This window comes from Pempheris klunzingeri, chromosome 23, assembly GCF_042242105.1.
Source record: "Pempheris klunzingeri isolate RE-2024b chromosome 23, fPemKlu1.hap1, whole genome shotgun sequence".
NCBI classification, from domain to species: Eukaryota; Metazoa; Chordata; class Actinopteri; order Acropomatiformes; family Pempheridae; genus Pempheris; species Pempheris klunzingeri.
In genome coordinates, this window is record NC_092034.1 from 3,759,144 (window position 1) to 3,812,826 (window position 53,683).

At 42.2% G+C, this 53,683-nt stretch overlaps 4 protein-coding genes across 6 annotated transcripts in view; 1 reads left to right on the plus strand and 3 right to left on the minus strand.

Annotated features, from left to right (window-relative positions):
- hdac8 (histone deacetylase 8) overlaps positions 1-12,447 on the minus strand; it is a 26,674-nt gene extending 14,227 nt beyond the window's left edge. The window contains exons 1-9 of the mRNA XM_070854455.1: positions 12,331-12,447; positions 12,142-12,194; positions 11,337-11,467; positions 10,027-10,168; positions 9,729-9,841; positions 9,466-9,543; positions 9,271-9,379; positions 8,574-8,746; positions 7,707-7,801 (exon numbers count right to left, since the gene is read on the minus strand). Of these exons, the coding sequence (XP_070710556.1) occupies positions 7,707-7,801; positions 8,574-8,746; positions 9,271-9,379; positions 9,466-9,543; positions 9,729-9,841; positions 10,027-10,168; positions 11,337-11,467; positions 12,142-12,194; positions 12,331-12,444 (1,008 nt within the window). The 5' untranslated portion in view covers positions 12,445-12,447. The remainder of the gene's footprint in view (positions 1-7,706; positions 7,802-8,573; positions 8,747-9,270; positions 9,380-9,465; positions 9,544-9,728; positions 9,842-10,026; positions 10,169-11,336; positions 11,468-12,141; positions 12,195-12,330) is intronic.
- Positions 12,448-14,551: 2,104 nt separating this feature from the next.
- On the plus strand, positions 14,552-34,615 carry phka1a (phosphorylase kinase, alpha 1a (muscle)). 3 transcript variants are annotated; one of them, XM_070854405.1, is made up of 35 exons: positions 14,552-14,764; positions 17,196-17,354; positions 17,575-17,622; positions 18,618-18,786; positions 19,389-19,471; positions 19,593-19,673; positions 20,674-20,772; positions 20,883-21,029; positions 21,726-21,779; positions 22,269-22,391; positions 22,507-22,602; positions 22,850-22,957; positions 23,316-23,394; positions 23,789-23,923; positions 24,435-24,544; positions 24,858-25,002; positions 25,126-25,204; positions 25,448-25,611; positions 26,768-26,929; positions 27,056-27,150; positions 27,295-27,440; positions 27,548-27,701; positions 27,928-28,086; positions 28,161-28,290; positions 28,415-28,516; positions 28,605-28,720; positions 29,266-29,301; positions 29,861-29,896; positions 30,065-30,100; positions 30,573-30,602; positions 31,416-31,460; positions 31,681-31,842; positions 32,242-32,295; positions 32,676-32,876; positions 32,964-34,615. In XM_070854405.1, exons 1-35 carry the CDS (start codon positions 14,687-14,689, stop codon positions 33,135-33,137), a joined length of 3,795 nt encoding a protein of 1,264 aa, XP_070710506.1. In that variant the 5' UTR covers positions 14,552-14,686; the 3' UTR covers positions 33,138-34,615. The 3 variants fall into 3 exon arrangements, with proteins under 3 accessions (XP_070710506.1, XP_070710507.1, XP_070710508.1); XM_070854406.1 differs by lacking the exons at positions 29,266-29,301; positions 29,861-29,896; positions 30,065-30,100; positions 30,573-30,602; XM_070854407.1 differs by lacking the exons at positions 29,266-29,301; positions 29,861-29,896; positions 30,065-30,100; positions 30,573-30,602; positions 31,416-31,460.
- A 5,763-nt stretch (positions 34,616-40,378) lies between these two features.
- On the minus strand, positions 40,379-41,930 carry leap2 (liver-expressed antimicrobial peptide 2). Its single transcript, XM_070854850.1, has 3 exons — positions 41,742-41,930; positions 41,164-41,333; positions 40,379-40,433 (listed from the first exon to the last, which is right to left on the minus strand). Exons 1-3 carry the CDS (start codon positions 41,802-41,804, stop codon positions 40,379-40,381), a joined length of 288 nt encoding a protein of 95 aa, XP_070710951.1. The 5' UTR covers positions 41,805-41,930.
- A 9,210-nt stretch (positions 41,931-51,140) lies between these two features.
- Positions 51,141-52,923, minus strand: bmp15 (bone morphogenetic protein 15). The gene is made up of 2 exons (XM_070854890.1): positions 52,520-52,923; positions 51,141-52,150 (listed from the first exon to the last, which is right to left on the minus strand). The coding sequence occupies exons 1-2, from the start codon at positions 52,872-52,874 to the stop codon at positions 51,141-51,143; spliced, it is 1,365 nt and encodes a 454-aa protein (XP_070710991.1). The 5' UTR covers positions 52,875-52,923.
- Positions 52,924-53,683: the final 760 nt, after the last annotated feature.

Below are 53,683 nucleotides of genomic sequence, written 5' to 3' on the forward strand. Positions count from 1 at the left end.
TGATTTTGGGCGAGAGGCGGGGTACACTGCACCTGGACCGGTCGCCATCCAATCACAGGGCCGACACATGAGGCAGACACGCTCAAAATCCCACCTATGGGCAATTTAGAGTCATCAATTAACCTGCATGTCTGTGGGCTGTGGGAGGAAGCTGGAGAACCCACAAGAAAGAGAGAGAGAGAGAGAACATGCAAAGTCTGCAAAGCTTCAAACCAATTTGGTTCAAGCAGATTCAAACCTGGGACCTTCTTGCTGTGAGGCGACACTGTACGACACCTGTACTACTGTCTTCATATTAGACCTCCAGCTGCTTAATCTGTATGTAATATCTAACTAATCACTTATACTTACACCAGCACTGCTTACTGTAATAACTACTGCATATGTAGATATTTTAGCGTATTTATTTCTGCTGCTGTCTGTTCCTTTTATTACTGATATAAAAAACATATGTATGTACATTACTCTGAACTTCACTGCTTTATGCTCTTCTGGTTAGATGCTAAACTGCGTTTCGTTGTCTCATTACTTGCACTGTATGCAATGATAATTAAGTTTAATCTAATCTCCTCTAATTTCATATAATCTAATGTATTCTACTCTGTCAGGATTTGAAAAGCATGTTTTTACCAAATTACCAGTTGTTGAAAATTAGGAAATACCTCATTTGCATTGTCCTAAAACATGCAAACACGCATTACATCTGAGAACATATAGTAAAACATATTTTATGCACAACTATGATCGCAACAGCTGGGAAAGTAAATAAGGTTTTTATGTGCGGTAATATGGTTTCACTGACTCTAATTGCTGAGCTCAGTTATGACTGTTAATAAAAAAAAAGTAGAAAATAATTTAAGAAGCATGAAAGGAATTGAATTGGGAAAACTCCAAAGCATTATAAGTACAAGGCCATTGGGATTATAAAAACTTCTTGCCTAATAAGGAAATAAAAATGGAGATAACAAAGTGAGTGATGATCCTATCTTGGAGGATCGAGCCTGTCCATGAACTTGAAACACAAACAGGCATTAAAACGACAACCGCAACACAGGCACGACTCACTGAAGGAAACAAGACAGGAAACCAACTCTTTCAGCTACGTCCCAACATTCGACAACCACCCTGCCGCGATTCAGTCAAATAATCTACAGGAGCAAGGAATCTGATTAGCAAAGATCAATAAGAGATTAATGGAAGAGTAAGAGAATAATTCATTAATCAGCTTCTTCACAGCACATTTTTCTGTGTCATTTTTTAAAGAGTCAAACTCCCCTTGGGTTTAACACACATCACACACACGCACACACTCCACTCCGGCGACGTTTCCGGTGATTGAGCCCGTGGCTCTGGGAGCCGACACATCCCTGACGGCAGCGATGGGCAGGACAGGAAGTGGCTGCAGACAGGAAAAGAGGAAGTAGGAAGCAAAGAGGCGGGACGCTTCCCCGCTGCCAATCTGGGACCAGAGACGTCCTCCCTTCCTGTGTGGCTCTGAGACAGACACACAGTTGTATTTACTTCTGTTGCTCTCACTAGACACGAGGGGGATTTGAGTCCGTCTTCTCTTATTTGACCATCGTGGGGTCACGGGCGCAAAAGGCTCTGCAGTTGGTGCTTTGTGGATGGACGGACACTCTTGTATATAACCTAAAGTTCACCCAGAAACATGTTCTCTGCTTCCTTGTGTGAGACAATGACACTTATCTTCAGATAAGCATGTTTTAGATCTACTGCTGTTCACTATTAAAGGGATAGTTCGGATTTGCAGGCAGGAGTCCTGGTACGGACACTACGCAATGTCCTGCTGTGGAGGGGGGCAGCAGAAAAATGGATTTTAGCCACTTTAAAAAAAGGTCCCCCTAAGTAAAATATACATACAAAGAATATTTCACCACTTTACATTGCTGACAGACAGCCCTTTTCATCAGGGGGCTGAATCTGTTGTATCTCTCGATGCTCTCCTCAAAGCCTCCAGAGTCCATTGAGAAAAACAGTATTTTACCGTGCAGAACACGGGAGTTGCTGAATTGCCGCTGCCTCAGTCAACAAACTGACAACTTAATTAGAATCCAAACTACACATTTAAAACACTGAAGTCACACAATAATAATACAAACAAACTAACCAATCGAGGCAGTGGTGGTCCAGCAACTCCCGTGGTCTGCGAAGTAAAATCACTGTTTTTGTCAATGGAGTCTGGCAGCTCGAGAAAGAGAGAACAGCTTCAGTTCAGGGCTGTCTGATGGTAATGTAAAGCAGTGAGAATACTGCATATCGATCTTCTGCTGCCCCCGTCCATAGCAGTATATTACTCAGTGCCTGTCTGCTTCTCTGAGGGCTTGTTGACCGCAGTCTACTGTAAACTAATAGACTAACCATGAATAAGCACCTCAAACAATCCCTCTTCAAAAAATTCAACCTTTAAAGTAGCCAATCTAAGAAATGAAGCCTTTTGGGCTGTTGATAAAAGTGTTAGGGGCTGCTGTTAACCACTAACATTATCAAATCTGAATCCAGAGTGCAATCAACTATCAGATTTATTATCTATTTATTTAAATTCAGCTTTTAACTATTTATACAAAGAGCTGTAAAATTGACAGTCAAAAGGTAAAAATGTAGACAATGGGCTACCTGCACACTACTATTTACTTGTATAAAAAACATATATGTATATATTTGGAACCAGACCAGAGCCACAACCCTACTCTGGAGTCTACAATTAAGCAAATCCAGGTGCCTGTTTCCATTTGAGAATATTTTTAGCATATACAGCCTGTGCTTCGTGGGCATGCAGCGGAGACAGGAAAGAGAAAAGCGACAGAACGAGGGGAAGATACTGTATGTGACAGAGGAAATGAGCTGGATTCACATCAGCAACACTGGGAGTACATGGTATGTGTGCTGGCCCGCTGAGGCAGCAGGGCGACCGCAGGAAGTTTAGATCTGCGGTTTGTTTTTTATCGGAGCAGCGCGGCTGGGAGGAACTCCGCTGCTGGGAAATGACCGAAAACAGAATTAGAGAAGAGGAGGTTCTCGGGGTGGTGCGGGTTGAGTAATTGAAGACAGTCGGCTGGACAGCTCTGATTGTTTACCAAACACTGACCGTCCCACCGGAGCTGCTAGAGCGGCAAACAATTAGAAAGAGCACCTTCGATTAAGATTTTATGGTGTTACATGTTGAAAGGACGACTGATCCAAAAGCAAGCAACGAATTTGGGCCATAAATATCAGAATGGCAGAGAGGGTGTGACTCTAATCTTTCATTTAAATAATAATCACACACCTCCAGTGGTCTCGGCTTGCTGCACATTCATACACCAGGAGCCTGCGACGCCACTGCTGGTATCAAATATCATTTTTTGGACATATTTATCATCAAATCACCATCTTTTGTAGATTTATTTTAAGCGGCTACACGGAACGTTCATTTTGTGTTGATGGAAGTGTTTCCTGAAATGACTGCCACAGAAACCACAAAAAAAAAAAAAGAAAAACATCACTGCCCACGGTATCTCCCCACCAGGCGGTGTTACGGCCCGGCGGCAAGCATTTAGAATTAGAAAACAGGAGGAGCCAATACAGCCAATCTTCTCACTGATGGTCTTGTTTGCTTTTGTAGGTCATATAGCGGCGTCAGTATTAAACTGCACCTGTTTCATTAGCAGTTAAAAGTCCTCATAGTAGGTTTAATATGTGGAAGGAGACCTTTTGCTGTAAATACATGATGCAGAAATGGGCCAGCTGAGTGATTGAAGGCTGCTGCAACACTAGCAGTCTGTGTGAAAGCTCTGTGTACCAAAGGTTAACCACAGCCATGGGGACATACAGTTAAAATCAGTGTGCCGCTTTCAAACACACCAGATTAGTGAGGAAAAGTTGAATAATGCCACCACACGGGTCAGCAGGAGAAATATTAATAGAGGAATATTCCAAATAAACTTTCCAACATATAATAATGTAGCTGTCACAGCAGGATACCCTTCTCTCTTTCCCACAACACCACCTTTAGGACAATAAATAGGAAAAATCCAACTTTCCAAGACTCAAAAAACAAAACAAAACAAAGTATGATGGACTTTTTCTTCAAAAAAAACAAAGTGGGTTATAAAGACAATGCCCGCGTCTGTCCAGTCACACAGACAAACCGCCCTTTGACCTCCGTGGCTATTCTTATCAGCCCGATGTTGTTGCCCTCTGATTCACACACAGATTGGCTCTGCTGCTATCACACAATGGGGGGGTCAATCAGGATCAGCTAACAGCTAACGGACAATACAAGTCAACGGGGAGGGTTAATGACTTTCGATCTGGCAGCTTGATCCCTGCTTCACACTACAAAAGGCACTTTTACTTGTGTTTTTATAAGATATTGCAGTGTAGTGAGTATGATGGACGTGGGGCCATTGTGTGGGTTATCTGCAGTGTAATATTTTGTCTGGTAATCAGTGGATATTACAGCACTATTGTTGATGTGACTGGTCAGCGCTGACTGATGTTTGTGTTTTTTAGACTACTATTTTTAATCATTCAGCCCATGGTCTGTACATGCCCATAGCGGAGTCACCCTCGTGGGTACGGAGAGATTGTAAACACTCATAAGTACACACTAAATATTTGGAAACACAATCAAACCAGTACAAATTTGTTTGGATTGATTTCAGTGGGATTTGAGCAGACAAAACAAACTAAAAACAGTTTGAAGTGGCTGTTTTTGGATGTTGGAAGCATCATTTATTATTTCAGAATTGAGAGAGATTGTCAGTTAAGGTCACATTTGAAGTGAAGAGAGATAAGAATTTATTTTACTTCTACTGGAGTCGAGTTCATAAATGAAAACACTTCCCATTTGAGTAACAGCTGTTTCCTCCACACTGAAGGCAATTTATCATACAATGAAACCAAAAATGTTATAAAACAGGCCAGTGCATTATCTGACCGTAATGAATGTGTGCATTCATGTGGTTTTGTCTACAGTAGAGCAGAAGACACACACACACACACACCCCAAACACACACACACACACACACAAACACACAGGAAAGGGTACAAAGGTAGTTTTTGTTCCCTGTCGCTGGAACTTTGCAGCTTTGCTTGGTCATCATGGATAAATGCCCCTCTTATCGAGCACAACGGGCACAGACAGAGCCACGAACACACACACACACACACACACACACACACACACAGAAAACACACAAATGTATAACACAAGGACTTCAGTAGAAAATTACCTTCAAAATAAATCTATATTACCTACTTAATTGAAAAAAGAAGCGAAACTAATAAGCACTTCAGTGTTCAGGTTAGAAAATAATACGTTTTTCTTACATTTTTGATTATATATGTGTGTGTGTGTGTGTGTGTGTGTGTGTGTGTGTGTGTGTGTGTGTGTGTGTCCTCTCGTCTTCATCATCTGTAGCAGCTGCCCGCTCTGATAGTTGCTTTGTTTTCAGTGAGTGCTTCTTAATGAGGTCAAAGGCTATTTAGGGCCACTGGACGCCGACGAGGAGAGACAAGAGGTACCTTTATCACGGTCAGAACACACACATATACACACACACACACACTCGGGCACTCACAGCTATTCATTACATTTGACCAAGACAAGGTCCAAAAATCAGTCGCTGGAGAAAGAGAGCCTTTGTGTGAGTGTGAGTATAGGCGAGGGAAAGACAGATGGGTCTACTGATTTCTATTTGGAGAGAGGATGGGTCTATTTGATTTACCAGTTAGCATAATGAGAAAAACTGGTCACATGTCATTTCTTTCACAAACAGAAATTACTGGGATGTTTTCCTTCGGTGCTTATGTAAACCCAAGAACAGTTCGGACTCACACCTCCGCGGGTACGTTTGATTACATCCACTTTATGACCTACTTAGGACAAACGACCAGAACAAGCTCCACTTAAAGAGTCCATATGGTCGGCAGAGAGAAGGTTTTGAGGTCTACGTGTTGCGCTGGATGATCCTGCTAACGGTGGCCGCCGGGGAGCATTTTTTTACGCAAGAGAAAATAAATGAATTTGTCTGATTTATTTGTTGTGTCACGACAGCCATTTTGTGGTTCAGTTTTCTGGTTTACAGTCAACATCAAAACGTTGGAACGACCAGACTACACTGAATACATGCTTCAGTAATTTAAAACACTGACAATGAATCCAGATCTGCTTGACTGTGTGTATATTCACTTAGTCTGGTAAATCATTCAAATGCATGTAAAAGGGACAAATTAGTGATACAGATAAATGTCTAAAATGTTCATCTTTATCTTGGACTTAGTGTCTACGTTCATACTCCTCATACCGAAGTACTTAAACTTATATGGTGATAATGTGAGATCTTTGAACATTTAAACATTTTAAGTGTTTGTAAAACTAAAACTGCAGGATTTTGCAGTGGTTAAACACAAGTTAACCATAAAAACATTATTTTATTTAATGAAGAGACATTGGTAGCTTTTTCCAGAGCTTTTGAGCATTTCTCACAACCTTCTTCAGCCAAGGAACCTTGCTCAGGCATCAAGTGAAGACACCGATATGCTGAATATCCATACTCTAAAAAAGGCCATGAGATTTGGTGGAAAGACGTGGAAAAAGCAAGTTTGGAATATTTTCTCACAGGTGTGTTTTCCCCATGAACATGGGGATGAATCACCAAGCTAAAGTGAAAAACGTATATCCCACCTGTAGCACTTGGACTGATATAACCAAGATGTGAACCAAACTACACCCAGATCATAAAAGGTTTCAGATCTGGTCTGATAGTTGGAGGCTGAATCCAGCCAACTATTCCTAAAGGGAACTTGGCCTGGATTCTTCTCTCTGTCCTTTAATAAAACTGTTCCTCAGTGTCACAGTCATCACTGATGTGTTGTTGTGCCACAACGTGGATTTTGCAACACGGGCACCACCGCGATAAATCAGTAATTCTAGAAAATAAGGCATTTAATCTATGTCAACAAGTCTGCATATGCTAAAATGGCAGCCTCCTGTCAGTTTACATCCATGTCTGTCCAGGCCGAAGATCAGTGTCGCCAAATCAGTACCAACTAAATGTGAAATATGGTCACAATCTCCCCTTCTGTTCATGATTAACGTATGAATTCTTGAGTTTATGGCCAAAAAACATGGTTTCCGAGTGGACGTTTGTGCCAAATCTGAAGAAATTCCCTCAAGGTGTTCCCAAGATATCGCATTAACGAGAGCGGGATGGACGGACAACCCAGAGACAAAAACAAAAAGAATACATGATATAATATTGTCCGTTAAAAGAGGATTCATTTTAGGTCATATCGCCCACCCCCTGCTCCCGTAAGGTACATAGAAATCCACCTTAACGCCAAATAAGATGGAGGGCGAGGAGCCGGTGTTAGATGAGGCAGACTGAGAGGAATTGTCAACACTAGTACCCTTCTCCCTCACATACACAGTCTGAGTCACCTGAAGACAAACCCCTTTATTGAGAAGCAGGCAGCCATCTTTGATTAGATGGAGTGACTCAGCAGACAGTGAACACAAGGGGGTGTGTTTGTGTTTTCGTGTGTGTGTGTGTGTGTGTGTGCGCTGGCCGGTGATTCTGTGTGACAGTACAATGAATGAGGCCGTTTGTGTTCATGTGGGAATATGTGAATGTGTGTGACTGTGGCTATGAGAGAGAGAGTGTGTGTGTGTGTGTGTGTGTGTGTGTGTGTGCTGTCATACCTCGTGGTCGGGTATCTCAGAGGAAAGAGTCTTTCCCAGCACTGCTGCGGTCAGGTAGGTCCAACAACGAGCCGTGTTAGCCAGGTTATAGCCACCTGGTGAGAAAGAGGGTGACACAGAGAGGAATAAAAAGGAAACCTAAGAAAGGTCGGTCATGTTGTGGTCACATGCTAAATCTAAACCTGCAAAAGTTCATCTGACAAAAGTTGTGGAGTAATTTTATTTCAATGAATCAAATCAACATAAAGGCGTGAACTGAATACCACCTGAAATAAGAGGAGAGAAAAAGAAGTGCTTCCAGATTCAGCCGGCTCAGCGTGGATGTATTCAAAAGCTCTGACTAACCACAACAAAGTGGAAACTAACTACCAACTTTCTCTCTCTCACTCACACACACACACACACACACACACACACACACAATAGAAAGAGTGATGGATGGAGAGGATGAGTTAGAGTAAAATCAAGAGAATGACAAGAACCGAGAAGGAGAGGAGGATATGACTGAGAGAAAGTATGTAGGACAGAGAGGGAGGGAGAGAAAGGAAGAGAGGTGAGATTGTAGTTGAGTAAAATGGCTTCATTGTGTCGTATAAGTAGTAGCTATCATCTGGCCGAGGCCTGAGGGGTCTGGAACAGAGCGTACGTGTGTTTATGTGTGTGTGTGTGGGTAATTGTGCACAAGTTAGTGAAACACTGGTACATTATTTACATGTCATAAGGAGTAGTTTAATAGGCTAAGTTCACAGGGTGCATGGATACTAAGTGCACCTATTAAATAATATGCAGAAACACAGCAACATGCGCATTTCTATCAGAAAAAAACTAAACACAGCATCAGGCAGAATAATATAACATACAGCGTACCTCCGCCCAGCAACAGTGTAGGTAGCTGCCACGCCGAGACATACTGCAGGCACTTGCCCACCCCGACGGGGGTCATGTTAAAGGAGCACATGGGGTCGCCCGCCATCGTGTCGGCACCCAGCTGCATTACCAACGCCTCCGGGTTGAACTGTGCGCGCACTTCCTGCATCACACTGAGAAACGAGACAGATGTGAACATTGTTACCCACTGATGATGCAGGCCGGGCCAATCGGGGGCCAGGAGGTTTTAATTCAAAGCATAACAATAATAATGATAATAATAATAATAATAATAATAATAATAATAGCACTCAAGTAGTGACTTGAGTGTTTTGTTTTTTAGGACGTTATATTATATTATATTTCAAACACGAGGGTCTTAACACATTTTACTTTTGGGAGCAACAGGTTTTAATTTTTGGAGTCTAGGAGAAAATCCTTCAACTGGAAAATCCCAAGTTGACGTTCTCATGCTGGAAGGAATCCCCTGCTGAAGCGTCCTTCATGAAATGCTGAAAGTGCTCTGTGGATGACCCTGACCTCTGACCTCTGGGTGGGATGCAGTCAGAAGGAGGAAGGGAAAATAGACTCCTCGGGGATCCTTGAGGAAAACATGCCTGAAAAGCTGCACAGAGCTGCACAGGGAGATACTTAACTCAATGCTTGTGTGTGTGTGTGTGTGTGTGTGTGTTTATACCTTGTAAAAATATTGTAGTATCTGTCGTCCTTGATGCCGTCCTCCAGCGGGACGTTCACGGCGTACCAACGGCCTTTACCCAGCCCCGTGTCACACAGGTCCCCCGTACCTGAATACGCACACACTTATCTTACAATGTCTCATGATGTAGCCGATCGCATTAAAATATACTGTAGAGCTAATTCAAGGATCGACCTGGGAAGAATCCAGGAGAGAACTTGTGCAAAGAGACAGTCATGACTTTGGATGTGAAGCTGAAGGCGTCCTCCACACCTGCAGAGAGAGGAGGAGGGAACTAGAGTGAATCAACAAGGAAAAATGTGCATGTTTTCAGAAAGTTAGACTTCCTGAACTGTATTTCAGCCTGATAACAAACGGAATATTGGAGCTAAACCTTGTCAGTGAGCCAAACATCCCTCTGAAGACAATATAACTGAGTTTATTGTTTGTTTGTGTACCGTCTCCATGATGCAGGTCAACGTCCACGTAGAGGACTCTCTCGTACTTCTCCCTCAGTCTGAGGATTCCCAGCACAGCATCGTTCACGTAACAGAAACCTGAGGCCTCGTCCCTGGGAGGCAGAGAGAAGGGGGAAATAAAACGCTAAGTTCTGCCTGGAGCGCCCGCATCAGGCCCGACAGGGGAACCGATGTTAAAAAATCATTATCACACAGAACTTGACAGATATTCCTGTATTAGTGAGGAGCTGCACACAGCGTCAGTGGAGTACTCTTCTGTCTGAACAGGTGGACTTACTTTTTGGCATGGTGCCACCCCCCTGCCCAGTTGATGGCCACGTCACATTTTTGGTCCAGGAGACACTGGGCTGCGGTCAGCGTGGCGCCCCCTACTGCTGCCGCATAGTCAAATATCCCCTCCACCACTGGACAGTCATAGCCTGGAGGCAGAGAAACACACAGAGAGAAAAAAAAAACATAACAAAAGGTCAGAAATAATGACTAAAGCCCATTTTGGCTCACCAGTGCCCACAATGCAATGCATGGTGACGCGAAACAGCAATGAAAAAACATACAATAGAGAAATATGGTGTGCTCAGAGGGCACAGGCAGCAGTTTGTGAGGCTGATTGATGCTCTCATGATGGGCTGTGAATGGCTAATTAATAATAACCAAGAAGCATAGAGAGAGAAGATAGGGAGGAAGACAGAGATGATGGAGGTGGGTGGACGTGACTGATGGAAAACAACAGTGTGGCGTTAAATAAATTGAAGAGATGACGGAGAGAGAAAACTGTCTTAATTCAGGAAAAGGTGGAGCTGTTTGCTTTTGTAACAAGACGGAAGGATGAACCTGGAAGAGGTGTGCAGCACACAAAAGGAGGAAGTGACAGAGGGACGATTTGAGGAGCTGAAGAGGAGCAAAGGTGGGTGAGGGATGGAGACAGACGGGTAAAGGAAATGAAAACAAGGAGAGTGAACTTGAGGATGAAGTCTAAAGTTAGAAATGTGAACCTCAGAGAAGGATGGACTTAAAGCTGAGTCGTCCAAGAGCAACAAACCATGTTGGGCTGTTTCTGACAGCGTCCCACCCAGTTAAAGTTCAGCTGGGATGGGGGGGTCAACCCTGGGCTGAAATATTAGAATATATGGATTCCTATTTCAACCAAAGTCCACAAACAATGTAAAAAGAACAGCAAAGTTAAATAACATTTAACTAGACTGGATGGTTTTAGAGACTTAAGCTCTCTGCGCCCTCTGCTGTCCACAAACAAACACTGCAGTCCTCCACCCTACTTCCCACCTCCATCGCTCCAGTTTCCATATTAAGTGATAGCAAAGACCGGCTAGACAAAAAGCTGGTTGTTAAATCTGTATGTAGTGAATGAGGACCACTTTCTTTAGACAATAACTGAGCATCACTCAGATTGTTTAGTTTTTGCCTGCACAAGCTGTAGTTGAAAATTCTCTCCTGTAACAGAAAAATGTCAAAAAATTTCCTACTATAGGACGTGATAGGTTTTCAGTGGACACTCTACGGGATACATGCAGATGGGTAGAACAGAGAACATTATTTTGGCCAGTAAGATGTGTTCTTGGCTCGTCTCACCCAGGCCGTAGTCGACGGACTGGGGGTCATCGTTGTCTCCATCCTGGCTGATCTTGTGGAGATGCTCCAGGTAAGAGTCCGTGTGGAACTTGGCCATTTCCTCTATGGTGGCCAGCTGAGGTTTCACTGTGCTGGAGGGAAAGGAAACAACAGCAGTGCTTAATGCTACGTGCCGTTTACATAGTGGTGTTTAATATAAGCAGTTTCAGGACAACTCGTGCTGCTCACAGATTAATTCACCGACTGAGCTGTTAAATAAAACGCTGTATGTGAAGAAAACCACAGTAAAAAGCACACGACTAGAGATGATTTGCTATGACCTGATGATTTCTGGGGGAAACCAAGGGATGATAATGCTAACTGCACAAAACCTGCCATGCTTATATGAAACATATAAAGCTCAGTGTCTATTTGATTAAAGCAAAAACTTTCATGTAAACATTTATTACAATGAAATATAAAATGGTATCTAATCAAGGGGGGAAACATCATCTGGGGGGAAAAGGGCACTATGCTGGAGATGAGAAGCGTAATAATCTAGTTTAAAGCAATTTTAAGAAAAATCACTAGAAATAAAACACTCACTGTAAGTTTAAAGTTAAAAGCAGGCAGCTACACACCATCAGAGTACAGGTATCTGCTCATAACATCAATAATTAGAGTAAAAAAACATTTTAACTCTAAAATGAACATCACCGTGCAGCAGGGGGACAGCACACTGCTTCCCTACAGTGTGTGGAGCCATTCAGCTCCAATAAAGTGTGTTTTAGTCTCATTGTTGGTTAGAAAACTAACATCAGCTCACCTCATGTGGTCAAGGAGCCCATAGGCTTCTATCAGTGAGTGGACCATACTGGCCTGGAAATAAAAAAAACAGTAGAAAACACGAGATGAGCCTACAGAGTGCACAGTGATAACAACAAAGCAGAGCTAGTAGTAGTAATAGATGGTGACTAGCTAGCTTTAACAAGCCTCCTCATTCATTCCTACTCACCCGGTTTGGCACTTTGGATAAAGTGTCGCAGGTCTCGATGTAGTCCGGGCTGTAGACATACGCCACCCTCCGTTTACTGCTGCTGTCATCGTCACTGTCTGCTCTGCAACTCATTGAGGGCGGATAAAATATAAATAACGTGAAGCTAAAAACAAATTCACAGAGAAAAGAGGCGAGCAGCGTCTTGTTCTCAAGTCTGGTGTCACACCGTCAACATTCCCCCGGGGAAAGTCGGTTCACCGCTGCTCTCCACCGCTCGGTTAGAGGGACTGAAATACTGATAAAATGTTAAAATACATATATATTCTTTAAAACGATTTTATCTCCCTGAAACACTGGCGTTGTGATAATTTCGACGACAAAAGAGCTGCTTCTTAACGGCAACGAACACCGAACACAACTTTCCTGCAAAGCGGACGTTTATTGAAGTGGAACGTAAAGGGAGCGAGAAGCATTCTGGGATTTCTTGTAGTCTTTTGAAACGTTTCAAAAGACGTTCAGCCAAGGTTTTAGATGATTTAGGAACCAACTTTCCAAACTGATACATTTCCAGTCAGCCGAATTTGTAATATAAACTTTTTCTTTAAATCTGGTTATTTTTGTGCGTGATTTCTATCGATTATCACCATCTTTTCACCCCATTTCCACAAAATTGCCCCAAAACTGAATGCAGTTCGGAATAATAAAAAAAAACTTTAGAAATACTGAGAATGAAAGTACAGCTCTTGAGGAAAATTAGCAAAAGGAAACTGATTAATGGTAAGAGAGTGTGCTCTACTCGGGACAGCCATTAATGAATAAAAACCTAAAAGGCTTTTCGCCAGAGGGCACCAAAAACAGCTGAGTTGTACCAACCACAACTCATTCACAGAGACAAAATACCAACAATAAAATGCCACTAATTCAGGAAACCATATCCAATGTTAAATCATGAAACACCGGACAACACACTGATAACATAATTAACATGGTTTAATTGTTGTTGCACAGGTGTTTTCTAACTCAGTTTGCTTCCTGGTGGATTTTGACACCACGCCTACACGTAAAGTCTGAAGTTTTCAAGCCTTAAACCTTTTATTTAGATATCTGTTAAAAATATACACTGTAGTCTCATTACTCACATCATAAACTAGTAAACTCTCCACTGCTTTTCCACATTGTGCAAACTCCTTATAGTGGGTTGCACGGGTGTCAAGTTATTTACAGGGAAGGTGAGCACTTCCGGTTAAAGAAATCACAATAAAACATTCCTCATCCCATTTGAGCACTCTGATGCCTGACACTACACTAAAATTGGATAAATGCAAGCCTCCTAAAGTATTATTATTTATTATTTGAACGTCTCTGTAGGGGGAGATGAGCCCACTGCATTTTGGTTTATGAAACATTTTTAAACTAATTGGTTTGAGTAAAAAAAAAAAAAGCAAAGCACATATAACTGATATTTAACTGCATAAGATAATACACAATGACAGCTTAACTTTACACCGCGCACCATGACCATGTACCAAAATAGTGTTTTTAGAGGTTCAACCTTCATCACCTCTCATATGATGATATCTGTGAAAGCTGAATCTGGCATAAATCATTTCTTCCCTTTTTGAAATTCACAATAATTTCTCTCTGGAGGAATAAAGTACTATCCGATCTACATATGTGCAAGCTAATATGCTGGCACACACATTTCCTGTGTACAGATGATGTTAAAACTGTCCCAGTTAGAGGCTCCCACTTTATACAGCACACTTATGCTGCAGTTATAGAAAAGCAAGAATGAAAAGGCTTCAGGTGGACGAGTGTAAGTCACATGCTGTATTAAGTTTAATTCATTTTGTTTGTTTAATTAAATTTAATCTTAGGTTCATCTGAGGACTAACTGATTTTTAAAAAATCATTATGGCGTTTACTGAGGCCACACAGTGATCAGTTGTTTATCAGTTTTATTATTATTATTATTATTATTATTATTATCATCATCATCATCATCATCATCATCATCAATAATAATAATAATAATAATAATAATAATAATAATAATAACAATAATAATAACAATAATAATAATAATAAACTTTAGGTCGTTCCTGAGACGCCTTTATTTTGAAGGCAACGTGTCCGGGCTTCCGGTGTTGTTTGTGCTTCCGGTCATTAGCTTACCGCAGCTTCAGGTTACAACACTTGACTTTTCTTGGTCGCTGCCGCCGTGAAGCTGCTGTAAAGACGGCCAGGCAGCAGCTGACTCCCCTCTCCTGCTCTCTGGACCTCCGAGAAGCGCCGAAGAAAATGACTTTACTGTCGAGGAATTAGCGAGTTTGTGTGTCGTTGAACCGTCGGAGCGAACCGCTGAGCTGTCACCATGAGAAGCCGCAGCAACTCGGGCGTCAAACTGGACAACTATGCCCGGATGGTGCACCAGACGATCCTGAGACACCAAGTAAGCGCCTCAATGTGGCTTCCACACCCACAAAGTGAACTTCAGAGTCAAACAAAGGTGGTAAAGTGTGGCTGCATCACACCTGCAGGCAGGTCACCCAGATGTTTGGCCACTTAAAGGCACCAACTCTGCTTCTATCACTCACAATACACACTTTACACACACATTACTGAGAGTGTGTGTTCATAATGAAGCTTTGCAGTGATGTTTGCACTCACACCCTCAATAACACTCATAATATGGTCTAAAGTTGCTTGTTTTGATTGACAGATCTCATATTTTCTGTTTCATGCAGCCAGAACAGCCTCCACTCTTATAGTGAAAACTTGACACCAGATTTATGACCCTGGCTGCAAAAGTGAGGTCCAGCAGTGATTTGGGGCAGTAAGGCTCAGGTAGAGGATCTCCAGACTTAAAAAAACATATTTCTTTACATACCTGGCTTTGAGCAGGAGGGTGCTGTCATGTTTTAAGGACCCATATTATGCAAAATGAACTTTTTAAGGTCTTTTCAGTACTAAGATGTGCCTACAGAGCGCTAAAGTAAAAGAAAAAAACCATCCTGCTCCATCTTCGGGTAAATTTAGCTCCCTTTATGATGTCATGAAGGGATCTGTTGATCATATGACCTCCTTGATCCCTTCGGCAGGCCGACTGTCGCCCTTGTTTTTTCCTCACTGATGCCAGCTGTCTTTTATTTAACATTAAATAATGAACTTGAAAAAGAGCAGAATATTGGACTTTTAAATAGGAGACTGATGTGTGTTAATCTAATGATAATTAGATTCTAATGCATTAATGTTGCTGCAGGTAAAGATTCATGTTAATGACTTTATAAACTGGGTGACTTTCCCCCAGGGGATCAATAAAGTCTTATGTTAAGCTTTAATAATACATGATCACTTGTTCATGTGTTAATAATCCGATTCAGCAAAGTGACACGTGTTTAAAGTTCACGTAGAGGAGTAAGAAGTGCATCACTTGCATCTGAAGTGTTGAATAAAGTAGCAGAAAATGGAGATAATCCTGTAAAGTATCTCATTAAAGTTCCTCTCCACCATTACGTGCAGTACATAACCTCATCCTGAACCTAATCCAAACATAACTTTGACACTAACGTTAAAACCAAGTCTAAATCTTTAAGCAACCCTTCGCAAAAGAGAGATGTGATGAGAAGAGTCTTTACTGACTCGTCCATATTGGAAAAACATGAATACATGTATTAAGACGCAAGCGATAAAACATCATGTCAACAATATTCTGTGAAGCAAAAAGCAAGAACAGGAAGCTGGAGATAACTGATGGATGTAAAAATAGTTAAATATAAATACTTATCGATGATATAATGAAACAAATGCATGTTTTCCTCAGTGTTATCAATTAGCACTAATGGATAAAACCTGATGAATAAAACACACAAACTCCATCCAGAAAGAAAGACACAGAGGAGGAGGAGGAAGAGGAAGAGGAAGAGGAGGAAGAGGAGTTATCTGGCCTCTTTGTCTGTGGTTCAGTAGAAACTAGATTCAGCTTCGAATGGAGTTTAGTTGGTGGATAATCTCAGCGTGAAGTCACCTTTGAATCTGTCCCAAATGGCTGACAGCCAGCCTGCAGTTGTATACAGCTCAGTGCTCAGATGGATCACTGCACTAATGGCTGGGACAGTGAGAGGCCAGGCTCTGAGAGCAGGGGGTTGTGGGTAATGCGGTTGATTAAGAGTGTTGAACGTATCGACAGTCGGTCCATCCGTCTGCTCCTGCTGGTTTGGCACTTTGTGGTAATAAATAAAGGGTCATTTCAGCAGTGCAAATAACAGTGAAATAACTCGACACTCGAGTTCTACACACATTTTTCATGCCTGACTGGCTTCTGGGTGAGTTGCACAAATACACCACTTTGTGTGACATTTCTCACCATTAGTGGTGAAACTTGATGTTGAAACATGTGACTGTCATGGTGCCTCGGTTTGCTTTAGTACAAATGACAATTTACGGCTAAAACACCAGGAAACGTGGTTATTTAGTGTCTCTAACATTGTTGGATTAATAAAGTTTATCTTATCTTCTTTAAGGATTGTTTGCAGAGGTGGGACAATCCTCTTTACAATAAGGGGCTTATGGGAAAGGTAGTTTTGGGATATGTTGTACTTTTGATCTTACGTACAGTCCAGCTCACAGAAAAATTGCATTTTTTGGTTTTTGAAAGGAGCAAATGGGTCTAAATAGATTTCTTAGACATGTTTCATGTCGCAGCACAACCAGACATTTTATTTTCTGCTAAAAAATTTGATAAATAAACTTTACTTTGAGCTGCACCAAGTGAGCATGCACCATCTGAAGCAGCTTACCTGCACATTACACCGTCCTACGTGCCTCTTTAGTTTGTGTTAACCACTGACCTCTCACCTTTGACCTCTCCGTGTGTCTGACAGGATCCAGTAACGGGTCTCCTGCCAGGCAGCACAGATCAGCTGCACTCGTGGGTCCGAGACAATGTTTACAGCGTCCTGTCTGTGTGGGCCCTCAGCCTGGCCTACAGGAAGAACGCCGACAGGGACGAGGACAAGGCCAAGGCCTACGAGCTGGAGCAGGTAGCTGTGTCAGCAGAAGAATTTATGTTTCTAACCCCTTAAATGCCACATTGCTTCATTTCTCAGAAACTGCTCAGCTGAGTTTAATTCTTAAGCCCACGTCCTGGTGCAGAGTGTGCAGCTCCTCCATCTGGGCCTCACGTTTCTCTGCCTCTACCCCAGCAGCAATGTGTTGAACACGTTGATATTTAACCATCTCTCCCTCTTTCTCTCTCTCCAGAGTGTGGTGAAGCTAATGAGAGGCATTCTTCAGTGCATAATGAGGCAGGTATGTTGTCTCCAAGTATTTTTTTAGATTCCTCTTTCTGCTTTTGTCTGTCAGGGTGCCGACGGGAGGCAGTGTCCCATCTATAGCAGTAAATAAAGTAGATGTTGACGCCCCGTTTGGCCACTAAAACATGTCAAAAATGCTAAAACGTTGCCAAAAAGTGGGATATGCTAATGTATTTATTTTGAAAATGTAGCTTAGTACACCCTTCAAAATAAAACGCACCACCTTTACCCTGACCCACGGTCAAAAACCCTGGACCTCACACCTGGATCAATTAGTCTAGAATGTATCCATACTAGAGGCACTTATTTGGCTCATGTAGTCATTACATTGGCACGGCACAACATCAACATTGATGTGGAGTCGTGTTTGTTGCCCCCTGATGACTGTAAGTCCAACAGTGTCTCCCTTTAAGATCTTGGCTCTTTTGGCTCCTGAGGGAAATATCTGGCTGTTGAGCTGCTAAATGCTCGGCGGTGTTCACCAGCTAATCTGCCCATGGTTTGGTGCTGGGCACCAGTATACTGGGCGCTTCCAGTATACCGGCTGAAAGCAGCAGCTGATAACGGCCGTGAAATTGAACCAAAACAGCGGATTCTTTGCTCATGAAATCAAAACAATGAGCAAAAAGACGCTAAAATGCTCTGCAGGACAGAGGGAACTGCTGAGTCAGATCATAATTACTGTATCAGTACAAGCAACCTCTTTCATATCACTTTTGTCTTTTAATCCCACATGAAAGTATTTTGAATAAGCAAAAGCGCTGGCTGAAGTACTGACCCTGTTACAGTACAGCACATTATAGACAAGTAATCATAGAATTCATGATTATAGAAAATTAAATGAACAAACTGTCCTGAAAAATAAAGGTTCTTCAGGTCGATGCAGAAAATATCTACCTCTACTCTTCATCCTTTGTTTTGTGACTGATTTATTAATTACATCTTGGCCTTAATTTGACAAATGTGCCGTCGTTGCTCCCCTCCGTCCAGCTGGATAAGGTGGAGAAGTTTAAATACAGCAGAAGCACCTCAGACTCGCTCCACGCCAAGTACGACACCAGGACCTGCGCTCCCGTCGTTGGAGACGACCAGTGGGGTCACCTGCAGGTGGACGCCACCTCGCTCTTCCTGCTCTTCCTCGCTCAGATGACTGCATCCGGTAAGCAAACAAAGAGCCTTTTGATTCATGTTAAATCTTTGCAATATGAGGAAGATTCTAAAAGTTCAGTGTGGCAAAAGCAGCTCATCCTGAGTAAATGTCCGGGGTTTTAAGCCGTTTATAGATTTAAATTTTTTGTGTGATGCCCGTTTGGTTGCTTTACTTTAAAGTAATGTGAACTGATTTTACATTCAGCTACATAAAAATATGTTTCAGCGCGTGTCAAAGGTCCTTTTTAACTCCTCAAGATGAAGCAGCAGATTGTTCTGCTCCTCTAAAACAGAGCATGCAGTCAGAGGCTGAAGTGCAACAGCTGCTGCAGCCACGTCTGCTCTGGGAAATATGACATGTTTTTGTAGTAGGACCCCCAAATACAAGTATGAACTTCAATATGAGCAGAATACAGGACCTTTGAAAGCATCATCACACGTGAACACCAGACTGAACTAGATCATATCGCATGGAAACAGTTAACCTGAAGTCTTCGATTGGAATGAAAAAGGATGTGCTTGTAAAAAGCACAGACAAATGCTTCTATGCCTGCGTTAGCCTTTATTAATGGTCCATTCCTGTATGTGTGTGTGTGTGTGTGTGTGCACCAGGTCTCCATATCGTCTACACCCAAGACGAAGTGGACGTGGTTCAGAATCTCATGTTCTACATAGAGACAGCTTACAAAGTGGCTGTAAGTGTTAGTTCATCATCAGCGCCCACCAAACACGTGAAATGTTAAGCTTAAAGTGTTTTTTTCCTTTATTTTTCTGGAGAGTATTCCTTCATTAACACTGTCCTTTTCTTCCTCACAGGATTATGGGATGTGGGAACGAGGAGACAAAACCAACCAGGGCATCACTGAGATTAACGCCAGCTCGATAGGCATGGCCAAGGTTAATACAAACACACACACACACACACACACAGAAACATTCAGCAAATGCACATATAAGACATTTCAGAACAGCAGCTTCCTGTTTACTAGAGTGAGAGGAGAACAGGGGGAAGCAGGTAGATGGGGGAGAAAACAGCCTGAGCGCTGAGTGAGAGCAGAGCTTCACCACCACAGAGACACAACAGGTGCTCCAGTAAAAATCTCTGGCACGGGGGAAGGTGTCTAGTCACTGCGACGGCCTTTACGCTGACCTTTAGACGACCAGGACTCTCCAAACTAACTCGGGATCAGATGGAACGACTTTGTTTTGGTGCTGAAAACTGCACGCGGCAGCAGCAGCACTTCCTGACGTCAGTATAGAAAGATTTCAGCTGGAACATTTGATCTGACCGCAGCAGTATATTAAAGGGTCACAGCCTTGTTTTTAGCTAAAAGGGAACATGTTTCTCGTGTTTTGGGATATTTAAAAGAGTTTTAGCACATGAAAAAGTCTCGTCTCATCCTGTATGATGCTTCATTTGAAAGAAAACATGGAAATAATCCCTTCAGAACGTCGTAGTTATTCAGGTTTCACACGGCGACGTGCTCCCTCTCTCTGTGCCTGATCCAGTGCCGTCCTTGGCCGGAGCTGCACGGGAGGTATCAGGTTCTCGGTGGTCTTCCGAGAATGTTTTCTCACTCAGAAATAACACAGTGCCCAGTACACACTTACACACACTTACACACACATACACAGTTTAATTTAAGACTTTGGAAACAGGCACCACTACAGGACGTTCCCTGCTCCATTAATTACATTAATGTGTTTATAAAACCCCAAGAGCATGGATTGTTAATAAGGTGCACTTTAATGTACTGTACCTCAGTACTTCTGCTCTGTGTACAGTATACTAGATATTGTGTTGTAATCTACAGTAAGTGTACTGTGTGTAAACTTCCTCTTAGTACACCACCATACTGCTGTCTTGTTTTTAACGAGGGTCACGTGTGTCCTCCAGGCAGCTCTGGAGGCTTTGGATGAACTCAACCTGTTTGGAGCTAAAGGGGGACCTGGATCTGTGGTCCACGCCTTGGCTGATGACATACAGCACTGCCAGGTACACACACAGACTCAAATACAAGTATATATATAAACTTATTTTAATGTTTAAAAGCAGTCTCCGCATCCTGTGATCCTGATTCATCCCCCACTTTGCCCCCTCGTCAGTCCATCCTGACGTCGATGTTACCCAGAGCGTCCATCTCTAAAGAAGTGGACGCCGGAGTCCTGGCCATCATCTCGTACCCTGCCTTCGCTGTTGAGGACATAAGCATAGTCAACATGACCAAGGAGGAGATCATCTCTAAGCTGCAGGTGCAGAGACACACGGGGAAATGGGGAAAAGATGTACTTCACTGTCAGTATTAGAAAAGAGATCAGCTTTACATATGCAAAAGCTCACAGAGGTCGATGTGTGTCGATACTTTTTCACGAGGGAAGAACTCTGTGCGTAAAAATGAGGACAAATGCAAAACATAAAGATGGTATTAATCAATATTTAGCTTTATTGAATACTGGATTCTGATTCTAAGGTCTGTTATTTGTGTATAACAGCCTGTTGTCATGGTTTACAGTCTGCCACTATGGATGCAGTACAGATTACAGAATCAGTGAAGTCATTTTTAAACAAACAGAATTGTTTTTAAATCAATGTTTTATGCGAAATCATTTATTTCTTCAGTACAAAGCCGTGTAATAAGGTGATTCAGGAGCCCTCCGCGTCCTGCGTCACCCTGTCAGGGTTCATTTTGCAGTAATGACCAGCTCGCTGTGCATAACTCCTTACATAATAAACAGACGGGGGGGTAATTAGTGCACTAATAGTGAGGGAGAGTGTTTTTAGTTCATAACGAGAGGATGTCTGCTTGAAGTCTGGATGACCAAAATGTCACTTGTTTTATTGACTGAATTATCGTACACACATCGTACCTGATGGATCAGTGAAGTAGCCACACTGTTTGAATGTGTAAGTTAAAATTGTCCTCGCTGACTCCCTCTCTGTCTGTTCAGGGTCGATACGGCTGCTGCAGGTTCCTCCGAGATGGACACAAAACGCCTAAAGAGGTAAATGATGTGTAAAGGTGGATGCTGCCTCTGTTAGGTCACTGATGTTTAGGTTCCTTGAGGACGTACAAAGCCGCAAAGTTATGTCTTCACCCTGTATGGAGTCTTGACTGTTTGTGGGCTGTTAAAGGTTTAAACTCACTCCCTCTTTCAGCCCTTTTCCTCCTTTTTTCTTTTTGACATCAGCAGCTTTCACTGGCCTCTGTCCAGCTCTGAGCTCATGTAAATTACTACCTGAGCTGCAGGGTGGTCCAGTGAGGTGGATCAGCTTTCAAATGAAGAATCCGCAAGAGTCTAAACTCTTGAAGCCTCATGGCACTGAATCCTTATCAGTGTCGGATATGTCGATAACATCTCACATTCTCATAGAGAAGATGAGAGGCATTGAATAAAACATCACATCCATATTATTATATTCTGCCCTCACACATATTGGTGCTCTTCCTCTTTCTAATTCCGTCTCTGTCTCCTCCTCTTCTGTTTCTGCAGGATCCAAACCGTCTGTATTACGAGTCTGCAGAACTGAAGCTGTTTGAAAACATCGAGTGCGAGTGGCCGCTGTTCTGGACCTACCTCATACTGGACGGCATTTTTATCAACAGCCCTGAACAGGTCATTTACTCTCACATTTCTGTTTCCGAGCATCATTATTTCACAGCGTGTGTGCACACCTTTGATCCGCTGCGGATGTTTAAGAGGCCAAAGTTCTCTCTGTTAACTCGTCCAGGTGCAAGAATACCAAGAGGCTCTGGAGGGCATCCTGATCAAACAGAAAGACGGCATGCGGCTGGTGCCAGAGCTCTACAGTGTCCCCCCTGATAAGGTATTAATGCCTCGGACGGAAGTTGTAGAAATCCTTGACAGCACTGCAAATCTTTCTGAGGTGTTTTGTATCGTCAAGAAGGAAATTAGTCAGTTTTAACTTTATAATTTCTCTGTTTTCATCCTGTCTGGATGCGTAAATTATCATTTCCACGTGTTTCGGAGGAGTTTTAGTTTCTCTGCTGTGACTTGTATAACATTTTTACACTTCAACACTGTTTTATTCTGTCGTTTGTGTGTAAAAACAGGTGGAGGAGGAGTATGTGAACCCTCACTCTGTGGAGAGGATCCCTATGGGTAAATGTCCTCTCAAGTGGGGACAGTCTCTGTACATCCTCGGAAACCTTTTGGCTGAGGTGAGCCGACATGACACCAGCTAACTCTAAATAATCCTCCAGAGTATCACTGACAGAGATCATTTTCCAGAAAAAGAGTGGAGTTAATACCAGGTGATTGACTCTAAAGGAGAAATTGAATTTGAAAAGTGGGGAAGAAAGTGAGTCATCCACGAGTAGTGTTTTGTTAACTATATCAGTTTGTTAGTTGTTTCTTTCAATTCCTCTTCTTTTTAATCTTTCTAGTTATTTTGCACCTTTTTGAGTGCTTTCTGCTGTACTTGCTGTGTGTGCTTGCAGATCTCACTTTCTTATCCAACAAACCAAATTCAAAAGCCGATCTCTTCTCCGACTTTTCAAGCTGTGTCTCATTTCTAAGGGATTTCTGGCCCCCGGAGAGATCGACCCCCTTAACCGACGTTTCTCCACCATTCCCAAGCCAGACGTGGTCGTACAGGGTGAGTTCACTGGGGACATTTGATGAGTTTGTTCAGTCCCAGATTAGAGCTGCAGCAGTTTACTATTAGTTGTCAGCTATTAAATGGATCCCTGATTATTTTGATAATCAATTTGAATAATTTTTAAGAATAATTCTCTGATTCCAGCTTCTTAGATGTGAACATTTACTGCTTTATGACAGTAAGATGAATGTCTTTGTATTGTGGACAACACAGGACGTCTTATAGACCAAACAACTAATCAATTAATCCAGAAAATCATCACCATCCAAAATAGAAACAGGTTATAATTGTCAGGTTTGTTCTGGATAAACTCCTTGTGAAATGTGTCTTTTGTGGCATTTGTTCCTGTTTTTTTTTTATGCCTGTTCAAACCCTCTCCGTCCTGTTGTAGTGTCAATTCTGGCAGAGACGGAGGAGATTAAAGGGCTGCTGATGAAGAGCGGCATCGACGTGGAGACGGTCGCTGACATCCATCCCATCCATGTGCAGCCCTCCAGAGTCCTTAGCCACATCTACGCCAGACTCGGTACAACCTCAGAGGACATTTTCATTTTCAAGACTTCTATTTTCTTATGACGGAGATCTTATGAAGACGGAACAACAACACGCATCTGTTTATTCTACATCGTGCTCCTGCAGCCTTCACATTAATCTGACACGTGTTGCTTTGTTATGTAAAAGTGACTGAGACACCTTTCAGTCATGAGGCCGATGCTGCTGCTTGCTTTACATGCTGGTGACTAAAGGTCTTGTGCCATTTTGGGGTAACGCTGCTTGGCCCAGCAGCTGTTGGAGCTAAATTTAGAACAGCACCTCCTGCTGAATGATGTTAGATGTGCTTATTTCACGGCAATGCTGGGGAATGTATTTCAGAAAACACAAGATCTGAGTCACATGAAAGAGCAAAAACTCTAATTTAGACATTTTAAGATGAGACTTGCAGAGTTTAAAAGGTTTAACACACAGTTCTCAAGTTCTTACCTCTTACCTCTTACCTCTTACCCTTTTCCCTTTTTTCCTGCCTTCTCCTGCTGCAGGTCGTAACCCAAGGCTGGGTCTGACGGGACGACCCAACAGGAGAATAGGAGTGCTGGGAACCTCCAAATTCTACATAATCAGAAACACCATGTTCTCATTCACGCCTCAGGTTAATAAGAAAAGGAAGCAGTAAATATCATTCTGTCATAGTTCAGAAGCACTGTAAGAATCACAGCTGCCACTGCTGCTGTTACAATCACAACAGTAACATTAAAATGTTAGAAGGTTTTATAATGAATGAAAACCAGACAGAGAGTTGAATGGGCTATATGTGTTTTTAATTTCAACATGAGAGTTAATTGTAGTTTACAGTTTGTGTTTACCAACTTTAAAATGTTGAAAATGACCAAATGCTCCTATATTCTACTATTCACCCCCTAAAAAATGTTCCCATCATCCTCTGTTTCATTAAAACCCTCCAGTTCATCGACCACCAGCAGTTCTACTTGGCGTTGGACAACAAGATGATCGTGGAGATGCTGAGGACAGAGATCGCCTACCTCGCATCACGGTGGAGGATGACGGGACGACCCACCGTCACGTTTCCCATTTCACAGAGCATGTTGAGTGAGTATAAACACACACACACACACACACACACACACACTGTGTGTCTAGAAGTTATCTAAACACACCATGCAGTCCGTTTGCTTTATTGAGGATGTATCTTTGTGTGTGTGTGTTTTTCAGCTGAAGACCACACAAACCTGGACCCTGCGGTCTTGGCCACACTGAAGAAGCTACAGGATGGATATTATGGAGGAGCAAGGTGAGTTTTCCAAGGATACTGAGGTGCCACGTACAGCCTGACACCTCAGTATACAGTATATGTGCACACTAAATATGCACGGGCGATCTTTAGGGTTGTTATAGATGAAATGTTTGTTAGTTTTGATGATTTTATTGTTAAATCTAAGACTTTGGCTTTGTTGTCAAGCAAAAATAAACATAAAAACACCAGTGGTCACACTCATTTTCTCCTCCTCCTCCTCCTCCTCCTCCTCCTTCCCAGGATCCAGACGGGAAAGCTGTCGGAGTTCTTGACCACTTCCTGTTTCGCTCACCTGAGCTTCCTGGACGGTAAGGGTTCTGGCAGCATGAGCCGCCACGACGAAGCATATGCTGATGATGAGGGTGACAGCGATGGATACGTGCATGAGTTACATAATGACGATGGTAAGAAAAACACGTATGGAAAGGAGTGGCGACCATAATTAACCATAAGACACGTCTAATGTCTAATATTATTAATAATAATAAAAAATCTATAATTTCTTTTATAACCTTTGAATCATCTCATTTGAAACTAAGTAACCTGTTGCCGACTCTCATTAATGACCACTTCCTGCTCTTTCCTGCTGTCACGTCATCACTGATCTTTCCCTCGTCCCGTCCTCTCTAAACTGACCTGTTACTCTACTGGTTGGTAAATATTAGAAGCTGCTTTGCTTGTACCGCGTTTAAAGCAGCCGATGATTTTAAATTTAGAGTTTGTGATGTTTTGTACTGAAACTGAATTGGACACCAATAAAAAACATTCGCAGTTCTGCACGTTTTAACCAGTTTTGTCGCTTGCATTCAGTGCACGTGCAGCTCAGTTTAATTTACATGCAAGCGTTTTGACTGTGAATGATGAAGCATGTGTTATCAGTTTAAAGGGGCAGTTCACCGTAAATCTCTGGGTATGCCTAGCCATGCAGATATTGATGGTTTTACACTGGTGGTTTTACTTCTGGTGCCTGAAACAGCAACACGTACTGTACTGTTGACCGTAATCCATCTCTTCCGTGTAGATATCTATGGCTAGATACCACTATATGTGCATGAATAAATATGCTTTTGGGGGATTTGCGTGAACAAACCTTTTAAAAACTTTCTGTTGAAACATGTTGTAAAATAACATTTTAAATTACTTTTTATTTATAAAGACGTTTAAAATCTTTAGATTGTTTAGATGGTTTAGTTTAAATACTAGGGTCCTCTGACCATTTAGAGATCTGTATGTAAAGATGAGTTGAATCTGTTGATATATAAACATATAATATTCAAAATCTAATTTTCAAACAGCAAAATAAATATTAAATGAAGACAAAAATCTGAGAAAACCGGACTAGATAGAGATAAATTCAACAATATTTCATCCTATAATGTTGAAATAACAGTTGAAAAATAAAAAATGTTGTAATATATTGGTATTTTAAACCATCTTTTCTGCTGTTAATGTTCTCCCTTTATCTCCATCCCTCTGCGTCTGTTTCTTTCTATCCTACTTTTCTGACTTTCCCTCATTCCCTTCTTTTCCACTCTCCGTCTCTGCCTCCGTCCTCTCCAGAGGCCGACGACCTCGCCCAGTACCTGGACCACCTCTTGGCTCACGCCACCCCCAAGAAGCCCAAACTGCAGGTGGGAGGTCTGGGGAGGTTCAAGGCCGTGGCCACCAAAACCAAGGAGATGGTGTCTCTGATGAACAAGGCTCAGGACCTCAACGTACACAGTGAGCGGATCCAGCATTTGTAATCTCGATGAAATGAGACATCCTGAGCACCAAAACCTTGATGTGGAGAATCTTAAGTACCTTCTGAAGACTTCTCTTTGTTTTTCTGCCCTTTTTTTTGTCCAGATGTCAACATGTACCTTCCAAATAAGCTGTTTCGCTCTCCGCAGCCTTCCCTCAACCTGAACCTCACAGATTCGGCTGCACCGCAAGAAGCTCAGGTGTGTTTTCACATAGTTCAAGTTTCTTTTTCTTTTTTCTTTAGTCTCTGCCGCTGTTCTTCGTTCATCCACAGCCTGCACACCACCCTTTTTCCCCTCCAGTTCATCCAGCTTCTGCTTTAACTTTCCGCCTGTGTCCTCCAGGCTCCAGAGGTGTCGGTCACAGCAGAGAGCGGTATCCCCAAAGACGCCAGTGGAAATGTCGACTACAACGCTTTGGTCCAGCTGCTAAAAGACACCCAGAGTCTCCAGGACCAGGCTGATATCCTCTACATCCTCTTCAAAGACAAGTGAGGGACGCAGTGTTATAGATCTGTATTGTGATTGTTCACAAAAAGTTAAAAAGCGTCTTTTTACTTTTCTCTCTCTCTCTCTCTGTGTTTGTTCTTCCTCACAGGGGCATGGACTGGGACACTCGCCTGCACGGTAAAGGCTCCACGGTGAGGTCTCTGCTGACGGACCTTTATGAGAAGGCAGGTGAGCTCAAACACTGGAGCCTCATCAGGATGATCTCTGGCATGCTGAGGAAGAAGGTGGAGGAGCTCGACTCGGTATGACACACACACACACAGTTATCATGCACTGAATGGGTTTTCCGTCTCCCAAGGAGATCATATTTTCTTTCATATATAAAATGACTCACCAAAACCATCCCCGCTCTCCCTTTTCTCCCTTTCTGCACCTTATATTTCCAAACAAACCTGCATTAGCCCCATAATTTCGTCCTTATCTCACATTTTGCAGCAGTTTTTCTGATTGGTTGGGATCTGTTCGTAGGCCTGCTCTGATTTGCTGGCGCACCAGAAGCACCTGACAGTGGGTCTGCCCCCTGAGCCGAGGGAGAAAACCATCACCGCTCCCATCCCTCCGGACGAGCTGGCTGCCCTCATCGACAAGGCCAGCGACAACAACATCAGCGTGGCCATACTCACTCAGGTGAGCCGCGCCCTCCACTGTCATCCAGGAATAAGTCCTCCAGTCCTCCGCTTTAACTTCTCTGCCTCCTCCAGGAGATCATGGTGTACCTGGCCATGAGCATCAGGACTCAGCCCAGCCTGTTCACTGAGATGTTCAGGCTCCGTATTGGTCTCATCATCCAGGTCATGGCCACCGAACTCGCCCAGTCGCTCAACTGCTCAGGTAAATCAGGAAAGAGATGAAGAGGATGAACTGATGTCTCAGTGACATTGATTTTCATAGTTTAGTCTGTAAAATGTCTCACAGAGATGTTTTCAAATGTTGTTTTGTCTCTGTGTGTGTGTAGGAGAGGAGGCCACAGAGAGTCTGATGAGTCTCAGTCCATCAGAACTGAAGAACCTCCTGCATCACATCCTCAGTGGGAAAGAGTTCGGAGTGCAGCGCAGCGGTCGGTCCACTCATCACATTCTGCTCTGACGCCTGTTTTTCTTCTGCTGCCCCCGAGTTTGTCATCAAGTTCGGTTTTACCTCCACAGTCAGAGAGCTGGACGCCGGCGTCAGTCCTGCCATCTCCATCCATCACCTGGGCAACGTGGGCGCCACCAAGAGCGAGAGAGCCGGCATCAGCAAACTGAAGAGCGACATGAAGATGGTAGGACCCTGCGGCTGTGGGATTAAAACACACTTCTCCCTCCCCACAGGTGGCATGAAAAATAACATGGTAGAGACCATTTCAGTAAAGTGGGGCTTCTGAAAAAAAGAGATACTTGATTGGTACTAATTAATTCTCCAGTGTGTCATTCAGTTTTCTGTTGGTATCGAACTGATAACGATGGAGAAGATGATGGAGAAGAGGATGTTATGTTGAAAATATTGTGCTTTTTGTGCAGCTGGAACACAGGTTGTCTTTGACGGAGCCGAGTAAGGTGATGATGATGAGGATGTTGAATCAGAGCAGGTGGTGATTCTCTGAGCTAATTGTGGAGAAATGAAAGGCCGAGCTGCATTGGAGGAGAATTGAGGAAATAATTAAGAAACACTGACGCTGAATTATTGATAAATTGCGCATATTGAGGTTGGCAAATGTAGATTTTTGCTCCTAATCAATAGCGGGAAATTAATTGTTGAGGTTTTAAATAAATCAGCAGAGCGGCTTGTTGTCTGTGATTTATTTATAACTCAGTTTCTGTGTTGCAGGCGGAGCACAGGTTGTCCTTGACTGATCCATTTAAGGTGATGATCACAGGAAGGAATATTAACTGTCGCAGTATTTCATCTGCTTCTTCTTTCTCTTTTCACTGTGAATACATCAGTTATTGATAAGTGATAAGGTGTTAATCCACCTTCCATGTAAACGTCACCAGCTTTTCCAAACTGTCCGAATTTCTGCCAGCTACAAAACAAATGTGCTCCAGAGCTTTCAGCTGCGTCACACTGCCTTCATCATCAGATGGAGTCTGCCCAGTCGTCACAGTATCATTTCCTGTCGTACAGCAGACAAAACAAGCTCAAGCCAAAGCTCACTTACTCGCTTTTTCCGCCGCTTTCAGCTTGAGTTGAGCTTGTTTGGTCTCCTTCTAAACCTTTAAGCCAACATGGACGTGAAGAGTAACGGCAGGTTTGAACTTTTACCACTCCTTAACACACGAGCAAACTCCACCTGCTGATAAACTCTGATTTGAATGAGTAAGGGGACCTTGAGTCCAGGTTGTTCTGTTGTTGAATCCAAAAATGAAACGTCAAACTCAAACTTCATAACGCTGCTTGTGTTTGTGTTTCTTTTCTGATTCAGGAACCCAGGTTGTCTTTGACAGACCCAGTTGCGGAGGTGATGATGATGATGATGTTATGGGGAGTTAATTCACCTGACTGTGGAGATGAAGAACATTATTAACGTGTCATTGGCTTTTGCTGTGGAGAAGGAATATGACTCTGCAACCAAATAGTCCAGTTTAGTGTTTGAACAGTGCAATTCATTGTGTTTCCTCTGTTGCAGATGGACCGCAGGGTGTCTTTGGCTGACTCAGTTAAGGTGATGATGATGAGGATGATGATGATACATGAATGAGAATGAGTAAGAAGCGAGGGAGGATTAGATGCTGAGATTTAGATTGCGGTAAATCAGCAGCTGGTGAATCAAAAGTTGACGTCACGCCAAGTAATTGAATTGTGATTTAAGTTTTAATCTTATTCTGATGCAGAAAGATCACAAGTTGTCTGACAGAGTGATGATGATGATGATGATGATGATGAAGACGCTGTTAGCGATGGTGTCAGTGATCAGACTTTTTTTAGCTAACCGAGAAGGTTTTGACTCGTTGAGTTTGATATGATCCCTGAAATAACGGATGCAGAGCTGTTTACTATGCAGTGATGTCCACAAGTGTTCGCAGGCCTTTAAATTAATGGACGATAATGTCACGTATGTAGAAAAACAGACGTACTGCTCTTTGAGTTTAAACAGGTCTGTAATGCAGAGTGGATTGTTTGTGTTTTCATTTCAGCTCGACCAATCACTGACCTCCCCTCGCAAGGTGACAACAACAACGACGACGACGTCTAAACGTGTTTTTTCTGGGTGTTAATTCTTCTGAAATAATTAACAAGAACATCAACTAAAAGTTATGGAGCAGATCACATGAGCGATTAACTCTCTGCTACCTCATGGCTGCTGGTTTTCAGTCTGCAGGGCTGCAACTTTAATTTCTGCAGTTCATTTTTTATTATCAGCAGAACTGCAACTAATTGTTGCTTCTCCTTATTTGCCGGTTATTTTCTCGATTCTCGAAAATGCTCTTTTTTTAAGATCCAATTTATTTTTATTTATGTAAAAAGTTGCCAATTAATTTTCTGTTGCCTGATTCAGTTAAAGACAAATTATTTGTTTTTAGTTAAACATTTCCGATGGAATTAAATTGTATTTGAATGTATGTTCCAACGTTTATTTCCTGGAGGTAAAATAAGGTAACGCTGCTATTTTTAAGAATAAGTAGGCGATCTACTGGAATCCACAAATCCAGAAGTTACTGCTTATACCAGTGATTTTGAAGCCAGAATATGTAAAAATAGGACCAGATTTAAAGATAGTGGAGTTTTCCTTTACGCTCTCTGTTAAATTGCTGTTACCTGATGATGAAGTTTGGTTTATATTTCACTTGTGTGTGTGTGCTGAGGCTTTTGAGACATCTTGTGCCAAATGTGCTGCTTCTTGCTTTTGACCCATCATCTGTTCTTCTCTAACCTCTTTTCTATCAGTTTCCATCCTGACTGTTTGGATCCATCCGTCTATCACCTGCCTGGTTTTGTGTTTTTCATTTTGTGCATCTTTTTTTTTTTCTTTCTCTCAGGGCATGCGATCTCAGTCTCTGGACTTAGAAAACTTTGAATCTGGGGTAAAGATTTGTCTATTAATCAGAAATTGAAATTGTTGAGTTGCCAGTTTTATACACACTTAATCCAATGCAGATCAATACCAGCCAATAACCTCCTGATTGAGTCTCCTGGTCAGATTTCTTGTCTGCTTAATGACTCCAGAGAGGAACAGGCCACTGTTTCCTGCTGAACAAACAGAGCTGTAACTTTTTCTTTTTCCCCGTCGTTCCGGTTTTCCAGAGGTACCGGCTGCCGTCCATAGAATCTCTGGACCTTCCGGAGAGCCTTCCCGTTGCCAAGGATACCAGGCACGGCCAATGGCTGCGCAGGAGGCGTCTGGACGGAGCGCTGAACCGAGTCCCTGTCGGCTTCTACCAGAAAGTCTGGAAGATCCTGCAGAAGGTCAGTTTACTGCACAGCCCGGCTGCGAGTATCCTGGTTTTGAGTCCGAATACGGCATTTATATGGAAAAAATCTGGTTATTTATATTCCTGTTTACTTTAACAGGATAATAACGGGATGGTAACGTGCATGTAAACACACTGTAATGTAAAGACACAGACTGATTTTAGTTTTTATCATTACAGATAAAGAAACTGCTTTTTCACTAAGATTTTAAAACTCTTCATTCGTTCTAGTTTTGCCGAGCATGTACAAAAGTCTGGGAAATCAATAATAAAAGTGACAGAACGTGGATTTTATGTGCACACATGTAACTGTGTACAAAAACAAGCGTTAAGCTGAATGACTGTTTTAAAATAACGCTCATTTTGTGACCAAACACAATATTTTTTCTTTTAGTGTCATGGTTTGTCCATAGAAGGGTTTGTCCTCCCGTCTTCAACGACCAGAGAGGTAAGAGATCCACTTAAGATCCATCTTCTTTCCCCTTACCAGTCAGGTTTTTGTTAATCTCACACTCTGGATTTAGGGTTCAGGAGCATTTTATCAAATCTTAATCTCTGTTAAATCCTTTATCGGATCTACTTTATATTTAAAAACTATAAGATTCAAAGACCTCAGATGAAGATTTGTCATTTAGATCCATTTAACAGATTCTTGTCAGCCAATCAGATGTTCTTATTTCAGCCATGGTAATGTAATATGAATAAAAACCTTAGATAATGAATGTTTCCTGTGATAAATGACACCTGTTCACTGAAATCTGTTGAGACATACAAGCAGAAACTAAAATCTGCCAAATGAAAGATGTGACCCTCCTATCGCACCGGCAGATGACACCGGGAGAGATCAAATTCTCCGTCCACGTGGAGACGGTCCTGAACCGCGTCCCTCAGCCTGAGTACCGACAGCTGCTGGTGGAGGCCATCCTGGTGCTCACCATGCTGGCCGACGTGGAGATCCCGAGCATCGGCTCCATCATCCACGTGGAGAAGATCGTCCACCTCGCCAACGACATGTTTCACAAGGATCAGGTGAGCTGGAAACACAGAAAGACACAAATCTGGTTTTAATACCTTTGTGATTAAGTAAGGCAGGATCTCCTCCTCCTCCTCCTCCAGAGGGACCTGGGGGCAGAGGAGCACATCCTGGACAGGGACCCGTCCACAGGAGTGTGCCGGCTGCTGTACGACAGCGCCCCCAGCGGCCGCTTTGGGAGCATGACCTACCTCACCAAGGCCGTGGCGGCGTACGTGCAGGACTTCCTGCCCAGCGGGTCGTGTGCGGTGCAGTGAGAGGACGAGCCGTGACGCCAGAGCAGGGGTGAAACCACTCATTAGAAAATAAGAACAGGTCCACATTCACGTTAAAATCACATTAAAAAGACAAACAAATGAGCAGCACATGAACTGGATCTGCTGAATATTGTGCAGAGGTGAGATGTTACAGTCTCACCTCTGCTCTTAAGCCTCTTTATGCTTTTGACAGACATGAATCTTTATAATCAGGTCACACATGTACTTGAATTTAACTCCCTAAAACTGAGGCGTGACTTAAACATGAGTAGATGGCACGTTTGCTGAGGACTATTTTCTCTTGCGTTAGTACACATTTGGTGCTGTAGTGAGTATTTTACCGCAGCAGGACGGAGCGAATAATAAAGGAACCAGTGCATCAGTGTGGCTCTTTGGCACAGAGGAAGAAAATAGAGATCCTTTAAAGTGACTAAGATTATTTTCTGTCCTCTGCTGATCTAATGTAAGAACATGGGAAAAACATTGAATGTATTCGTTTGTATTAATCGGTGGAAACAGATGTGATTCGACGCTCATACTCATAAAATAAGTTTCTTTACAGTTAATTTAGCAGCCAGATTTAAGCACACAGCTTGTTCTTATCTTCAATCTTATCATTAATGTAACGTCAGAGGCTGAAAAACAAACCTGACTGCAGCATCAAGTTTAAATCAAGTCTAATTTATTCCCACTAAAACTCACTTTACCTCCAATCCTACACGCTGTATGATGTATAAAATAATGACAGATATTACAGATCTATTTATTTTACAGTTCTTAAATGGTAATTAAAGCTGAAACACGTCTTTCTTGAATGCCTTAGCATTGCTGCACTTGAGTGAAACTACCGGGAGTCCTGTTTGGTTTTGAACTATGCAAAAATAGATTGTGTAGTAATTAAAACCGCCTTATTTTTTAACACAGAGAGAGATTTTATTGTGTTGGTTTTATTGGATTAATTATAGTTTTTTTCAGCATGCAGTATACAGAGTTCTTTTTGAATGCAGTGGTTTCTAAGTCAGTTTATTATCTGCGATTCACATTTCTGTCCTCCAAGAAGGGAAACACCTTAATTTACTGCCGTCGGTCGCTAAACTGTAATTTAGTTTGAGTAATTTTAGCATAATTGCAGTAGAACTTAAAGCCATTCTGTTGTTTTACACGTTTATGGACACATTTCGCTGCACAAAGGTTTTAAGGATTCAGTGTCTTGTGAACATTGTGAGAAAATTCCAGGATGTTACATTATGGACTAAAGGGAAAGTAATTCAGTAACAAACTTTAGACGCCTCTTGGTTAATTCTACAATTATCTGACTGATCTTCTGTGATATTTGAAGATGTGAGCGCCACACTCCATGTGAACTACGAACAATCACGGCCGAATGAGAGTGAGTCACTTATAAGCGTTAATATTAAAGACTGAAACCAGCTGATGGATGTTTTTGAAATGAATTCTCTAATAAATCTGAGAAAGTACGCTGCTTCTGCGTGTTTGTTATCCAACGCAAAGTCGCTTTACAACATCTGATGTAGATTTTGGATCCTATCTGGGGTCTATTCAGAACTTCCTTAAGGTCCACTTACTGTCTTTCTCCGGAGCTTTCCACCATATTCCTAACTCAGTGGACTCTTTTGTTACACCACTTTTTCCAAGGTCCAAAGTTTTATGCTCACTTATTGGATGTTAAAATATAATAGTTTGCTCATTGGATTTAAATTAAACAAAAAACTTTGCATATTTTTTTTTTTTAACCTCTAAAGTGTCAAAACCCTCTTATTGAAACTGCAGTTTTAATAATTGAAGAAATCTTCATTTTGCTAAAGGGTTAAGTGATCCAGCAGGGGGCGCTACATGCGTACAGACTAACTGGTGTCATTACATCCTCACAGCTCCAGGTCGCACATTCTCTGCTGTCTGAAGAGTTTATACAACAATATGATGGATGCAGGGATTTTAGTGACACTTTCTGACCGTTGTTGGGGAGAATATTATGTATTTAACAAAAAAAAAACACTGTGTTGCCAAATTTTGGAGCTGTTATTTGGGCAAAACGGCACCTTTCTGTGATATCTAATGTAAAATCTATTAGAATTAATTTGCAGGTCGTCCAGGTATTTAATTTGCAGCTGCTCTTGAGTTCAGTTTCATCTATTCTTAGTCCACTGCTGCCGTCCTCCACCTCAGCGTGAAGCTACAAGGCTTTGGTGGTTGAGTGACCCCCCCCCCCCCCCCCCAAAAGGTTTTTTACCTGCAGACAGTGGGGGGGTGACAGGAAAGTGAGGGACAACATGAATCCATCAATCTTTAGTCATATAGTGCCAATTCATAACAAATTCTGCTTTCCACTAAAGAGCAGGTCAAAACCAAACTCTTTAAACACTTCTTATCTTAAACAGACAAAAGAACATCATATTAAGGCTTCATAAAATTGTGAAAAGACTGGGACCATGACTATAAGAGGAGCAGCTGGACGCTGTGCCTATGTTCTAACCAGATATGGCATCTTGGATAATTTATATTGGTTCTCTGGAGAAAACTGTCAGATTGAAACATAGTCTGACTGTGAACCTCATGTCCTTTTCACCTCGAGTCCACAAACCAAAGTTGAAAACAGAGAAGGAACGGCTCAGGGCAGCCAGAGCTGAATATTAAGGCTCCGTAGTTCCCTTTTACAGACATCTTCCCCTTTTAAACTATACATATTAGATAATGTCTGAATATCGGCAGAGGGGTGAGAGAAGGTAGATTACATGATCTGTCACACAAGATAAATTAGAGGAAAAAACTTTTGCAGAAATCCTTTGCAGAATTTTGCAGAAATAATACTGAGGAAAGGTTTGTTTTATTATTTATCATGTTTAATCTATACTGTCTGTCTTATGCTCGTCTACCTTTAATACCCTGTTTGAACTAATAACTGATCTCCAGCGATGTGGTCGCTTATCTGCCAGTTTTCTGAACTGGCTGCAGCTGCTCATCTGCCCTACATGAGACTGTAGTGCTGTAACCATGAGTGTTTGTGGCGCTACAGCGCGACCTTGTGTATTCTAAATATCTGAGTGCAAACTTTGTTCTTTGAAACGTCTTTCTGCAGCACCAGAGCTGACGTGGGAACTCCGTCAATCTCTGATGTATTTTTCCCCTGTTGACTCTTCTTCACATCCTCATTTCATTCATCTGTCACCGAGGAGATTCACCTGTGAAAGCTCCACCACAACTATTACTGTGTCTAATAGATTAATGACAAAGTCAGCGGATTAATTCATTCAATAGCTGTTGGGCTCAAATTGCAAGATATACATTTAGTTTGTTGTGAAACAATGAAGCAGGATGTAGTTTTCTTCAAGCACATGGAAAATCAATGTAAGAATACCGGTTAAAAAAAAAAAAGTGAGCGTACATAATCCAGTATATCATGATAAACTTTGAAACGTGGTGTTTAGAGTTCAAAGTTTACTGATGTTTAACAGAGACAAAAATACCTGACCTGGGTTATATTCATCTGAGAAGGCAAACAGACGTGAATAAACACAGACGCACACACACACACACACACACACACACACACACACACACACACACTGTGTGGGCCGGATCATATCGACCTCTGACACTGAATATTATTTACACACAAAGTCTCACCATCAAACCGCCCTACAGTTGTGCTGCTGTGTTGAATTCATCATTCTGGTCACATAAAGTTAAACTAAAACTATAAAGACGCCAGTTGTTTGGATCAGAAAATGATTTAAATGTAAAGCACATGATCCAGTTTGCAGCAGTCAGCAGAACAGAAACGCTCATAAATCTACCAGTGACACAGAGACACACACGTGCTGTGCAGCTTTTATTTCTTTATCTGTCCAGCTGTCGTTATTAACATGTGATGCTTCATGATAATTAGAGTAAGTTTTGAGTTGAGTTTTAAGTATTGAGCTTTTTAAGATTCTGGATCTGCTCCTTGATTCCCAGAAGCAGCTTTAAAAAGGTGACAAATACGATTACATTTCAGGCAAACTGTGATCAAACAAACAGCCTACACGCCTGTTTGGTTCTGGGTACCAAACATCATCATCCAAAGCCCAACACACACTTTCACACACAGCCAAATGTATGAGAAACACAGTGTGAGTGCCAGATGACTCCTGCCCTGACAACTCAGGAGCGGGAACAGTAAACACATTTTTACTAAAGCACTGATGTGACACAAGGCGATATTGCGTTGCCTGAACTGGAGGCTGTAATTATTCAAATCTAGCCCCGTGCACATGTCTGGGTTTTGTATTTTATATGGCCAAAAGTATGTGGCACACTGTGAGGGCCTTCTGGAAAGTCCAACACTGATGTCAGGTGATAACTTCTGGCTTCTGATCTCTCTCTCTCTCTCTCTCTGAGTTCAGGGCTTTTATAAAGCTTGAAGAAAACATTTTTTTATCAAATTCCCTCGGCCTACAATGTCTTTGCATGAAATCTCCGGCGTAGTTAAAGTTAGTGACAGACTGTGGCTACGGTGGTGTGTCCAAGTGTCCAATATGGATGTGACGTCTGGGAACACGGGCCTGGACCTTTAACACAACACAGCTGGAAGCATGATGTGCTTTAGTACTGAGATTTCACTTCATTAAAACTAAGGGAATTAGACAAAAAAACAAAAAAAAATGTTCTCTATGTTTCCAGATACTTTTGGCCATTTAGCTACAAATGGACATTTGTGTTCACTGTTTCTGTTCCACTGACACGTGCACAGATACACACATGTATCTTCATGTATCTGCACACACACACACACACACACACACACACACACACACACACACATGCAGACAGACACTTCTGATGACTCTGCACATTTTTTTCACGCTTCTCGCACCCACATGATTTCCAGCCCTCTCTCTCTCTCTGTTCCACTCACACACTTGGCTCGTCGTCTCTGTCGTTGTGAAAGTCTGAACATCTGAATGCCGACAGCTGTTTGACTTTTGAACGCTGACAGGACATTCGGTTGGCTCATGAGTCGGAGCGTCGTCCAGATTCTGCAGCAGATGGATCAGTGCTGGTGTTCAGTCAAAACGTCATCAACACGAGATCCTGCTGCTTTTGTTTTTATGAGCCTTTGAGCTAAATCTTCTCATTTAACTCCTCTAAATCTCATATCGGTGCAGAAAGGGTTTCTTCCTGAGCTTTCAGCTACATCACCTGTCTTCATCACATCAAGAATGACCCTCTGCTAATTTCGCTCACACTTAACTACAAGCCAGTGGAGATGTAACTATCTGAATTATTCAGCTTTAACAGAACTTAGTCCCAAATAAAAGAACTATTTCAGCTTGTTTGCTTCCAGCTGCTTAAAAAATGGATCTATAGAATATATTTGTATTTATAGAATATATTTGTGACCTATTTAAAGGTTTATGGACACAGTAGGAGCCAGTGGGCTGAGAGCCAGAGAGCCAGTAAAGCAGTAAGAAAGTATTAATGCTGTTGGTTTTGGGTGTTTTCACAAGATTTGTTGACAAAAAAAGAAAAATATAGAGCAGCAGCAGCCTTCTCCTACATTTCTCCTACAAATTATTCTGCTAAACAAATTTAAAAATGACTCACAGAGGCAACAATGTCTTTTTTTTTTTTCTCCAATGCTTTTATTCCACTTCTACCTGGACGTGGTACAGTACAAACGGTAGACGGTACACAGTACAAAGATAATTTGGGTTTAAAAGTGCAATCCTACTCCAACATTTCTCAAACATGCTGAGCGTACAAAAAAATCAGCAACCGCCTGCTCTGTGCTTGACGTAAACTATGCAGGCAAGTCGAAGCGAAATCTGCGATGAATTTGAGATGGATGTGCAAAAAAAAAGAAGAAAAAAAACAAGTGTGCAGCTGGTAGTTATGAATCTGTCCAACCAGCAAAGATATTTGTCAAATTAGGTTACATGTTTAAGTAGTTATAGAAAAGTTCCTGCCTGTGAAGCTGAAAAGAATCCAGACAGGGTTATTAATAAAAAGAAACACAAAATATCATAAACAAATCTATCTTCTAAAAATGCCAAATAAAATGATAAATGGGTTCTTTTTTCTGACAAAGGAGGAAATAAATAAAATATCACTGCGTTCCACCAAATCAGTGTGCATGTATTATTATGAGTTATGTTCTTTTAATAATTCTAACTAACTAACTAACTAACGCTGGACATCTTAACAAGAAGCTCCTCCTGCTTTAATACTCGCTTTAAAAAGAACAGAGCTGAAATAAAAAACAGGAAGATGTTAAATGTTGAGGGCGCTCGAGCGTTGCATCAGTACTTTGTAACCTCTGCTCCTTCACTTTGCTTCGTCTTATCTTTTCTCCTCCCTTTTGTTGATCTTCTCTTGTGCCCCTTTTTTCTACTTTGCTTTATGCATCTTTGTCCTCCACTGTGATCCTGCCAAGTCAGGCAGCTAATCTTGCAGTTTAAATTAAGTTTAAGGGGGAAAAGGCTTTTCCAAGGCTTGAAAAGCTGATTTCTAAGGCTGATTAATACGGATGACTCAACAATGACTGAAATCTGTGGAAGTCCAAGCACACTGTGTGCAGCACATTCCCAAATAATACACCAGATAAAGAGTCTCATTGCTAAACAAACATTTGTCATCCTGTAATGAAATCAGCAGCTTGTGTTCTGGTTCACTAGCTTCGCTTCGACGTCTGACATCAGGCTCGACTTCAATCATTTGTGAAGTGGCCGAGCTTCTCAGGTTTCATTTGGAGCTGGGAGGTGGAAGGTTTTGGTCCATAGCAGTGTATATGTTTGTAGTTTTTCACGTACTCATTGTAAGTCACACATCACGTCATGGAAAACATCAAGTATAAAAGGCTAAATCACTCCCTTCTTATAGTTTTGCACTTTACCCCATTGTCTCAGCCCACTTCCTATTGCTCTAATTTAAATTCTTATTATTTCCACTTTGAATAAATCAAGTGGAGCAGTGACCCCCCCCCCCAACCCCTTTAATGTGCCTTTTTTTTGGATAAAACTATGCTGTGTAAATTCATATAAACATTTAGATATTATCAGCAACATATTAGCACATAAAAGTAGAAAAACTTTTTTTTTTGGAAAAGCCTGGATACGTGAATATCCCCAGTAATGAGAACCTGTCGTCAGGTTTCTCCTGTAAACACGCTGCCTGTGTCCTGGGACGCCTACTAGTTCACTAGTAGTTCACTACTAGTTCACTAGTAGTTCACTAGTAGTTCACTAGTAGTTCACCGTCTCTGCGGTGGCTCGGTGGCTGGTGGAGCAGTGTCCCGCCCTGAGGAGAGGAAAACACACCAGTTCATCACTGAGGCTCAGTTTATCTCCAAGAGAGTAGAAGATTGTTACAGTCTTTAATTTCCCAGAAAAAAACAGCATGGTTTGGTATGAATAATACAAGACAATAAAATATGAACTTTTCTGGAAACTAAAGTAAAAAATAAGATAAGAGAGACTTTGTTCATCCCGCTGTTGTTACAGCAGCAGAGGAGACAGAAATAAAGTGTCAGTAAGAGAAGTAGTGGCAAAACAAACGATAGAACAAAATCTAGAAATAAAAGCAAATATAAAAAGGACTAAACCAACTGTCTAAAATAACTTTCTCGCAACTATATTCCCTATAAGTGGTGCAAAAATACTGTTAAATTATTGTAGGATTATTAGGAAATCAGGGAAAATAAAGTGTTACAGAAGAGTTTAGTTGTGCGTCATACATCATAATACCTCCTAACTTCCTCACATGCCTTGTTTTTGTATGTAAAACTGAATGGTGGTACATTTTTAGTGTAAATAATCTGCAGCTGAAGAGACATCAGTGCATGTTGGGCTACACTCACAAAAATCAGCATCAGAATTTATTGGATTAAAATGATCATAATTGTATTGAAAGGAAAGGACACAGATGGTTCTGTAACTAAATTAGCTGTTTTTTACGTTAAATTCAACTTTTCACACCCAGAATTTGACCTTAACTTTTCTCTTTTTGTACTTTTTCCTTCTCCAGTTACCTGCAGAGGCCTGTGGAGCATTCGTAGTTGTTCTGGCAGTAAGCTCCGAACGGTTTACTGTTCATGATCCTCCACAGCGGGGTCATCCGAGCTATCCTCCTCAGTGTGGGGACCCCGCTGGAACTGGCAGAGCTGGACCGGACGGGTGGGACCAGCGGACCTGCATGCGCCTGGTGCACACAGACAGGTAAAGGCAGTCAGGAAAATCAGGAATACGACGATAGATACAATATAAAACAGTGTACTGAGTAACTTAAGTCAACGTTGAGTTAGTTTATCACCTAGAAAATGAACCTTGAGTCAAGATTATTATGTCAAACTACTGCTGCCAAGGTCAAGGATGAATCTGTACACTCCAATATGTCTTAAACATGAAATATGACAAACACCTCCCACTTTTTTCACATTTTCTCACTTGTGTTGAGGCTTTAAAGCATCTCGTCACCTCTTCCACTTTAATCTGGATCAATCTCATCAATGTCTTTACAGCGTAAAGCGCGTGTTTCTAATATTCCAGAAAAAGACTTCCAACATAAGTCCATCCCTTAATGTAACACTGGACACATTTATCCACTCACCTGCTGAGCCAGCAGTAGCAGCACCACGCACAGGGTGACTGTGAGGAAGCCTTTCTTCTGCATCTTGAGTAAACGTGATCTCCACCAGCGAGGTTTCCTGATCTGGGACACTTTGTGGATGACTCAACCAGCCGGAGTGGGGTTCAGTCAGGTTTTCATTAGTCACAGGGTTGCTGGAGGTGCTCTTCAACTCAGACTGACTCAGCGAGCTCAGCCGTGGCACCGGCTCTCCTTTATATACACACAGGCCATGATCCCAGGGGAGAGGAAGCAAGAGGGAGGGAGGGAGAGTCACAGTCCACACTGTGTGCCGTCCACCCCTTTCTTTATCTTTCACTTCTGGCCCAAAAGACAGTAAGTCTTTGCAGAAAACCGGCCATTTTCCCAAATTAGGCCAAAGCAGCACACTCGGTTTTTGTGCTCTTTCTCTCTCTCGTACACTTTCTTCTTCTTCCTCTTCTTCTTCTTCTTCTATACGTATACTTGTGTCTTTAGCAAGTCGGCTCCTTTAAGTGAACAATCGAGGAGCCGATTCCTTTTTATCTTTTATCTTTTTTACAAATTAATACAAGACAAGATGATCCCACTTTTGTGATGCTATTAAGACCGAAGCACAGTGAGACTTTTCTATCCTTCCATGTGCACTCAGATACAAACATTCAGATGTCTGCCCTACTACGTGAGCTTTAAATGAACACCATTAGAATAAATAAACGCCATTTTCCCACGTTCTTCTAAAATCTGTTTCCCACAATGCCTGACATAAGCTCCTGCATGATGCACTCCTGCAGGACGTGTGTTCAAATGAGCTATTTAGCCAAGAGACATTGTGTTATTGTGCCTCCCTTCCCTCTCCGATGACTTCCAGTTTTTTTTTTTACTCTCTACATCTGTTGTTCGTTCGTTTCTGCGGGGGGGGGCACACGGACGGCATGATTCTCTTTATACATTCACATTTATACTTTATACATATATAAAGTTTACAGTGTTTGGGGTCAGTCAGCCTGCTGAGGGTCCGCAGGAGGTCACATGATCAACAGATCCCCTTATGACATCATAACGGGAGCAAAATCCAAATGGGGCGTTTTCACACACATTGACTGAAAGATGGAGCCGGAGAAAAAGTCTTTTCTCATCGTGGGTCTCTAGGCACACCAGGGACACAACTCTCTGTTGAAAAGACATTAAAAAGGGCATGTTGGGTAAAATGGGACATTTAAGAGCACACGTACTAATCGTGGGTCAAATCATTGCTACATTTCTATAAAGGCCAGAAGTGGTAGTGAATAAAGGGCAGTTTGAGAGCCAACACAGCCGGCTTTTATTTCTGAGCAGAGGCTCACTGAAAAAGAGCCCATCAGTAACATTCGTATATTTTATGAGCAGGTAACGTGAGCAAAGGTGGACCAGAGGCCACACACGTGATCGTAACATAAAGGTATGAGACACAGCTGGGTGAAAGGCTTTAAAGTGGCAAAGAGGTCACCGAATATATGTGTGTGTGTGTGTGTGTGTGTATGTGTGTGTGTGTGTGTGTGTGTCAGTGCCACAGCGTGTGTGTGAATGAACTTGCAGCAAGATAAGGATTAATCAGTTTGCAGAGTCTGTGTGCTGCAGCATGTCTTTGGCTACCTGACGCAGCCCTCCAGTCCCACTTATACAATGTACAGGGAGCTGAGGGTGGCAGCACATGTGGTTTACATAAGCAGAGACACAGCACCCAGCACGTGACTTACACTGTGTGTGTGTGTGTGTGTGTGTGTGTGTGTGTGTGTGTGCTCCATATATTTAAATATCACACTGTAGAAATTCCTGAAGACAAGATGGGAAAAGGGGAAATCACATATGTGGTGAAATTAAATTTAACTTTTTGCTTGTTTGTGTTGACTCATGAACATATTTTCATCCCTTATTATACTAAATGAAAAGTTCCATAGATATTGTGTGTGATTTTCATGTTTAATCACACACACACTTGTTACTCTGCAATGGAGATTAATTCATTAACTCCCCTCGTCTGGTCTGTTCTGGTTATTTCACAGCAGCGGCAGGCACAGAGCAGCGCCTGGGGACCAAGTCCAGTCCTTCAGGTCAGTGTCAGGGGCATTTATCTTAACTACACAGAGTCAAAAAGCTGCAGCTTTTCCTAATTATACAGGCTGCACTTGTTTAGACTTTCTCAACTGGATCCAAAGATGTTGAAAAAAAGGTACAATGCACAATGCAGAGGAACCATGCAGTGTAAATGCTGTTTCATGGATTATCTTTGCGATTAACTTCCTGGGAGAGGCCGGCCTTTCAATACAGACTGTAAAACGTTAATAGACAGGTTTGCCACAAATCAAAATCATTTTAATCTTGTGGATCTCTGCATTTGTGAGTCCAGTGTGTCCCATAGGAAGAGAGAAAAGCACCCACTGTGTCAGGCTGATTGTGCTGAGTGAACCCACAGTGGGTAATAAAGACAGGAGCCTGCATGAGCTCAGCTGGATCTCGTCAACTGGGTTAGTAAGACAAAGGTTTCTATAACACACGTGTGTCTTCATTTCCGGTTGGACAGCAACACATTGTCGTCACAGACAAGACATTTCTCCACGTTTTATGTGGCTGTCCAGTCAGGGATGATGGGAAAAGTAGTCAAGTGCGTGCTGAGCTCTCCTGCTCAGTGCCTGCATGTACCAGAATGCATTGCATCCAGGCTCTCTCTCTTGGTCATGTCTAGATGGTAACCATAGATTTGCAACTCTCATGGGATTTCTACGCGTCATTACCATCTACACAGAAGCCTCTTATAAATAAATATACTGTATTAAACTTTCTGATCTATCGGTCAATATGGCACCCAGTGAGGTATTCATGGCTTCAATTAACTGCTTTTACCATCAACACTGATAGGACATCCACTCAAAACATGGTGAACTTTCCCTTTAGATGATTTGAAGCTCTTTCCTTCCATCTGTTATGGAGACAAGTCCATAGCTGAAAGGTGCCTTATGCTGACTACAGCATTCCTACAGCTGGTTTTTACCCAGTCGACGCAGGGATCTTTTTCATCCAAAGGGAATCTTGTCGGATCACAGATGGACGTAATGGAAAACTGTTGTGCTGATTCCTGTAAGAGTGCTCATCGGCGAAAGGCCTCCAGAAGAGCAGGAGACTGACAGGAATCCCTCGCTGCACGAACCGAGAACATCTGCATCATATTTCATCACCAAACATGACTCATCACGTTGAGCCCGAGGGGCCGAGCAGCTGCAGAGTCAGACTGGAGTGAAGGAAGCTTTCAGAGCGGAGGAGCCGAAACAAGGAATGAAGTGACTGTGCTGGTGCACTTGTGTAACTGGTGTGGATACAGGTTTAGCATGAGTTTAGACCAAAAGGTGATGTTTTAAAAAGCATTCATTACAGAGCATAAGTCACACAGTTGTATGTTTATTGGCCCTCATATAACTTTCTATGATATTGTTTTATTTGCCCTATGTAGTCCTGGTTCATCTTCATCTAAGTTGAAAATATTCTAAATAAATTTAGAGACTCTAAATAATTAAATCTTTGCAAATGGAAAACAGATGTAGGTAACTTCCAAGTGCTTCAAATGTTTAGATCCTCTGACAGCACATAAATCTCCTTGAGTCTGACCTCGCTGCTAAATGTTTAACTCTAATTATCGTTAATCACGCTCGTGGACCTGATTACGGTGGACTTTTACCTCTGAACGCTGTTTTCCAGCTCCAGCAGAGGTTTTCTGATGACTCTTTGTACTTTGCATGATGGTGAGGACAATTCAGCTTTCATTCAGAGATCTCATATTGGTTTTATTTTGAAAAAAAACTCTCATTTTGATTTCCATGTGCTTTTTTTTGGTAGTTTTTACTGTAATTGAAGACCAAGATCAGGTTGGAGAGGAAGACTTTCCACACCTCTCTATAGTTGTGTTTCAAGTGTAATTCATTTACCACAACAGGGCAAAACATGAAACAATCAACTGATTATTATTCACATTGTAATATTATTTGCTGCTGTATCAAATGTCCTATATATTATTGATATTGCAACAGTATCGTTATCATGGATTCATCTGGCGTGTGGTGATAATCTGATATTGTGACAGCCCCAGTCTGACCTTTAAACTCTGGTTCTGTCGTTAAGTAAGAGGGATGAATTCGCTCGGACAAACGGATCGAAGGACGGTTGCAGACATGACCTCATCTGACAGTCCTCATGCAGACCGGCGGTGCAGGGTGACGTTCACAGAAACAGGTTAGCCAGAAAAGCTCCATAAACGTCCTTGAGCCGAAGCCAGCAATGTTCTGATAGTGGACGTGGTGACAGTCCACCTCTGGCGGCGCTTATCTCTTATCTGTCTATTAAAAAGTAATCTGAAGCCACTCACAATACAGAGGGAACATATCTTCCACATACACTACTCACAAAAAGTTATGGATATTTGACTTTCAGGTGAAATATATGGAAAATGTAAAAAGTGAATGCTACAGTGATATTATATCATGAAAGTAGGACATTTAAGTAGAAGCATACAATGGTAATTTCTTCATCTTAAACAATTTATTGAAAGAAAATCTACCAACAGTGGTAGGTATACCACAACAAAAACATGTTCAGTGTCTCAATAAATTGGGACGTGGCCAAAGGACGTCCACTCCTCTCCTTTCTGTGACTCTTCCAGTCTCTGTATCACTGTTCCAACCTCCTGATGACACTCTGTGACCCTCTAAGCTCAGTGAACACCTCCGTCTGAGGACTTCCTGTTTGAAGCCTCCAGTGTTGAGGTGCTGCTGATCAACTGTTAGGTGTCGTCTTGGTCTCATGATGTCAGAATGTGAACAGCAGGATGAGGAGGACTGTTTAAATACCAATTCTAACTGAAGCAGGAAATGTATTGGTGGATTCATGGATCAAACCTGTTGTGAATGTTGCTGTTAAGCTTCTTGTTAGAGAACAGCAGCTTGTGCAGAAAGTACTGAGACACTGAACAGTTGGACATGTGCATTCAAAGGTTTAGAGAAGGTCACATTAAGTTCACCTGGAAAGGTTAGAATGCATTTTAGGTTCATCCTGAAGTTTCACCTGAAAGCTGAATATCCCTAACTTTTAGTGAGTAGACTGCAGTATTTACTCTCCTTAACAACACATATTTGCACATTTCAAATTTGTAAACCTTGTAAACCAACAAAAGTTATGTTTGCATTCAGTGTTGCTCACTAAAATACAATGATCATACGTGTAACAAGCACATCAGCTGCATTTCTTTCCCCATAAAATATTAAATGCTATTTAAATAAACACTAGTGTATATAGTGCATGTTCGTCACCATAGGGGATAGACAGCTGGACTAATTTTAGGTGCTGTGCACAGTGTGACAGACAGCATACAGTTAAATGCAAACATTTGCGTCTGTGTGACTGTCTGGTTTACTCATTTCATAACTCACACACACACACACACACACACACACACACACACACACACTTTCTCCACACAAGATCCAGTGTGTTTTTCTGTAATAAACGCCCATTACGGCCCTCCGTCCGGCTCTCTGTCTAATGTGATCATTAACAGGTCACCTCTTCCCCATGTGTGACATTTACGGGAATCAGTCTTTCTAAAGTGTGCCTCTCAGTGTGTGTGTGTGTGTGTGTGTGTGTGTGTTATTTCAGAACATCCGTCAGAGGAGATCAGGGTGAAGAGGACAAAACTACACACTCAGACACACACATCTGAAATCCCTTGAGGAAATAGACGGGGAGGTCCCGTAAAACTGAGGACTTCCAGTCACTCAACACACTAATGTTACAGTAACAGACCGGATTCATGACTGAAAGCCTGAATTAAACATTTCTTTCTCACAAATCTCCTCATAAAATGCACTTTTAGTGCCTTTTTTCACTTTCATGTCACCTGATTTTAACAGTAACTCGTAAAAAACAAGTAAATTTAAATTAAATTCATTTATTTAAGTCCTTTTTAAGAAAACATCATTACATCTTTATACTTTTTAAGTGTCTTTCCCATGTGAATGCTAATAGATAATTGAGAGAAACTGTTCTTATGTCCCAGTCCTCTCACACACATCCCCACAAGAATGAGGAATCTGCAGGAATAAAATTAAACTGTAAAATCACCACAACAAATACTTTAATAATGATTTTGTCTTTTCGTGAAATCATCAAGCTCAAAACTGAGTTTTCAAAACCGAAACTGTGTCAGAATCACATCAGGGATTGATCAACACCCTCTCAAAGTTATTTTTGGGGTCAGATTTCGCCGCGAGGAAGTCAGGTTTCCCATTAAGTTGTTGTTGTTCTGCTGCGTGAAGGAAAACAAGTTTAGCGCTGTGTAATAGTCCGAGGATATTGGGTTACTGAAGTCTGGACAGGAGGCGTCATTGTAGTGAACTCTACACTGAGTGTCAGCCTGGTGTCATGAAGTGCACAGCAGAGAATCACACACAGACTAAATATGCTTTATTCACTATTCATCTCCACTAAAACGCAAAATTACAGCATTTTCATTCAAATACACATGAAACAAAACACACATTTAAAACTGCTTTATGCAAATGAGCTTGTTTTTAATGTTTGTTTTCATGTTTCAGAGCCAAATAGGTCACAGCTTATCATGACTTACATGTTTGTGTCTGTGTGTGCATGACTGTGTGCTCCATGTTGAGGCAGGCGTGCACGTCTGTCGGTAAACACCAGCGAAGGAATGGCGTCTCTGTGACCCACTAACGGGAGAGAGTGGGGGGGCAAAGTGCATCTCCTAACGCTGTGACACTGATGCTGCCCGTCATCTGCTAAATAATGATTCATATACACTCAGGGCGAAGGTGAAGCGGCAGGTCAAGTGTTGGTCGTCAACGTGGAATCAGGCATTAGCTCAAGTTTTAAGTTGATTTTATATTTACATCAAGTTTTGCAGCAACAGGTGAGCAGGATTGTAGGTCAAATCATTTGACCCCACAGAAGTTCACCTTTTTTGGGGGGAAATTAAATGTTTTGTTAACAACTTTACATGTTGTGTTTCACTTTAGCCACACGGAAAAACAGAAAATGAGAAAAGTCCATGTGTTTTTGTGTTTTCTTGTGTAGCACAAAGGGCGTTCTTCGACTGCGTGTCCAGTTTGACCTTTTTCCTTCACGTAGATCTCACATGACTTTCTTCAAAGGCTTCTCCTGATAGTGAGGTCAGAGAGACGTAAGAGACAAAGAGGTGAATGAAACATTGAATGCTGAGGCCACAGAGATCACCGCCTGCAGACCGACTGCACGTGAACACGTCTGATACTTTAATCATCAGGCACAATCAGTCTTTCTTCCTTTTGTTTCGCTCTGAACATTAAAATTAGCTCCAAAGTTGGATTTAGGTTTTGTGTCTGTGTGGAAATTTCATGCAGCAAGTCTTCTTTGCTGTTAGTGAAGAGCGCCATCTGTTGGACTCAATGTAATAATGCACTTTCCTATACAGTTGTCTCTATTGTAGAGTCACTCAGGAATTAAAGGTTGTGTTTTAGAGTTTGTCTCTTAATCAAAATGCATAAAAGTATGTTAATAATTCAGTTCTTTAGGATTATTTACATGTTACATTCATGCTGCTGTTTTTTTGCCTGTTAGCAACAGCTGACTTTTCCTTGAGTACTTAAAATAATATGTGAATAATTTCACTTTCTTGGAGAATTTGTCTTTTGTTTGTGAAATAAAGTAAATAGAAATCATTCTGTTATTTTAAAGGTCATCAACATTCTTCAAAATCGTAGCCATTATTTCAGGAATTTACAAATTGGGAAGAGATGGATGAGAAAATCAGTGTGTGTGTGTGTTAAATATGAAGCTACAGCCAGCAGCAGGTTAGCTTAGCTTAGCATAAAGACTAGAAACAAGGGGAAACTGCTAGCCTGCCTCCCTACCAGTATAACCAGAACCTCTAAAGCTCACTAATTAACAACTGGAGAAAAACTTAAGTTTAAAAAGTGCTGTTTTAGTCGGGACCAAGTTGCCCGGCAACCAGCAGAGACTCCAGGAAGTAAATGGTCTCAAACAACGATTAATACAACAAAAAATGGTCGTATTACTAATTTAAATACGCAAAATGTAGAACTTTTCCTTTAAATGTTTATATTAACAGAACATCTCAGCACAAGGAACAGTTCTGGAGCTTTTGATCGTACCACATGGTCATCTTAGACAGCACTGACAGAAATGACAATAAATTAGGCTTTAGAAAACATGCATTTTATTTTATTATTCTTGTAATACTTGTAATAAAAATTGCATTCATTTCCACTACAGCACTTCTGTTTCACACTGAACACGGTCACGCCTCTTCTTAATCCTTCATTTCTTCATTTTGTGGCCAGTAGCAGCACTTGTTTCAAGTTTTTGGAGACCTCTCCCATTATAAATACATACAAAATGCAAAAGTTCAGATTGTAAACAGCAAAAAATGTGACATCACAAAGCCTCGACAGTTACATCCAACACGGTCATCTATTAAAATGTTTTTCTTTTTATCGGAGGGTCTAATTTCTTACAGACGAATGAGGCCTCAAACGGTGCCGACACGTTATCGAGACATGGTTCTTTTTTTTTTTTTTCTTTGTTTTTGTTTTAACCCACAAATCGAGGCTTCTTCTAGAGAATCGCAGCCATTATACAAAACACAGATCAGGTTTTTAAAAGAGGAACGACACAGACGAGACAAAAACAAATGAATATGTCGACTGGCACAAGAAAGAAAACGTCCGTTAGGCGGCTGCGGTTTGAGGTTGAACATTGAAAACGGATTCTACATGCATTTGTCTTTAAAGGAGCCGATTCACTCAGTTTAATATTTCAAATAAACCAGTTTTTTTAAAAGGTATCCGTAATGTTTAGACAGTTTCATCAAGTTATTGTACAAGTTTAATTTATTTTGTTATGTTACACTGAAAGTTAAATTACCACTTAAAGTTAGTCAAGTTACCCTGAAGTGGCTTAAAATGCTTCCAAATTTAAACAATCCCTGTGATCTCAGTAGGAAAATTACATTAGTGACAATGAATATAGCAACCAGCACATTCACCAATCTGCACAGTGCTTCAAACAGCTCACAGAACAATTATTCAAACAAAAAAAAAAACAGTAAATACACATATCCTCTCATCTGCACAACCCACAGTTCTTCACAGGCCACAGTTACATTCAGCTGCTGCCTTTTTAAAAGTGCTTCAACGGGGATCTGAAACCACAACAACTTCCTCCTTCACGCCTCGGGCTCATTATGTTTAGCCGCCGAGCTGTAGATCAAACGGATGACCCGTCAAACGCGCCCCCTTCAGTCTTCAGCATGCTCACAGTCAGTCAGTCAGTCAGTCAGTCAGTCAGCCCTTCCCCGAGCCTTCAGCGACACGTGCACGACTCGGCCACCATGTCCTCCAGCTCCCTGTACTCCACCTTCTTCTTGTGCACCACCAGCACGCTCATGGGCATGTACTTGTAAGGCACGCAGGACGGAGGAGGAACGTCCCCGACGCCCAGGTCGTTGATGACCGTCTGGATGATGGCGTGGTTGGGGGAGTGGTAGCCGTAGTGGAGCACCCTCGGGCAGTTCCCCTGGCAGAAACGCGGGTTGTACACCGGCGGGGCGATGAAGTAGTGACCCCAGCCGAGCTCGTCGAAGGAGAGGCGGAAGGAGTGGAGCTTGCAGCGGTTTTTGGGCGTGCTGGTTTTGCGTTTGTAGTCGGGGATGTCGGAGATGATGGAGGCAGAGGGGGAGGTGGAAAAAGAGGCGGACGAAGAGGTGGTACGGGCGTTTTTTAGAGCGTCCAGCGAAGGATCTTTGGGCTCTGAGGATGAAAGGTCTTTGGAGCGGCGGCGGCGGCGAACCAAAGGATGCAACTGCCCTATTCGCTTCATGATGTCTTCCCCCTCCGCCCCCAGCAAGTCCCCCATCCAGTCCTTCACTTCCCTTTCCTCCTCCAGGTACAAAAGAAGAGATGGGACTTCAAGATGAGGTTCGCCTCTCCGCCTTTGTCTCCCTTGAAGACGAGCCCACCACCACGAGAGGCCGCTGTCCTCTTCAGGATGCCCAGACTCCGAGCACCAGTACTGGGCAGTGATCGTCAAGTGTCCCCCCGCGCCCTGGTTCTTCCCCTGCTGGACGTGCGCGGTGATGTCCGTCTCTGTCCAACGCTGGTGGGGCTCCAGGGTGACCAGGCTCTCTTTGCCCAGTGAGGTGATCTGAGCCCTGCAGCGGGGCGGCTCCAGGGCCCGGGTGGCGCTCGAGGTGGCGGTGGAGTGGGAGGAGGAGGAGGAGGATGAAGAGCGGAGGTGGACAAATGAGGCCCTAATCAGCTGCTCTGACGGAAGAGTGTCCAGGTTGTACTGTACTGTGAAGCTGTAGTGGTGGTCTGAAGGACAGAGGAAGCATTAAATTAAACTAAAGACTCACATCTTCTTAAAACAGATTCTTACCCACAATGCCTTAGTTGTTGTATATGTGGTTATTTAATTTTTTAAAACATGGATTAAAAAAAAAGAAACCAACATTTAAGAACTTACTTAAGCCTAATGAAAGACGCCACCAAGTTGCATTATGGGAAGTGTAGTGTTTTTGGAGCTTGACCCACACCAGGAAAAAGTCAGAATATCTGATTTCCTGATTCATTTTAAATCTTAATCCCTCAACTCGCTGGAGATGCAAATCTAAATCTGGAGTCTCCAGGTTTGATTATTTAATTAGAGTTAATTCGGCCTCCACGCTGAGACCTGAATCTCACCTGGTGACGCAGGCAGGTAGTGCACCGAGGACGCCGACGGTCTGAGCAGACGCACCGTGTTGGAGCCAAACTTTCGGTGCTGCTTGGGCCTGCCGTCCGGTTCGGCCGCGCTGCGGTACAAACTCAACATGAACTGCAGGTTCTGGTCCGCTTTCTGCGCGTCCGTCAGCGGCCGGTGGTGCGCGCCTTTGTGCTTTGCGCTCTGGTGACTCCGCCGGCTGCGCCTCAACGTGGGGTGACGGGAGGCCATGTGCCGCCCGGACACGACTCCGGTGCAGGTGGAGCACAACAGGAAGATAAAAGAGGACAGGACGCAGAACCGCAGGAAGCCGCGCTTGGTGGAGGTCGCCCTCATGTTTGTTTTAAAACCTCTGGCGCTAGCGAGCTCCACCGACGAGGCTAGAGTCGGCAACCATCCTCCGCGGGGCTGAGGGCGTGATTTACAGGCTCACCTGATCTCTGGCCGTTTTGAACATGACAATCAACTTCCCGGAATTGACGGTGACCCCAATTAACCCCTCGGGTGTACGTGAGCCGGCAGTAGTAGCGTAAGCGAGCCACGTGATTGGTGCGTAAAAGCGCGTAAAAGTGGAAAGTTGGACCATTTTGTGATTCATTCATTGGCCATTTTGTTCCAATTATTTAATGTAGATTCACATACTTGTTATGTACACATCACTATATTCTTCCTAATCGATAAATGATTTACATTTATTTATATTTTTCACCTATTTTGCACTGACTTACTCTTTGGTGGATTCTTTTAAAAACTATTTAAGGTAAACAAATATCTCTAATGGACATCACCATGAAATATCCCCAGTTGATTACTGACATGTAAGACAATTACTTAATGTCTATGTTTTATCTGATTATACATGCACTACTTTGCACACATTTCCAGAACAGGAATCTGAATACTGGATAAAATTACTGTTTTATTTTGTTGGCATATTAGAGACAAAGGTTTTTACTGAGGGAATGTTGGATATCTTTTTCTTTATCACTCCTTAAAATCAGAAAATACTGTCAACAGCCATTAAATGACCTACTTTTGCCATGTTTTTTGGAATAAAATGGTCTATAAATCAGGGTATGGGTGATAGATGAGCAAACCCCCTCTGTAAAAACCTTCAGAATATAGAGAGGAATAAAACTGTGAAG

What these genes read in the sequence shown, in the direction of transcription:
- phka1a (XM_070854405.1), top strand. Translation starts at nt 14,687, where the DNA reads ATGAGAAGCCGCAGCAACTCGGGCGTCAAACTGGACAACTATGCCCGG. An exon ending in TGTTCTCATTCACGCCTCAG is followed by an intron (nt 24,545 to 24,857) that starts GTTAATAAGAAA and finishes AAAACCCTCCAG; the next exon opens with TTCATCGACCACCAGCAGTT. An exon ending in GTTCGGAGTGCAGCGCAGCG is followed by an intron (nt 28,517 to 28,604) that starts GTCGGTCCACTC and finishes TTACCTCCACAG; the next exon opens with TCAGAGAGCTGGACGCCGGC.
- leap2 (XM_070854850.1), bottom strand. Translation starts at nt 41,804, where the DNA reads ATGCAGAAGAAAGGCTTCCTCACAGTCACCCTGTGCGTGGTGCTGCTA. An exon ending in TGCTACTGCTGGCTCAGCAG is followed by an intron (nt 41,334 to 41,741) that starts GTGAGTGGATAA and finishes TGTGTGCACCAG; the next exon opens with GCGCATGCAGGTCCGCTGGT. An exon ending in TGCTCCACAGGCCTCTGCAG is followed by an intron (nt 40,434 to 41,163) that starts GTAACTGGAGAA and finishes TCCTCTCCTCAG; the next exon opens with GGCGGGACACTGCTCCACCA.
- bmp15 (XM_070854890.1), bottom strand. Translation starts at nt 52,874, where the DNA reads ATGAGGGCGACCTCCACCAAGCGCGGCTTCCTGCGGTTCTGCGTCCTG. An exon ending in CTACCTGCCTGCGTCACCAG is followed by an intron (nt 52,151 to 52,519) that starts GTGAGATTCAGG and finishes TCTGTCCTTCAG; the next exon opens with ACCACCACTACAGCTTCACA.